We start from the raw sequence: 68869 nt of genomic DNA, 5'->3' as shown, positions 1-68869 counted from the left end.
ACACACAATGTATAGTGGATTGGCTTCACTTCAGAATCTTCCACACATATCTTCATAACTGTTCAATCTAAAAGGATCTTGATAGTTTATGCTTGCAGCAAGACCAAGGCACATGAGATATATTGTCTCTTTTATTTTATCTAACAAGTAATTTCACATCGGTGATAGTATAGGTAACTGACCACAACCCACGACGTGCATTTCTAACAAAACATATATGTTACTCCAGTACAGCACAAAATGGCTCTAGATTAAAATTACCACAGCAATGCACAGGTCCAATCATTGTTTAATCCATATGCGGGCAGGCATAATTTACAGCAATGATGATGTTTTTTTTCCCGCTGGGAGCATTGATGTTGTCAGATTCAATGTTAACAAAAAAGGAAGGCAAAAGTTGGTAGAGTAACATAACAATAACAGAGGTGTAGGAGCTGCATGCAGGACTACCCTGGAAATAAGTAGGCAAACTTTCCAGCTTGATGTTTGTGTGAATTACCTGCTTCTTGTGACAGTATGCCAGAGCACCAGCAAAAGTTGCAACCCACTGGAACAAAGGAGAATGAATCAAATCAATAAAAAATCATCACTCAAAAATGGTCTTCAGCACTCCAACAAAGAAGAGCCAGTGGTCTTCTTATTGATCTTCCTACCTCTCGCAACTTCAATTGTTGTAATGATTCACCAGTGGAAATGAATGCAGTCCAATCTCTTATATCAGATCTTCAGCACTCCTGTTCACAATTTAACACAAAAAAGGGGGCAGACGCATCATCAGTATAACATTAGGCAAAGCTAATTGGATCAAGATCAAGCACTTCTTGTGGCGGATACATCCTGCTGTAAAATGTAATTGGTACAGGAAGTACTAGGACAACTCAAAACAACGAGGCGGCATCAACCATCTAGCCCAGCACAGTGACACGTTCATCTTGTACATACAAGTATAGGTGACTTGTGGTTTACCGGGGGGAAATGCCACGATCAAGCAACAGTAAGCAGAGCGCACCCTCACCCCACCCCACCCCACCCCCGTCCTTCCTTCGTGCTCGCGTGGGTGATGCTACCGCGTGGAGGTACTAGCACCAAGACGAATGCGGGTAGATCGGACCGAAACCACGGTGCAGGGGCGCCGCCGCGGCGCGTCGTGGTGTCCTTTGGACCTCCCCGCCTCGGACCCGGCCACGAGCGACCCACACCCACCGCGTCCCCGTGTTCACGCCCAAGCCAGTAGCAAGCGAAATCCGCGGTTTCTACCCCGAAGAAGAAGAGCGTGCTTGCGCCATCAGCGCTCCCTCGGTGCTCGTTTTGGGCGGAGAGAACGGGGGTCGTCGGGTTTCCTTACCGAGCATGGCGGACGGCGCGGACGGGATGCGGAGGAAGATGAGCGCCTCCTCGGAGCGCTGCTGACGGCCGCCGCCTACGCCGGGGTTCGCACCTAGGGTTCGAGGCCGGAATGCGCTCTCGTCGGAGGGGGAGGGGAGGGGAGGAGAAGCACGGAGCGCAAGCAGGGGTTTGGGTTTTGGGAGGAAAAGGGGGAGGGGGACGCGAGGCCGAGTGTTTTGGAATCCGTGACCAATAGAATGGGGGCCGCTTGGCAGTGTCTCAACTAACCACCAGCTTTGGGGAGAGTTTGGGAGCCAGAGCGCGAGACCAGTCCATCCAATCCCCGAATCACCCCCCACGCTTCACCGTATTTTGGGCGGAATTGACGTCGCACCCACGGGCGCCTGCCTCGCAATGCACCTGCTGCCAGGGGTAAACCGGTAAATTCACCCCAGCACGGCCGGGGATCCCTGCGGCTTCCTTTTTCTTCTTCTTTTTTCTTTTTGACAAACTCTGACTTTTTTTTTTCTGTTAGCCTTTTGGGGAGGAATCGACCCATCCCACCGATGTTGAGGCTAGGCCTGGCGTCCAAAATGCATTCATCGAGCGTCCCACGGCAACTCATTTTGAATTTGGTTATCGTGATTTTTTTTTTCCTTTGAATTTTGGTTCTCATGGTTTGTCGTCAGCAAATGAGATACTCCCTCCGAGGACGTAATTCGCAAAAAAGGGCATTTAATTAACTTCAAGAGGTTATGCGTTCCTGCGCATTGACGTTGTCCTGTCATAGTACAGGGATAGTAGGCATCATAAGAACAAGAATGGTTCATGGAAGGTTGGATTGCTACAAGAATTCTTCATGCCGGCTGATTTTGTGGAAATTTTAAAAATTAGGGCGTCGCCAAGACAGAAGGAAGATACGTTGGCTTGGGGCCCTGGCAAGTTTGGCGCCTTTTCAGTGAGTAGTGTGTACCAGTTCGGTTTTGAGGAAGCTCACAAAAGCACTTCGACGGGCTTCAGCTCACATCCAGATGGGCTTCGGGACTGCTGAAAGTTTATATGGTCAACTGATGTTTCCTCCCTCTATACGTAATTTTGCATGGCAGGTTGTTACAAACTCCCTGCCTACATGGAGCAACAAGCATACAAGAGGGCTGGAAACTAGTGATTTGTGCCCTCTATGTTTGGTAGAGTCTGAGGACTGCTTTCATGCACTATGTCGTTGCGCCCTCTCGAGAGTTCTATGGGAGGCTATGGCAGAAGTATGGTCCCTTCCGAATATTACTACCGTGTTGAATACAGGTGTCGAGTGGCTGCTTCAAGTTCTTGCTCCTCTCCCAGACACTGAGCGCTCGATGCTTCTCATGACATTAGGGCGCGGCATATACGCAATGAGATTGTCCATAATAAATCCCCGCCACCCATGGAGGCGTCTCGAAGGTTCTTGACGAGCTACTTGGATCCTCTAATTGGCATTAAAACCGACCTAAATGCTGATCCTAGCAAAGGGAGGTCAAATCATTACATATACTCCAGTTCGGCCACATGCGGTAACGGTTGTAGCAGACCCCAAGTGGTCTGCTCGTAAGACCGGTTGGGTTAAGTTGTGCACTAATGGTTCATTTGCTGCTGATGGATCGGCCGGTGCCGGAATGGTGTTAAGAGACGACAAGGGAGCCATCATCTTTTCTTCTTGCAGGCAGTTATTTTCCTGTCGGGATGCACTTGAAGTTGAGTTATGTGCATGCATGGAAGGATTATCTTTCTCCATCCAGAGAAGTAAGTTACCAACGCAGATAGTGATGGATTCTATAATGGCAGTGAAATTGATCCAAGCTTCAGAGGTTGACAGAGATTAGATATCTAATGTCCCTTTGTGAAGATTGTATTACTCATGTTAGTCGTAGCCAAAATAAAGTTAGTAATAGTAGATTGTATTACTCATGTTAGTCGTAGCCAAAATAAAGTTAGTGATAGTTTAGCTAAGTTTGCTCGTATTAAAGGTAGAATCATGACTTGGTTAGGTTTTGGTCCTACTGAGGCTTTGGAACTGGCTGCGATTGATTATAAGGACTTTGGTGATGAGTAATACATATTTACACCTGCAAAAAGAAGAAGAAAAAGAGCATACATACTAAATTCAGTACTCTATACGTATGCAGATGCATCTAGCCGCGTCCACGGACAGTGACCAGTCAATTCTCAATTCGTCGGGTTCACAACCGTATATCTCATTTCTGGTACCCTAAATCCATGCTACGCATGCAACAGGAAACAAACTACATAGATCATAACGAAACAAAGGGACATTGAACAAAACGGACATAGAAATCAACATAATCTGGTCATAGATATTCACATAATCCAAACATAGACCAAAAGAGCACCAAAGGAAGGAATGAGAAGAAAGTAGAGGTAATATCACCCGAAGTCATAGAACTTGCGCTTGATGTTCAGTTTGGTGCTAGAACTTTAAAAATACGGATTTGTGGTCATCTAACTTGACATCACGTGCAAATACGGTCGCAAAATACGCATGCGGACATATCTGGGTGTATGGCCTACCTGTCAGTGAGTGATGGCGTTCGGCCGATTTTTGCATAAAACAACCTTACTATTTTTTATTTGCGGGAAAGGCCAACCAGTGTGCAGCAGCATATTGGTACGAAAATTAACAGAAAAGGCAGACCGTTGTACAGCATATAGGTACGATAATTAACTAAAATATCAGCGAGGCGGGACTCGAACACACGACCCAAATTAAGGACGCAAACCACTCTAGCCAACCAACGAACCCTTCACGTTCATATTTCAAGTATGGATAACAAACTGAGATAGATTGAACGTGGAGCTTAAATGGCATTTATTTTCGTACCTATGAGCAGTGGGTTCTGCCTGTCGTTACACATTGAAAATTAACAGGAAAAAGTGTGACCGCCAGCTCTCAAACACAGGACGTTCTAACCGCTACAACCTACACGTATACACGTCTACGGTGAATAACTAGTCTTAATGTACTGCAAATATGTAAATATTACGTAAATTATAATTACAATAATAAAAATAATGTCTAAATATGTGTTATAAATATTGTACATACAAATGATATAACCTACTTTTAAATTTGTTCATGTATTATTTTGAAAATATTCATATATTTAAATAAAATTTATGAATTATAATTTTTTGTATCATTTCAAATAAATATTTCAAACATAAAATTACAAATATTATTTTAACTTTATAAACATTTCAATAACTGTTCTTGCATTTATAGAGTTCAACTTTTGCATAATTTAAAATGTAAACATTGATATGAATATTCAATCGTGTCTAATATTTGAATTATATAATTTTTCGAATATAAGTCATGAGTAAAAATTATACACAAGTGAATAATTTTGAATATTTAGTAAATGTTTGAACCCATCATTTTGAATAATTTAAATATAAGCCTCGAGTGTGTTATTTTTCTTGGATTCATTAAACATATTTAATTAATAAACATTTTCAATGTCGTTTTAACTAAATATTTTTTATATAAATACGCATGTGTATATTTAAATGTTTTTATTTACTAATAATGATCGTTTGTATGTATAATATTCTTGGAACATAAATTTGTTAATGGCGTTTACAAATAGCTTTAAAAAATAGCAAGTGCAAAATGGGCCGCAGTATCCGCATAAATAAGCCAGCAATGGCAACCCCCATCCGGAAGACACGCATGTACTGTCAAACGGCCACCAGAGTGACAGAGGGAGCAAAAACACAACTTGATTGTTGAAATGTCACTCTGTTTTACAGCTCTGTTAAACCATCTTGATGTGCAATTAGCCAATTAGTATCACTCCCATTTTACTGCTCCACTTGTAAGTACTATGTTGATGACATTATATTTTATCTTAATGTGTCAACCTACCTAATATGACTTCTGGTCCGGCTTAACGGAATCAACTGTAGCAGTACGTGCCTCTACATATTTCAGGTAAAAAAAGGACCGATGAAATAGCTTAAATGGGCTGCGGATGTACACCAATTCCTCATACATGCAAAATAAAATGTCATTTAAGGTCCACGTTCAATAAATCTAAGTTTGCTATCCATACATGAGATACGAATGGGAAGAGTGAATTGGCTGGAGTGGCTTGTGTGGTAAACATTAACCACGGGTTAAGTCTCTGCTCACCCATTTTTTGTGTTAATTTTTGTACCTATATGCAGCACAATAGTCGGCTTTTTCCGCAAATAAAAAATGTGAGGGTGTTTTGTGCAAAAGTTAGTCAGCCGAGCAACATCACTCATTAACAGGTGGGGTCATACACCCTGATACGTCTGCATGCGTATTTTGTGACCATATTTGCACACGTTGTCAAGTTAGGTGACCAGAAATCCGTATTTTAAAAGTTCTAACACCAAACTGAACATCGAATGCAAGTTCTGTGACTTCGGGTGATATTACCTCAAGAAAGTAATACAGTGTCATTATGACTACATGCATTCAAATATTAAACAAATTGCTAGTACGAGAAAACATCATTAATTTTTGTTTCGATTGCTGTTGGTGGTTTTGTATAGATGCAAAATGTACTTTTTATTGTATAAGGGAATGGAGGCAGTACTAGGAGACACACGGGCATGGATCAGCAACGAACTGACTAAAACTAGCTTGCTTATCATTCACGACTTGACGACGACTGCACGGTACCGAGCCAGCGCATTAGCCGCCGTAGCGCATGGTCGCCGCTGTCTCGTCCTCAGCCGTCTCTGGGAGTTGCTCACGTCTGGCATGCAGCGCACGGCCGACGCGCCGCACGAGCGGCCGGACACGCCAGACGTACTGCCAACGTTGTTCGACATTGTCGCAGGCTCTCGGGAGGCCGGGATTGGACAACGCGACCCTGATGCCGCACAGCTACCCGGACCCCGACGAGACGCCGAGCACTGAAGCGGCCGTCAGAAGCGTGCAAGCGAGACCTCGGGCACCTTACTCATTTCCGATGCGCTGCTGCAAGACTACAGAAGGACATCCCGTAGCACCACCATTCCGTCAAAACAGTTGGTGTGCGTGCAGTCGTGCTCTCCCCTGCAGCTCGCCTTGCCTCCAAGCTCGCTCCGACCAACTGTGTAGCTCCGCGCGACTCGCCTTCCCGCGTCCGTGAGCTACATTCACCCTCTCCCCATCGATTTCTTCCTTCACTGCTCGCGCTAGGTGGCTGCTCTGCCGCGAGAGCACGCCAGGCACAGCGTGGACGACGCGCACGGCGACCAGACCAACGGTCATGCCTCCCGCTCTTCTTTCCCATGAGCTCCTGGGCTTTCTTTCCTGCCATCCTACCCTCCTCCGGCGTCCCACCATAAGGTGCGTCAGCCACCGAGCCTGCCGAACGGCGTGCCGCAGTTTTTGGGAGTGAGGCAGAGAGATTGTAGGAGAGAAGATAAATATGACACGTGGACCATGTAGTCAGTGAGAGTACAGTCGGATCCCGGTCGGGATTGTTATTTTCCTAGCGTGCCAAAACGGTCTATATGGGTTCAAGGTCGAGATTGGTCAGGATCAATGAGTACAGGGTACTGATTTCAGGGTTTCAGAGTCTAGGGTTCAATTTCGACTAGCGGTATGAATTCAAGGTTTAAAAATAGACTTTACTCTGTATCTACCACGACATCGGTGCCATTGCCAGAGACATAGCAGCCAATAGGCGGTTGCGGTGGCGTTGGAGGACATTAGTGTAAAACCGTTAAGCCGGGCTACAATATGCGTGTGTGACAGCATAATAGCAACATGTGCTTGTTGTTGCACATGGGAGTGGGAGCATAGTTTACGATTTCGAAGTGGTAAAAATTTCGTTCACCCTTGAAATGGTCGAAATTTCGGAAATTTCGAAAACTGTTTCGTACACACCAACGAAATTTTTGTTTGAATTCAAATAATTTTAAATTTACAAACATACATAAAAGGGCACGTAGCGCAGAATTAACACAATTAGATAACTAGTGTGATGGTCTGTCCATAGACGAACATGCTGCTAGTTGTGGTTCGAATCTCAGTTAGGACATTTTTTTCCACAAATGTATATTTGCTGCAAAAATAATCAAAATGTTGGCAAACATGATTCGAACCATCAACTTTCTGATCAGTAGACAATGTTCCTACCGCTGAACTACTATAACCTGTGTTAGTTTGTACTGACCCATCATCATTTTCACATAGAAATTCAAACCAATCGAAATTTCTTCAACGAAAGGCAAAAATTTCGCCCATCCTCGAAACTGTCGAAATTTCGAGAAATTTCGACGAAATTTGAAACTATGAGTGGGAGCAAATATATCAACTCGAGTTGCAACAACAACCGCGGGTGGCGCAAACACATCAAGAATTAGCGATGGTGATGACAACTTTGACACATCAAGTGAAGGAAGCTCCGTATGGTATCGTGGCAACTTTCCTACAAATTGTGTAGGTTTTTTTGACATGTCCATCTTTCCGTTTGAATTTGGTTCTCATGGTTAATAGGTTTCCGCCATTGCAATGTATTGGCCATTGGGTTGTATTGCAAGTGCGAAAAAGGATCCAAATCTCAAAAGATGGCCATGAATCATGGCTCATCGGTGTCCCTTTAAAGGCAACAATACTCACTTCCGCTTTTCTTTTCCATAGGAGATTCTTCGTTTCAACATAGGAGAAGTACCCTTTTTTTAATTAATGAAAAAGAATCACTTCCTCTTTTCTTTTCCACTGGAAAGTGGCGTGGTTCGGAAGCCAAACCAGCCCCAAAGCTGAAACCCATAAATACCCTCGCGTCAACCATCGGGACCCCGTGACATCCACCGCTGGCCGCCTGGCCCTCTCGTAGTTGACGGCCACCCAAAGGGGCAAACCCGTCCATCCACCCACCCGCCCGCCGCGGGCCGGAGCCCCTCCCTCCGGTTCGAACCGCCATGTCGCGGCTGGACGGCAACACCGACCTGGACGGCGTCGCCAGGCGCCTCAGCTTCTCCTCCGCCTCCCCGGGCCAGCTGCCGCCCCTCCCGCCCCGCACGTCCCGGAGGCAGCCGGCTCTCCCGCCGATCGCGGAGGACCCACGGGAGCAGCAGTCGGCGTCGACGGCGACGACGCAGACGCCCCCGTCGTCGCAGGCGCCTCGCGCGACGACGCGCGGGAGGTTCACGGTCTACACGGAGGCACCGCCGTCCGTGCCCCACACGCAGGCGGCCCCCGTACCCCCCGCGCCGTCGACGTCGCCGCTCGAGACGCACCAGGCGACCCCCGTAGCCCCCGCGGCGTCGACGTCGTCGCTTCAGACGCTGCAGGCGGTCGCGGCCGCGTTGGGGCGGTTGGAGCAGCAACGCCAGGCCGGGCTGCAGCAGGCGTCGGTGGCGGCGCAGCAGCAGCAGGCGTTTGTGGCCGCGTACGAGGGATGGGAGCGGGGGCGTCAAGCCGGGCTGCAGCAGCAGCCGTGGGCGCATCAGGCGTGGGCGCAGCCGCAGGCGGAGCAGCAGGTGAGGCTGTACACGGCGGAAGGGGAACCGGCGGGGTACGCGACCAAGTGGGAGGAGCTCCATCCGGTGTCCCAGCACCTTCTCCTGCAAATCGAGTAGGTTCCTGGTCACATCCCATCTCGTGCCCGTCTTTCGTGTCGAATTTGGTACCCGTGGTTTATTGGCTTCCGCCGCTGTGACGTTCTGGGGTTTCGAAAACATCTCGTGGTGGTGGATTCTGCAGGTATTGGGGATCACAGGAGTTATCTCTTTGTTCAATTTGTGTAGTATTAATCAACTTCTCCTAGGATTCATTGTGTACTTTGCCTTGTTTAAAATGTTTTGCCCCATTGCTCTCTGACCATCACCTGGTTCGTCTGTGATTTGGCAGGGACAAGATAAGGGATGAGAGGCATGCGTGTGAGCAGGTGGAACAATGCAGGCGCCTCAGTGACCCGTCAGTCTCCAACAATGGTTTCGAATTGGATGCTCGTCAGATTACCCAGGTTTGGTTTTATTCTGTGGGTGGTTTGTCCTTTAATTTGCAGAACATGTTTGAGCAGCGTTTCAGCCTTCACGGATTAGTGTAGTACCCTAATTAACCGTTGCAGAAAAGAGGAAGAAAGTAAATGCAGTACCATATATTATATATTAAGCACTGTCAAGTTATCTGCATTGCTCGTTTGGTTATTGCTTTGAGAGAGCAATTCTTCACAGATTGCCCGGTACCAGCCAATATTAAGCGCCCTTGTGTATCTGAATCGCCGCACGATTGTGCTAGATAGTACTGCATTAGATGTTTATGTTTGATATAATTGAGTTGTACTTTGTATACAAATCTATTGGTAGAGCCGTTCTTACTTCATTCAAAGGCTTGAAGTGCCACCGTTGCAATGTTCTCCACAAGATATAGATATTTTTTCTGAGGTCATGTAGGCACAGGGAAGTATTAGCAATTTAGCATCAAATAGCTGGTGTGGCATGTTGTATGCATGGAGGGTACACCATCAAGATGTCTATATGATGCAAAAGCAAAGATACATATCTTACTTGAAGAGCTATCTCTTCAGCTATGCTTTAAATTGGCAGGTTTCTGGGACTTCAACCTCAAATTGAAAAGACTCTCGGGAACCTTTTGATATAATGCATGAACCCAACTTGCCGAAAAGCACCTTTAACTTGAACAATTGTTTTTGACAGGAGCAATTTTTTCTTCCTGTAACAGGAGATTGGATTAATCTCCACCATCATCGACAGAGAGAAGGCTTCCATTCAGAGCTTAATGGCTGATGTCAGAGAAATAGTGTCACATGTGGATTTTGCTATATGTGCATATGGAAAAGTGAGACAAAGGTTCGTCAGCGAAGGTGCTGCACTTGCATATTGTGCTGGATCTTCAAGCGCTCCTACTGATTTCAGTCATCACTCGACAATGGCCCGAACCTTTCGTAACTGTTATGCTTCTGTATATCGGCCTTCTCTCTTTATGCAACACATTGTTGAAAGATTTGAGAAGCAGCTTGAAGAATGTTGCAAATTGATTGGAGAGCTAGAGCAGCTTGTAAAAACGAAGAATGATAAAACCCATCCAGCTTCTTTGAAATCTCTGCCAAAAGTTATGTCGAATGTGCATGATTATCTTATCTTTGTTGCTTCTAAGGTAATATACCTTACACACATTATCCTTGTTTGGCAGCTATAGTTTGATGCTTTCACAGATAATGGAGCTTATCTGACATTTTTGTTTTGTCCAGGTGGAAAATCTTCATCAACATGCCGAAACAATAAGAACTCAATATCTTAATGATCTGCGAAACAGTGGTAACTGGAATGATCCATTTGTTGAAGCGGATAGAAAAGAGGCAGCGAAACAAGAAGCTGCTGCCAGAATAGTCCATCCAACATTGCCTGTAACTGTAAGTAAACCTTTTGTTTAGCAGTTCTCACAAATAACATCTCATATAGTCAGGTTAGTAAACATTGATTTTGTGTAGCAGTTCTCAAAATTAACATATCATGCGCGTCATGTTGAACTTTGGTTCTCATCCTATCCTTGACTGGTTTCCAATTTACATTTATTGTCATTCTCATGTGTAATTCACACAGAGTGGCGACACCCGAAGCAGGCGCCAGATGTGTAGTTGAATCAGCTTCAGATCAGTCCTTTGTCATGTATGTCCTTTTGTCTCCATCCCTCTTCCCTTCTTTTTGTTTTACAGCAGCTTGTGATTAACATGTTTAATGAGCAACTGTAGCGGAGTTGTCTGACTCTAGCTGCTAAGGGTAGACTTCACTTCCAGATGTAAGAATACCTGGTAATGATGTCGAAATCTGTAGGACTCTTGTCTTCTAAAAGTCTGTAGGGCTCAACTTATAAGTAGAGATGGCTATGGCCACCTCAGTTTTACTTCTTTCTGTGGCAAAGCTAAAACACCGACATCGATTTCTGTAGATCAATCACCAACGAAACCTTTTTGAGTCTTCCAACGAAACCTTTTAGAGCCTTGCACTTGAAGCGTTGATTAGCCGTTACGCGTTTAGGTTGTGAGCTGGGAATGGGATACAAGATTTGTCTCACAAAATAAAATGAAAGTCCATGTGATTGTGAATTCTTCCATGCTATCAGATTATAAATTCCACCAGACGTGGAACGTTGAAGGTGTTTTTGGTCAAACAAAATTTAGGACTTGAAGGTGATTGCTGTCGAGGCTTCTCACTGAATGGTTTCGATTAGTACTCGGTGAACTTTAACACACAGCAAGGACTTGGGTAAACTGTATTTGAAAAAATGTCTAGGGCCACATGACTTTTGGCATGCATGATGCAATTGATGCTTCCGTTCTTTCTTCCCTTTTTTTTCCACTTTTGCGGAATAAACTATTCTACCTTTCCAAGGTGGCATTTGCTTTTTTATTTACTACTACTACTAGGAGCTCCAGCTTGTCAGGGCTTCCAAAGTGCCGAATTACATGCTTCTGTTTTTTTTGAACGGTACAGTATGTGTTGCTTTGTTGAAAACAGCCATTATAATCCGTTGGGACGGATAGGGTCCTTAATTGGTTATTATGGCACGTTGTCGTATTCCATTATCAAATTCTGGTGGTCTGCCCGCGCTTGCCTTGCCATTTCCCCATTCGTTGTATATGCAATAATATTGCCTTGTTGGCAGCGGGAACGTAAGCGCTGACGGCAGTTCATATGTCATATATGATACTGTATATCCCAAGGATAATCGGGACTTTTAGCTGTTTGACTTTTTGCCACTTGACGAGTTCAGCATCTGGTCGTATGTAAACCAGAGCCATACATGTCATTGACCCACCCTTGCCCAACGACCATCTCTGAATTTTTCTACAGTATTAACAATAACTAACCAGCCTACAACGCCATCACGATGCGTTGATTTCAGTCTGAATTTTTCTACTACTATATCTGTCTTCAGTTTGTCTATCGCAAACCCTGGTGGCGTGTTGTGGCTCAAGATGGGTGGGTGGATCTAACCGTACTCCTTGAATTGGCCTTGTGTAGGTTGCTCGTGGGCGGCAATGGATGGATGGCGTGCGTAATCGGTGACCTCGACTGCGACTGGGGAGGGAAGCTGCGGAGAAGCAACCAGTTGGGAACGAACGAGCGGTCAACTTTAGCTTGCTTGGCCTGGCTTTTAGGAGGAGGAGACGGTGGCACGTAGTGTATTCTAGTGCGAATATGCGTGCTTCAGGTCCTTGTCCCAGTTCGGATGTGGCACGATTCAGTCGGGTCGTACAGGTTCCCTCCCGGCTAGTGGCTGGTGCCACAGGAGGCATCCCGATTTGCTACCTTCTTTGATTCCCAGCCTGGGATTCTCTGTTTTTCCTTTTGGCATCTATGCCTGGATTTTTCGGTTTTTGAACCGTGCATAGGTGTGCTAGTGGATCGTAGATGTGATTACTGTGTGACCAGATAGATAGATAGGGATAAAAGTTGCACAGAAACTGTACAGGAGTTGACGGGGAGCAAACTCCCTCAAAATAGCGCTTACGATGTGTGGATATAACAGTTCCGCCAGAAGAAGAAAAAGTGGATGTAACAATTCGGTTATCATCTGTTTTTGCGCCTCGTTTGAATTGATCATGGGGTGTGAAAACTGTATTCTTCCTGTGCATTCTTTTTTTTCCGGAAAAGCTTTCAACTTATTCATCTTCAATCATGGTAGTACAACGAGCTCGAGAAATAATAAATATTATATTCAGATCCGTAGATCATCTAGCGACGACTACAAACACTGAAGCGAGCCGAAGGCGCGCTGCTGTCATCGTCTCTCCCTCACCGGAGCCGGACCTCACCGGAGCCGGACAAACCTTATTGTAGTAGACAGTCGAAAAGTCGTCGTGCTAAGGTCCCATAGAACCAACGCATCGGAACAGCAACCGCCGCGGATGAAGAATATAGATCAAAAGAATCCAACCTGAAGACACATGAACGAAGACGAACGGCAAACAGATCTGAGCAAATCCATCAAAGACAGATCCGTCGAAGACACACCTCCACACGCCCACCGATGATACTACACGCATCACCGGAACGGGGACTAGACGGAGAGACCTTTATTTTCCATCTTCAGAGAGTCTCCGCCGTCTCGCCTTCCTGAACAGGACACAAACCCTAACAAAGCCCGAAAAAAGATATAAAACAGAGCCCTCCCACGGGCAAGGGCCGAGATCTACTGCGCCTTCATGGCCCTAAGGCCATCGGAGAAGGGACGGACTGGCGCCGGCGCCGGTGGGAGGCAAAGAACCCTAGTTTTGCGGAGACGGTGGCTGGCTACGTTGAGAGTTTTCGATTTATTCTTCCTGTGCATTCGTGCCAGAAAATTCGATTTATTGTTTTTCGTTTGTTCAGCACAGTGACTGTAAAAAAAAACTTTCTGAGGAGAAAAAGGGAAAATCATAAGAGTCACAGTCGCACGTAGAGTAACAACCAAATACAACACGGGTAAAAACAAGATGACCCAAATAACACGAGATTCACCGCTCCGTTCAAATATTTTGGGTTGAAACTACCTATCCGGCCATCGCACTCCGGCCTAGTTGGGGAGGGGCCAACCGCAATCGAAAAAAGATCTCCAAAATCCTGGCGGCCCGCACGCTGCCACGCATCCCAACAGAGCATAAAGAAGCCGCCGCTCACCCTCCCTCCCTCCACCTCCCATCTCCCACTTCTCCGCCCCCTCGCCCCCTCCGCCGTTGACCTCGTCGGCCGCCGCCGCCGACGAGGCCTCCTGTCGCCGGATGCCCATCCTCTAGACACCCGCTCCGTCACAACCTGAACCCCGCTCCTCTCCCAGACGAGCCGTGTCAGCATCCGACTCCACCGATCCTCCGAACCCTAGATCCCCTGGGCACCCGATCGCGCGCCCCTTCCGGAGGGGCGCCGTCCCGATCGCCCCGGAGGAAATGCCCCGCCGCGTCCCGTGAGATCCGGCCGCCAAAGATTCGAGCTTTGCCCGTGACGCGGCGCCATGGCGATCCGCATGACCGTCTCCTACTCCGGCTACGTGGCGCAGAGCCTGGCCTCCACCTTCGGCCTGCGCTGCACCACCGCCGCCGCCGCGGGCTCCGGGGCCGCGCCCGGCGCCGGCTGCCGCGTCCTCCAGGACGCGCTCTCCCGCCCCTTCTGCCTCTTCGCCTCCTCGCGCCGCGTCGAGCAGCACAATGACGCCGAGGACCACAACCACCCCAAGCCCAAGCCCAGGCCCAAGCCTCTCCCGCCCGCCACCGCCGGTGCCGGCCGCTCCGCCAAGGCTCTCCCTGTCGCAGCCGCCGGAGGCAGGCAGCTGACCAAGCTCGTCCCCGCCGACGGGGGCAGCTACTCGCTGTTCGTCTCGCCGTCCGGCTCGACAAAGGCGGATGACCCGCCGTCACTGGCGGTGGGGTTGCTGTCGGTGCTCGCGTCCGGGGTCGGCTCGGGCCCTGGCATAGCCGGCGTGTCCTCGCTGTCGGCGTCGCCGTCGATATCGTCCGGGCTGAACCCTGCCACGCTGCTCCCGTTCTTGCAGGCCACAAAGTGGCTCCCTTGTAGTGATATCATCACCGGTGCATCATCCCGCAGGTCGGTACGCCCTGCGGATGTGTCGACGGCGCCCACACATGTGCCTTCCCGCCGCCCTTTGCCTTCGCCTGTGCCCTCCCCTGCGGTGGCTGCCCCTTCGAAGGCGGGCGTGATGGCCTTGCTTGGTAGCAGCGGTGTGGTGGCTGCCCCCACCAAGATGGGCGTCAAGGCATTGTTTGGTAGCAGTGGTGCGGTGGCTGCCCCTTCCAAGGTGGGCAGCGTAGTAGCGCCGTTAGTTGGTAGTAGTGCAGTTGCTTCTGGTGCTGCTGGGGTGGTAAGACAGAGCAGTGCTGCTCTTGGTGGTGCTGCTGGGGTGGTCAGACAGAGCAGTGCCGCTCTTGGTGCTGCTGCAGGGGCGAGCAAGAGAACTAGCTGGCTGTCTAGGTGGGTGAACTCCTGCTCGGATGATGCAAAGACCGTTCTTGCTGCTGTGACTGTACCACTGCTCCATAAATCCTCCCTGGCGGAACCAAGGTCCATCCCTTCGAAATCAATGTATCCAACATTTGATGTTGGTGACCGGATTCTCGCCGAGAGGGTACAGCTAACTCCCAGTCTTCCATGAGTAGCAGTTTTCTGTGATGTATGTCTGCTGATGGTGCATACTGGCAATTTCAGGTTTCATATATTTTCCGGGAGCCGCAAGTTTTGGACATTGTGATCTTCCGTGCACCCCTAGTCCTTCAGGTATGATGATTCAGTTTGTCTTCTTACTTATCTCTGATTTATGATGATGGAATATGTTATAGTTTGGACTTCTTTATTGCAGGCATTGGGCTACAGCTCAAGTGATGTGTTCATCAAGAGGGTTGTGGCCAAGGGCGGGGACATCGTTGAAGTAAGCTTTTATCCGAAGGGTAGTGGCTTCTATTTGTTTCCATTCCCCTCTTATTTCGTTTACTTGTTGGCATGAATTCTAACCGTCTGTATCCTCCTTATCTGAATAGGTGACTGATGGTCAATTATTAGTTAACGGAGTCGTCCAAGATGAGGACTTTGTGCTCGAGCCACCCGATTATGAAATGGACCCGGTGGTATGCCATCTTTGCTTCCTGCATCATACTAATGACCAAATGTTGTAATTTGACACAAGTTTGATGATACCAAGTTTCTATCATTAAACTGTTGAACCTGTTATATCGGATGTAAATATATTAATGTGCTGACATATTTGGTGCTTAAAATGTTAAATTGGTTGTGTTTTCAAGTTGATAATGTGACATGGAAGTCACTGGTCCACTAGTAGATTGATGGTTCATAAGAGCCTCCATGACTTGATCATCCTCCGTTTTCTGAAATTAGTTTACACTGGAGTATACATATGTTGATCAGTTGTTGGTTGCTTTTTCCAGAGTGTGCCTGAAGGCTACGTGTTTGTGCTGGGGGACAACAGAAACAACAGCTTCGATTCCCATAACTGGTATGCCAAACCTCTATGGAGGATACCTGCTTGATTTCTTGAGACTAATTTCCAGGACATGTGGCTCATGTGCTATGTTTGTCATTACAGGGGACCGCTACCCGTGAAGAACATTCTTGGGAGATCTGTGCTTCGATACTGGCCACCATCGAAAATAACAGACACAATTTATGATCACATTGACCATGATGTGGTTCATGGCATGGCAGGCATCTCCTGAGATGCACAGTTGGTTCGGCAATGCTAAACCAACCCAATTTTTTTTTGGCAGAGAATCACTGATGATCTCTGCTGCATTTTTTTTTCTCCTCTAGCTATTTATTTGATTGATGTCGCCTTGCACGTAATGCCTGGCTGACTCTCAGTTTTTCCCCTGCCCTACCAGCAGATGCTTGTTTAGAGGCAACAATTCTTGTACTGTAACCAAAGGTCTGGCTCGCCTGTCGAATGAGCATCCATGGCAGCGCATGGAAATTTTGTTATGTTTGGCACAAGGAGAGTTGGTTGATCTGTTTCAGATCTTAATGTATAAGAAGCAGAAAGCATATGCCATATTGTTCATCCTGTTACTTGCGGAGAGTTTTGGTTCCCTTGTTGAATCCTACATGTTTGTTTGGTGAAGGAAACCACGGCCAATTTTGAAACTCGTCTTGTCTCAGGTGATGTTTTGGCCTTGTGTGCTTCGGTGTTGTGGATTGTGATATGTGCTACCAGCAGATGTCCAAAACTTGAGGCTGTCAATTATTTCTTTCAAATAGTTTGGATTCTTTATTGCAGGCATCGTGCACCTTTTAGTATGTTGGCCGCATGGGCAAGATGTTTGTTTAGCAGTACACTAGCTAACTGAGCGAGTGCAAAATATGTGCTTGTGTGTTGTTGATATTGGTCTTGTATTCAAAGAATCTTCTCTATTTTTGAGCAAGTATATGAAGGATTCTTGTAGCTGTCAATTATTTGAAAGAAATATGAGCAAAATATGTGCTCCTGTGCTGTTGATTTTGATCTTGTATTCAAAGAAATTTTCCTTTTTGAGCAAGTATACGAAGGATTATTGTAGCTGTCCATTGTTCCAAAGAAATATGAACATCTGGGCTTATGATCCTTGCTAAAAGATCTATGAGGTCGTGCGCTTCTGTCAAAATATTGAACCAGCAAGACATCAAAAGAAATATTCAGCGTGCATCCATTAGCCGACGTTTCTTCTGAGACAGCCCTCCCTCTCTATTTTTCTCTTGTAAGATGTGTGCGTGATGGAGTGATGAATGTTCTTTTTTTCTTAAGAGTGATGAATGTTCTTCGTTGCCACATTAGAAACAAAATCAAGTGTCATCAATGTTTCAATACTGACAAATACTCCATATCATCACCACATTGCTTATGAAGTACTCCCTCTCTAAACTAATATAAGTGTCATCAAAGTGATCTAAACACTCTTATATTAGTTTACGGAGGGAGTAGTATACAGTAGATGTTTCCATACTGACAAATAGATATATCTACAACTTCAGGTAATAAGCTGAAATCAACCACCCCACTGTGGTCCGGAGAAAAGGGAGCAACGTAGTCAAGAACAGTACAAAATTTCAACATTGCGTTACAGACAAACCACATTTGCAGGCACACTTCTGGCCCCAACAATTATACACGAAATTGATGTATATGTGCAATTTCCTACCAGCCCCTATCACTATCAAAAGTAATAAACAAGAAGAAACTGTTACCACTTTACATCCAGTGACAATGGATCAGGCGGCAGAACCAACGACGTGAAGTCTGCGAAGGAGACATTCGAAGTCAGGCTGCTCCACGAAGTAGCGTCCGCTATCTGTAGAGATTTCCTCACCTTCTTCACCGATATAGCCTTGAGCCTCCCCTCTTCCTCAACCCTAGCGATAACGTCAAGCGTGATTCGCTGGACCACAGGCAAGGTTTTCCACTCTGGAACATCGTCCCACATGTCGTCCTCTTCAGTAATGTCCCTCTCGAGCTCCAAACGGAATTTTACCAGGGTCATTGACGTCACTCTAGCTTCGAAGAAGTTCATTGTTCTGTTGAACCCATTCCTCTCACTGAACCAAGTCTTCAGGAGTTTTTCAAGCCTCGGCAACCTTGGACTAATTGAACAGAACGCACATGCTGAGATCAACCGATCTGACATGTCGTTCACTTCAGACTGGTCTGATAGTAACTCGATAGCGTCACCAGAAGTCAACAAGGGCTTCATGTGCCCCCCAGAGACATTGGTTTCATGTGCAACTATTGTAACTGATGATCCTACAACACGCATGTGAAGTAATGGCGCACAGGTTGAGTGGCTGAGAGGCAATATTTGTCTTAGGTCCTTGTTAGTAGCCACCAAGCTTCCATTTGCTAAGAGACCTATACTGTGAGGATGGGAAAAGAACACTCTCTGTGCACCAGTAATCTTTAATGCAACACCAGCAGCAACAAGTACCCTCTTCAACCCTGTATACGTGGCATTCAACTGCATATGAGGGGCAACATAAGATTTTGCAGCAGTTGATAAACAAATATTGCATTAAGCAAACAGTACAACAACAAAAATTCTTTGAACATTATGACTTTAATGTATGATGAAGCGTATATAAACTAATTCATGAAAGATGGTACTCCCTCTGATCCATACTAATTTAGTGTACTAAATCAGCGACAATTAATATGGATCGGAGGGAGTAACATAATTTAGTCATGACCAGCTTACAACAAATGCCAAACACAGTATGTGGCATATCCACTTTTTATTTGGTGACTATTACAGACATAGCTAACATAGAGCAAACACATATATCCAAGAGCAGTTTATCTCAATTCTCCAGCATATACAACAATCAAAGATATACAGACAACACTGCTGTACATTATAATTATAATTAACTAAACAAGCAAAACTGCATATATCTGATTATCCTATTTGTGTCCATTCCTTTTCCACCCAGAACAAACCCTTGCCCAGGCATGCTAGAACAAAATGTTTGTATCCTGTCTTTAATAATCTGGAGTTAAGCTAAATTCAAAATCAAATATCCTGGAAGCTACATTTAAGTCAACCACATAGAAGTAGAAGCCACTGAGAACAAGAGTCCAATGTTTTGGTATCTCGCATACTGTATTGGGCATCGATATGCTACCCCTAGTATAGGCATTCCATGTGTGTAAGTGTACTTAAATGGATGAACATAGCAAATTTAAATGCACATAGCTTGTTACACTCACTACTTCTACCCTCTTCCATTAATAGCATTCAACAGTTTAAGGTCACTGTGCAATCAAGGTAGAACGACAAGTGGAACCGAACTGAAGGTTTTGATGTTCAATTTTGTTGCATATCCTTACAAACTTACCTCCAAATCTAGGAGAAAATTGGTCCAATTGACACCATGTACACACAACGAAAATTAAACCAGATATATCTGTACCAAATACTAGTGTTCAGACGCTGCAACAACCGCAACCAATTTGAAGTCGTAATCAAAACCAAAAGGAGTAGGCAGCAGCTAGATCATTCACCAATTAGAGCAATTGCTTCATCTTAAAGATGACACAACTTCAATTCCGTACCGATACCACCGCTAGCATAGCAAGCAAGCAAGCAAGCAAGCAAGCGAGAGCAAAATCTGAAGCAACAGTAAAGCAAAAGGTCAAACAGCAGCACTCACCGACGGTAAGTGGAGCTCCGCGAGGCCCCCGCCAGCGCCATCGGAGACGAACACCTCGAGCGGCCCGACGAGGTCGAGGTCCCTGACGCCGGAGCCGAACGCCAGGGCGCCGTGGCCGGCGACGAAGTCGACCCCGTCGGGCCCGAGCACCTCCTCCACCGCGGGGGCGTCGGGGCGGCTCCAGTCGACGAACCCGTCGGAGGCCCGCGCGAGCGCGGCCGCGGCGCCCCCCGCGCGGGCGCGGAACTCGTAGCGCTGCACGGCGCCGACGAGCACGCCCCCGGCGTCGAGCGGCCAGACCCGGACCTCGGCGTCGGGGTCCCAGCCGTACTTGTCGGCGACGGCGTCGACGACGTCGTCGAAGAAGGTGGGATCCGGGGCGGGCGCCGGCTCGCGGCCCGCGAAGGCGTAGGCGTGCGCCGAGGCGTTGGAGGTGGCCGGGAGCGGGGAGAGCGAGGCGGCGCGGGCCGGGGCGGGGGAGGGGAGGAGCAGCGCGAGGAGCAGGAGGAGGGGGAGGGGCGTGGCCATGGTGGCGGGGAGGGGGAGGATCTAGAAGGTTCGAGAAGGGATGGATTGGGGTTTGGCCGGCGAGAGGTAGGTGTCGTGTCGGGTCGAGCCCCCCGGAGGAGGATCTCTTGGCGGAGGGGGGAGGAGGACGGGGACGGTTCTGGAGATATTATCATTATATGGCGCCCGTGTGGGTGGTTGGCTTAATAGGAGACTGACTTGTGGGACCCGATAACTGTGTTAGAGGTGGCTTCCTGGCGCTTCACCATTGCGTGCCTGTTTGCTTGCGACCAGACGCGGAGTAGCAAGAGTTTGTTTTCGGCGAATCAACCTGTGGTTGAATGGTTAAAGAGACTATGGTATTTTCAGCTCATCAGGATTCATGTGAGCGTTTGTGTTTATACTGTGTTGAAAAAAAAATTGTTTTCGCGTGGGCTTTGGCACACCCTTTTCGGAGAAGTTTACATATTCCGGTACAAATTACTAGTTATCCCTTCATTAGTAAAAAATATTAGATTGTTCTTCATCTCTTGCTTGATCCATTGGGGGAATAGGAATTATAATTAGTTGATCGTGAATGTAGGAGCAAAAAACTTAGAGAGTAATGTAAACTTTTAAAAGGGGGGGGGGGGGGTACGGAAGCAAAAAACTTGTTTTCATGTAACACAGTACAGTACTATAAATGAGACCAAATCTGAACTCGGTCAGCAGTTCCATGCTGGGGACGGCGATGATTACTGCTGTGATTGCAATTTTGCGAGACATTTGGACCAGCGGAACAAAGATAGTATTCGGCAGTTCAGAACAGTGGTAGCGCTGCAGATGCACTGGATGGCACAATAGAGATGCACGACACTCTTATATTAGTTTACGGAGGGAGTATTTCAGAACACTGATTCACCACCAAGAAGGCATTAGTAGTAGTATCAGTAGGTTAACTTAAGAGAACCTCTCTGGAGAAAGGCCAGGTTCTATGGTACAAATCGGCCACAAAAAAAGAAAAAGCTATGGTACAGATGATGCTAACTGTTCACTTCTTCTATGTTTGGCATGTTGGCAAACAAGAACTTCGCCAAAATCCAGTCCGGCTTGCAACGGCAAGAAGTGCCCTGCGGAGAAAACAACTGCAGTTCATTAGGACAAGCAACGCCACCGGGGCAACAGATAGCACCAAACCATCAGTACCACATACTAAGCCTTCACGTTCATACATTGCATCTGGGAGTTCAATTCTCAGACATTATTTGGGAAAGATTGGCGAAATAGAAATGACGTTCGATCCTCCACAACCAAAATAGCGATTCATCATCTACGACTGGAAAAAGATTTTTCTACGTAGAGGACAGGTTACAGAAGGGCGGAACATGCCTGAACAAAGCAGCAAGGTTGGGGGTTGGTTACCTGCCCAACTAGGGATAAGACTGAATTTTCTAGCAATTTTCTGAGTAGCCTAACTGAATTTTCGAGTTCAGACAACAAACAACAGGAAGCTGCAAAATATCACAAAGTAATTCGACTAAAATACATATTCTACCCACTACCCAGGAGCAACGTAGCTCCCAGTCGTTATCAAGAAATCCGCAATATGAATTTAAGGTGGCATTGAAGCATGTTATATAAATTGATTAAACCATGTTTGAACTAATTTTCAAACAGGGTGACCTAGCATGTTACATAATCCGTTGTTTGCATTTCCAGGTGATATATTCTACGCTATCAAAATTCAAAATACTACAAAAATTGTCTAGAAATTGATCCAGAACGTTATATTTATAACTCATAGTTATCTCGATTAGCAAATGTACCACGCTAAGATTTTTAGTACAGTACAGGATTATAGGTTGACCAGTAACATCGTAAAATAACATGCATATTCAATTAGCCATTTAGTAGAACACATACATGGACTTACTAAGGAGCTTAGGCACTAGCTTTTTGCTCAATGCAACTCCCTGAAGGTTCTGCATTCTTTACAATCCATGGGTGCTTCAGAATATCGTCAAGAGAAATCCTCTTGCTCGAATCCTTCACTAGCAGCTGCATACAAAATTCATACATTCAACTTCATCACCTTAAAGGACATAATCCATTATTAAGAAAGAAGATTATAACCAATATTTTCAAATGTTACCTTGCAAATGAGATCCTTGGCATCTGCAGATATGTCACGAGTTTTAGGGAACAGCAAGTCCACTTTGACTATCCTGCTCAAAATTCATGTTGCGGAGAATGTGTATCAAAGGAAGATTGGGCAAAACACAAACACTGTAGCTACACAAACATTGTACCTCTTACCTCATCAGGGTATCTTGCTGCTCTGCAGCTTCAAAGGGTGGTGATCCATACAAAAACTCGTAGCACAGGATCCCTAAAGTCCAGTTGTCAACGGCGTAATCGTGAGCCTTTTTCTCTACCATCTCCGGTGCCAGGTAATCTATTGTGCCACAGAGTGTGTGACGTTTAGCATTTGATCGAACCGCCCATCCAAAATCTGCAATTTTAAGCCGGCCCTGTAAAATGGAAGCTGAGTGACTTCTATAAAAAAAGGCTCAGCAACTTATGCACAAACATAGAGTTAAAAGTGTCAACAGCAATCAGCTCTGACATATACCAATGTGGACAGCACAACAAATGATGTTCTTTACTGGTTTCGTACTCATATGGATGTGGACAGCACAACTAATAAGGCCTCTGACAGTATTTGATAGTCTCTACAGCGACAGAAGTATCTCTTCAGTAATCTCGAGAAAGTTATACAGGACATGCATCTATAAAGTAACCAGGTGTTCGGAGCCATATATAGTACACAAGTGCAAGTTGGTAAAATCATGTATGACCAACAGTACTTACCGGCAAAACGTGTACGTCAAAAAGAAATGGGACGCCCATGTAAATTGCTGGAATTTGCATTCGAATTATATACCTTTGGGATGTCAAATTTTATACTGCACTATTTTACTTACAAATAGTTATAGAGTAAGCTACTGCTTATCTGCTATTTCGTCTCTCTATAAAACCGATTTCAAAATAACCTAGAATTTCTCTACAGTTGGACTGATCATCAACGGTCATAAGTTCCCAACACATGAGATGCATAGTGCTTCAATTCACAATGTATAGCTCCTAAATTTTCCACATATATCTTAATAAAAGTTCAGGCTACAAGGGTATCTGGATAGTTTATGCTTGCAGCAAGGCAAATGGGATATATTGTCTGTTTTATTTTATCTCAAGTAATTTTCACATATCGGCCATATCTATAGAAAGAGATTGCGTAACTAATCACAATGCACAACATGCATTTCCTGGAAACATATATATTGCTTCAATAGTGGACAAAATGCATAGGTCCAGCTATTGTTTAATCTGTAGGCAGGCATAATTTACAACAATGATGTAGTCGGATTCCATGTTGTTGACAAACATGGATGGCAAAAAAAAGTGCATTTAACCTACTGGGTTATCAAAATATTGCCCCATATAAATTCTTAAAATACGCAGTTTCAGTTTGGTATGATAACACATAACAGTGGCAGAGAGGCAGCAACTGCATGCAGAAGAACCAACCTCGATATCAAGGAGCAAATTTTCCGGTTTGATGTCCCTGTGAATTACCTGCTTCTTGTGACAGTATGCCAGTGCACCAGCAAGGCTTGCTACATACTAAAGCAAAATAAAATGAATTGGATCAACAGAAATCCAGCGCAAAAATGATAAGTCAGTAGGAAAGCAATGTAGGTCCACCATGATTAACAGCCTGATGTGCTGTATATCAAAAGATCAGTACATGTCATGCTAAGCAGAGTGCAGTTTGACTGATTACTGTTCAGACAAAGGAAATATGGTTCTATTGTGTTTGGATCTTTGGGTTGGATGGTTTAGATCTCAGACTGAGCTGGAAGTGTCACTCCTGAGGTGGGTTTTCTGTACTGAAAATGCTACATTTGTTTTCACACCCATTCATGGAAGAGGGGTGAGGCTTTTCCTTGTGTTTTTATAGATGTTCTGGAGTTCTTGGGTTCTTCATCTTGCGGTGAAATACATAGATCCATTAAACCCAATGGAAATGAATAGCTCATACCAAAATTCTTAACGATCAGACAGATTACTACTTTCAATGGTTAATGAGAAACCAACATAACTAAGCACAGATTGTTTCAGAACACCTACTAATGAATATACTAAGCTTAGTCAGTACTCTTTTAACTGATCTTTCTACCTCTCACGACCTCAATCGAAGTAATACTTCACTAGTGAAATGCTAGAAAATGCCCCCTATCGAATTTTGTGGGCTCTTCTATGTGACAGTCAGAGCTCAGAATATTCCAGCTTCATTGCAGATTTTGAGATTTCAGACAGTTAATTCCACAAACGATAGCGAATAACAACTGGGCTTATCCAATCAATAAACGCCACACGGCTGGGGAAAAGTAACGCGGCAGGAAAGGGACAGGGTGGGGATAGCTCACGGTGGCGGCGGTCCGCTCGGAGAAGTGGCCGACGCTGCGGAGGAGCTTGTAGAGCTCCCCGCGGGCGGCGTACTCGAGGACGAGGACGACCCGCTCGGCGTCGTGGAACCAGGCGAAGAGGCGGAGCACGTTGGGGTGGTCGAGGCCGTGCTGGATCTCGATCTCCCGCCGCAGGTGCCCGTGGAACCGGTACTTCTCCAGCTTCGTCTTGTATATCACCTTGAGCGCCACCACGTAGCCGCTCTGGATCGCCAAGATTCTCCGGCGAGTCAGCCTCATCGGAGTTGAAAATTTTTGGGGGTGGGGGGACCGAAGCTCGAAGGTTTGGGGGATAGGGTTTGGAGGGCCTACCTGCCTCTCGCGGCCGAGATAGACCTTGCCGAACTTGCCCTCGCCGATGAACTTGCCGATGTCGAAGTCGGAGAGGCTCCACTGCCGCCGCTCCATCGGAGGTGAGAGGGGGACGGAGGCGCCGCGGAGAGACGTTGGGATTTCGTAATGGAGCGTGCGGAAGCCAACTTCTGTGTTCGGAGTAAGAAATCGATGGGGCGAATGTGGAATGGGCCTCTGTTGAATTTGGCCCGATCCCCATCCCTTGTTTTAGATGGGCCATTTGGAGCTACTTAGACCAGCCACGGTGAATAACAAATACTAGTGCCGCAGCCCGCAACTCAAAACAAATATAAATACTAGAGCTCCTATTCCGTGCGTCACGTGGCGGCGGTGAATTCAAAATAAGATCATGAATTTGAGAAAAAATGTTCAAGATTTTGAAAAAATGCTCTTGAAATTTAAAAAGGTGTTCATGAATATTTTTTAAAAAAAAATCATGAATTTGAGAAAAAATGTTCGAGATTTTGAAAAAAATGCTCTTGAAATTTTAAAAGGTGTTCATGAATAAAAAAAATAAAAAAAATCATGAATTTGAAAATGCTCACTACTTTGAGAAAAAGCTCCATATTTCATAAAATGTTCATGAATTTGAAAAAATGTTCGTGGGTTTAAAAAGGTTCACAAATTTGAGAATTTTTCTCGGATTTCAAACAATATTCATGAATTTGAAAAACACAGGATGTCAAAAAATGTTCTCAAAATTTAAAAGCATTCACGAATAAAAAATGTTCTCATTTTTCAGAACAGTGGACTAATTTGAAAATTGTTTCCATATTTCTAAAATTTTCATAAAAGTAGAATTTTTTTTAAAAAGGACAGAAGAAAAAGGAAACCAAACGAAATAAAAAAATCAATTAAGGAAACACACGGGGGGAAAGTAGAGAAAAAACACAAAACAAACGAAATGGCTGGCCCACTACTGTGGGCCAGGGTGCGTGTTTGGTCGCTATACCTCGACCCGCGTGGGGAATGGGGGTGATGTGACACTCCATGTAGGAAAGTGGGTGGCACCTCAAGTAGGGTTAAGATCTGCTACTACAACAAACCCTATGTTGTATTGAGTTGGACCAAAAAGACTAAATAAAACGGGCTTATTTTGTATTATTTAGGGCAATCCTATTCTGTGTTGGGTAGTTTCTCCCCACTACCTTGATATTTGGTTTGCTGACAACCAAAATGGCATACATCAAACCTAAACAATATACTAACAAGTACATTATGCGGAAATCCGTTGGTGCTTCCGGGAGCGCGCGCTCCTGCACGCGGAAAATATATTTTAAAGTGTAAAAAATTCCAAACAAAAATTTGGCGCATAGATCTCGACATTGTATATGTGCACGTCAAGTTTCGAGAAAACCAACATCTTATGTGGCTTGTGTAAAAACGACAAAAGGATGTCATGTGAAAAACATTTTTTAACACCGGATTTGTCTTTTTCACACGCGACGCATAAGTTGTCGGTTTTTCCCGAAACGACTTTGTGAGCATGTACAATATCAAGATGTACGCGTCAAGTTTTTGTTTGAAATTTTTTGACATTTCAAAATATGTGTAAAACACATTTTAAAAACCAGGAGCACATGCTCCCATGTGCCAAAACACCATCTCCGTACATTACGACAATATTAAAAGGTCACATCATTGCATGAGCGGGTTGAAACCCCTGATCAAAATATATAGTTCAGAGTTATAGACAACATGGGCTTGCCATGCCCGACACTAACATCTGACATCAAAACATACATGTTTTCAGACAATGAGGGGTGTTAGAACCACTAATCGAAATATACATTGCTACCAAACACTTTCAACATCAAAATGTAGCACACAACTTAACATAATAGTCAAGATCACCTTAACTTCCACTAGATGATCAAGCAAAATACACACTCTAAGATAGCTTGACCACACTGCATAGAAATAAATCACTTCACTCATCACATTCCAAACATTTCATAGCAGCCTCAGCCATCAACTTGTCAAAAATGGTTACTTCCCACACAAACTCAAGGGCCAACTCGAAGTGCATACTGGCTTCAGCTCATGACCATTGACGAAATTAAGCCAACCTTCGTCTGGGTACACAATTTAGCCTGACTTCCTCACCTTCACATGCCACATGTAGCTTCCACCAACCCTCAGGTTCATAGTGAGGTGCGTACCATTTTTACCTTTGAACATCCTTGCTCCAACCTTGTTTGGTAGAACTAAATCAGTGGATTCGAACTTATCGACTTCAATCTAGCACATAAATTTTCCGGATTTCCTGGGATGGTGCAAATGCCATACCAGATGTGGGCGACCTTATTGTTGCTCATGACAATGCTCACGGCAGTAGCTGCCTTGTGCACCATCTGTTTCTAAAGTCCTTTCAACTACTTACGTACTTCCTTCTTGCGCTTCCACATAACAGACTTGGAGCATTGATCACTTTTTGATTTGCCTTTCACATTGTGGCTCTGGCGTGAATTAAAAAGGACGCTTGGCGTGATGAGTAGGCCATGCAAAATCAGAGCCAGAAGAATCCTGCTCCGAATCTAACTCGGTGACCCTAACCATGGTATGTTCCGGAGAATAATTGTCCATAGGCCTATACAACAAAAGACATCAAACAAATAATTATTAGGTCACCTTTTTATCCGAATGCCAACAGATTAAGAGTACAGACTTACTTCAGACATATTCTAAAACATCCACACTACAACAGGGGCTCACACTGAGACAGTTCAAAATTGATCTCTACAGGCAAAGGAGATGTGATTCACAACAACAGTTCACAGTATGTTGCACGGATTTGTAGGGGAGTTGACCCATAACACAGGGAGCATGTACCTATAGGTAGATTTCAAGGGCGGGCAACGACAATGCTACTTCAAAGATCATGAGTCGACGATGACGTGGAAGAGCAAAACTTGATGGAAGGAAATGGCCGCCCAACGGATACCTTACAAGACATATGACAACATGGAATGGCCGCCCTCATCCTAACTAGTCGATGCAGAGGGGAAGAAGATCGATGGCCAGACATGGGGTTTTAGGGGAAAATGAAATTGTTGTAGGGAAAGATATTAAAGAACAAAATGAAATTGGTGTAGGAAAAGATATTAAAGAACATATGGTTCAAATTACTGTACACACTATGAGTTTGACTTTGACCATTGAAGATCATAAACGTTTAGCCCCAATTACAAAATGTTATGTGCGAGCCTTTGACAAGTTTCGTGTGACACGCCAAACAACTAGAGTAGTTTAGAAAATGATATTGGATACCCTGACAAGAACAACTAGAGGCTATGACAAGCCAAATAGGCGAGCGTCTCTGGTAAGCAAGACGCGACAAATGCTTTGACGGATCCATATCACTATAGAGGCATCCAAAAAAATTGTTAGAGGTTCCAATAAATGTAAATGGAAAACGCCTAATACAAAGGCACAACAAGTTGCGCAAGGCACCTAATGTTTTGTCGCTTCAACAAATACTGGTATCAAGCCTGACCGTCAGGTTGGACAAGGACGTGTGACGCTGACGACACGACCGATGACTATGGACCAACGAGGGTCAAAGACGTCTTGGGGTCACACGCCCTCATAGGTAAGTTATAAGCGTTTGATGGTTAGACATGAATGAAAGTGGACGGATATCAAAATAGGTTTTTGAGGGGTTAACAAGTGGATTAAGTTTTGCTATGGGTCATTTGGAACATCTATAACCAGGCACCTCAAAACCGCACTTATACACCCGGTCGGACGGCCCGGTAAAAAAATGAATCAGCCAGGCTCCTCACACCGGTCCCAAACGCCAGGCTGTCCGACACACCCTATACCTAGCCCAAATTTAAGGCAGATATAGAGAGGCTCGGGTGCGCCCGCCACGTCAACATGTCCCACCGTGGCTCTCACCTACCCCACATAAATCCCAAATCCAGATGAATCCTAGACTCGGTTGATGTCTACTATGCAACTTTGTTCTCGTATACTCTGCTCGGCCTCCAAGCGCAGAGTTTTGTAGGACAGCAATAAATTTTCCTCAAGTGGATGACCCAAGATTTATCAATCCGTGGGAGGTGTATGATGAAGATGGTCTCTCTCAAAGAATCCTGCAATCAAATACAAGCAATCTCTCGTGTCCCCAACACACACAATACAATGGTAAATTGTATAGGTGCACTAGTTCGGCGAATAAATGGTGATACAAGTGTAGTATGGATAGTAGATATAGGTTTTTTAATCTAAAATAACAAAACCAGCAAGGCAACAAGTAACAAAAGTGAGCACAAACAGTATTGCAATGCTTAGGAACAAGGCCTAGGGTTCATACTTTCGCTAGTGCAATCTCTCAACAGTGATAACATAATTGAATCATATAACAATCCCTCAACGTGCGACAAAGAATCACCCCAAAGTTTCTATCGGAGAGAGTAGGATGAAAACCTGTATCAACCTATGTGCCTAGATTACCCCTATGTCACCATGGGAATCCGCAGGTTAATTACCAAAACATATATCAAGTGACTCAATAGAATACCCCATTGTCACCACGACTATCCACATGCAAGACATACATCAAGTGATCTCAAATCCAATATTCAATCCAACATAACGAAATATCGAAGAGGAAGACTCAATTCATCACAACAAAGATTGAGAGGGGAGAACACCATATGATCCAACTATGTTAAACAAAGCTCATGGTACATCAAGATCATGCCAAATTAAGAACACGAGAGAGAGAGAGAGGGAGAGATCAAACACATAGCTACTGGTACATACCCCCAGCCCTGAGGGTGAACTACTCCCTTCTCGTCATGGATATCGCCGGGATGTTGAAGATGGCCTCCGGTGATGATTTCCCCTTCCGACAAGGTGCCGAAAAGGCCTCCAGATGGAATCTCTTTGAAACAGAGGCTTACTACTAGGGAAAAACCTAGTAGTAGCGCTGGTTTTGGAGCTATTAGTAGCCAGTAAGGCGCTACAGCTAACTGGTAGCAGTAGCGTTGGTTTCCTAGCGCTACTGATAGACGTAAGTAGCAGTAGCGTTTCTTCTAAAAAGCGCCACTGCTTATTTTTCCTAGTTTTTTAATTGCAGCTTAGTTTCGCTGTATTTGTATATGTTTTATATACAGTACTTTCATCATATGATTTTATGACCATGATTAGTTCATGTTGTCTCCACTTGAACCTAATCCACCTCGGGGATACACTAGCAGAATAGTAAAAAAAATTAAAATTAAAAGTTGAAGCAAAAGAAGCAGAAGTCATGCTTAATTACGAAAAAAGACTTGTCATTGTGACTTACTATATCCACTTCGAAGGTCTCATCCAGCTTGATGCTGAAGCACCTACCACCAACTAGGTGAGGCCTGTCGCACATGCCGCGTTCATCTTTGCAGTATTCGCACATATCGAATTCTTTTTCGTCGTCAAACATTTCCTATGTTCATATTTGAAATATTAATTAAAAATCGATCGAAGGCAACTACCAGGAAACTCAACACACAGATCACTATTACTCAATGTGCAACGGGTTGACTTTAGGTCTGCCGAGTCTTCCTTCCTAAACTCTCTTCTCACGTATATGGTGGGCACTCCCTCTCTGATATTGCAACCGTCGGTGATGGTCGCTACTCCTTCTTCGCCTAGTGCATAACAAAGGTCTAGCACAAAGAGAAGAAGGAGAAGTGACCCCCATGACAACAGTCGACATTCTTCTTCTCTCATATATGGTGGAGACTCTCCCTCACCGATTTTTTGACTGTCATGTATATGGAGCCCCGACAGACTTAAAGTTAACTCGAAATGTTGTTTGATTCTCTTTCTAGCAAATCCGAGGCACTCAATATTTCCTACATATTCTAGCACAAGTCATGCTTAAATTCATGGAAAAATCCAGCATGACCTTTGCTAAAGTAGGACTATCGAGCGTCTGAAATTTGCTGGAACGGAAATGAATCAACACTCCGGCAAAACATAGATACAAAGATGTCCATACACATACAACGATGCTTAAACTTGCAATTCCATCCGGATCAATTATCATAAGCATTTGCACATGAGCTCACCGACTAAATACCCTAGTTCTACTCTATTCAACATATCGAGGAGTAGAGAAGGAGGAGGTGGACTTTTAGCTCACTGACTCAGGTGTAGAGGAAGTAGCTAGAGGTAGCTTGGATGACGATCATGAAGGAAATATGCCCTAGAGGCAATAATAAAGTTGTTATTTATATTTCCTTATATCATGATAAATGTTTATTATTCATGCTAGAATTGTATTAACCGTAAACTTAGTACATGTGTGAATACATAGACAAAACAAAGTGTCACTAGTATGCCTCTACTTGACTAGCTCGTTGAATCAATGATGGTTATGTTTCCTAACCATAGACATGAGTTGCCATTTGATTAACGGGATCACATCATTAGAGAATGATGTGATTGACTTGACCCATTCCGTTAGCTTAGCATTTAATCGTTTAGTATGTTGCTATTGCTTTCTTCATGACTTATACATGTTCCTATGACCATGAGATTATGCAACTCCCGTTTACCGGAGGAAAACTTTGTGTGCTACCAAACGTCACAACATAACTGGGTGATTATAAAGGTGCTCTACAGGTGTCTCTGAAGGTACCTGTTGAGTTGGCGTATTTCGAGATTAGGATTTGTCACTCTGATTGTCGGAGAGGTATCTCTGGGCCCACTCGGTAATGCACATCACTATAAGCCTTGCAAGCATTGTAACTAATGAGTTAGTTGCGGGATGATGTATTACGGGATGAGTAAAGAGACTTGCCGGTAACGAGATTGAACTAGGTATTGAGATACCGACGATCGAATCTCGGGCAAGTAACATACCGATGACAAAGGGAACAACGTATGTTGTTATGCGGTTCGACCGATAAAGATCTTCGTAGAATATGTAGGAGCCAATATGGGCATCCAAGTTCTGATATTGGTTATTAACCAGAGAAGTGTCTCGGTCATGTCTACATAGTTCTCAAACCCGTAGGGTCCGCACGCTTAAACGTTCGTTGACGATATAGTATTTATGAGTTATGTATGTTGGTAACCGAATGTTGTTCGGAGTTCCAGATAAGATCACGGACACGACGAGGAACTCCGGAATGGTCCGGAGATAAAGTTTGATATAGGGGATAATAGTGTGGTCTCCGGAAGGGTTCCGGAATTAACCAGAAGGGGTTCCGGATGTTTCCCGAAATGTTTGGGTACGAGAACACTTTATTTGTGCCAAAGGGTAAAGCCCACAAGGTTTTTGGAAAGTTCAAAAGGAAGTTTTGCGGAGTCTAGGGGCCAGACGCCAGGGTCCCTGGCGTCTGGGTCGAGACGCCCGGAACCCTAGCGTCGGGCCCTGGAGTCCGAGAAGGACTCTTGCCTTTCGGGTGAAACCGACTTTGTGGAGGCTTTTACTCCAAATTTCAACCCCAAGGCTCAACATATAAATAGAGGGGTAGGGCTAGCACCCAAGAGAGATCAAGAAACACCAAGCCGTGTGCCGGCAACCCCGTCCCCTCTAGTTTATTCTCCGTCATAGTTTCCGTAGTGCTTAGGCGAAGCCCTGTGAAGATTGTTCTTCACCAACACCGTCACCACGCCGTCGTGCTGCCGGAACTCATCTACTACTTCGCCCCTCTTGCTGGATTAAGAAGGCGAGGACGTCATCGAGCTGAACGTGTGCTGAACGCGGAGGTGCCGTACGTTCGGTACTTGATCGGGACGGATCGTGAAGGTGTACGACTACATCAACCGCGTTGATAAACGCTTCCGCTTTCGGTCTACGAGGGTACGTAGACATACTCTCCCCTCTCGTTGCTATGCATCACCATGATCTTGTGTGTGCATAGGATTTTTTTTGAAATTACTACGTTCCCCTACAGATCACTCCAAGGAGACACGGCTCTATAAAGCCTGCATATTCCACCGAGTAAAATTTTAATTAGATCATCAAATATCATATAGCATTCCTTGATGACAAAGTGATAATGACATAAATTCAACTACTTCTATTAATTTAACTAGTTCAACTAAGCACTTACTAAAAATAAACTAGTTCTATAGTAAAATTTTAATTAGATCATCAAATATCATATACCTAAATTTTCTTACTAAAAATAAACTAGTTCTATTAATTCAACTAGTTCAACTAAGCACTTACTATATATAGATAGATCAACTAGTTCCATCCATCTATCTATATATCCTCATAAACCCTAGTACTAAAAAATTTATTCTTAAATTCCGTTACTAAAAAACTTTTTATTACAGAAAGCAGGAGGAGGAGGTGGGACGAGGAGGGGGAGGAGGGAGGAGGAGGGAGGGGGAGGAGAGAGCAGGAGGAGGGATGGGGAGGAGGAGGAGGAGGCCGTTGGAGGGAGGAGGAGGGGGCTACCAGAGGGAGGAGTAGGGATGAGGAGGGCGGAGAGGGAGGGAGTTACCTGAAGGAAATATGCCCTATAGGCAATAATAAAGTTATTATTTATTTCCTTATATCATGATAAATGTTTATTATTCATGCTAGAATTGTATTAACCGGAAACATAATACATGTGTGGATACATAGACAAACAGAGTGTCACTAGTATGCCTCTACTTGACTAGCTCGTTAATCAAAGATGGTTATGTTTCCTAACCATGGACAAAGAGTTGTTATTTGATTAACGGGATCACATCATTAGGAGAATGATGTGATTGACTTGACCCATTCCGTTAGCTTAGCACCCGATCGTTTAGTATGTTGCTATTGCTTTCTTCATGACTTATACATGTTCCTATGACTATGAGATTATGCAACTCCCATTTACCGGAGGAACACTTTGTGTGCTACCAAACGTCACAATGTAACTGGGTGATTATAAAGGTTCTCCACAGGTGTCTCCAAAGGTACTTGTTGGGTTGGCGTATTTCGACATTAGGATTTGTCACTCCGATTGTCGGGGAGGTATCTCTGGGCCCTCTCGGTAATGCACATCACTTAAGCCTTGCAAGCATTGCAACTAATGAGTTAGTTGCGGTATGATGTATTACGGAACGAGTAAAGAGACTTGCCGGTAACGAGATTGAACTAGGTATTGAGATACCGACGATCGAATCTCGGGCAAGTAACATACCGATGACAAAGGGAACAACGTATGTTGTTATGCGGTCTGACCGATAAAGATCTTCGTAGAGTATGTGGGAGCCAATATGAACATCCAGGTTCCGCTATTGGTTATTGACCGGAGACGTGTCTCGTTCATGTGTACATAGTTCTCGAACCCGTAGGGTCCGCACGCTTAACGTTTTGATGACAGTTATATTATGAGTTTATATGTTTTGATGTACCGAAGGTTGTTCGGAGTCCCGGATGTGATCACGGACATGACGAGGAGTCTCGAAATGGTCGAGACATGAAGATTGATATATTGGAAGCCTATCTTTGGATATTGGAAGTGTTCCGGGTGAAATCAGGATTTTACCGGAGTACGGGGAGGTTACCGGAACCCCCCGGGGACTTAATGGGCCTTAGTGGGCCTTGGTGGAAAGAGAGGAGAGGCGGCCAGGGCATGGGCCGCGCCCCTCCCCCCTAGTCCGAATAGGACAAGGAGAGGGGGGCGGCGCCCCCCCCTTCCTTCTTCTCCTCCACCTCTTTCCCCTCTTTCTCCTAGTCCAACAAGGAAAAAGGGGGGGAGTAGGACTCCTCCTGGCGCGCCCCTCTCTAGGCCAGCCGCACCCCCCTTGCTCCTTTATATACAGTGGCAGGGGCACCCCATAGACACAACAATTGATCGTTTGATCTTTTAGCCGTGTGCGGTGCCCCCCTCCACCATAAGTCCACCTCGATAATACTGTAGCGGTGCTTAGGCGAAGCCCTGTGTCGGTAGAACATCATCATCGTCACCACGCCGTCGTGCTGACAAAACTCTCCCTCAACACTCGGCTGGATCGGAGTTTGAGGGATGTCATCGGGCTGAACGTGTGCTGAACTCGGAGGTGCCGTACGTTCGGTACTTGATCGGTCGGATCATGAAGACGTACGACTACATCAACCGCGTTGTGCTAACGCTTCCGCTTTCGGTCTACGAGGGTACGTGGACAACACTCTCCCCTCTCATTGCTATGCATCACCATGATCTTGCGTGTGCGTAGGAATTTTTTTGAAATTACTACGTTCCCCAACAGTGGCATCCGAGCCAGGTTTTATGCGTAGATGTCATATGCACGAGTAGAACACAAGTGAGTTGTGGGCGATATAAGTCATACTGCTTACCAGCATGTCATACTTTGGTTCGACGGTATTGTTGTATGAAGCGGCCCGAACCGACATTACGCTTACGCTTACGCGAGACTGGTTCTACCGACGTGCTTTGCACACAGGTGGCTGGCGGGTGTCAGTTTCTCCAACTTTAGTTGAACCGAGTGTGGCTACGCCCGATCCTTGCGAAGGTTAAAATAGCACCAACTTGACAAAGTATCGTTGTGGTTTTGATGCGTAGGTAAGAACGGTTCTTGCTAAGCCCGTTGCAGCCACGTAAAATTTGCAACAACGAAGTAGAGGACGTCTAACTTGTTTTTGCAGGGCATGTTGTGATGTGATACGGTCAAGACATGATGCTAAATTTTATTGTATGAGATGATCATGTTTTGTAACCGAGTTATCGGCAACTGACAGGAGCCATATGGTTGTCGCTTTATTGTATGCTATGCAATCGCCCTGTAATGCTTTACTTTATCACTAAGCGGTAGCGATAGTCGTGGAAGCATAAGATTGGCGAGACGACAACGATGCTACGATGGAGATCAAGGTGTCGCGCCGGTGACGATGGTGATCATGACGGTGCTTCGGAGATGGATATCATAAGCACAAGATGATGATGGCCATATCATATCACTTATATAGATTGCATGTGATGTTTATCTTTTATGCATCTTATCTTGCTTTGATTTACGGTAGCATTATAAGATGATCCCTCACTAAATTATCAAAGTATAAGTGTTCTCCCTGAGTATGCACCGTTGCGAAAGTTCTTCGTGCTGAGACACCACATGATGATCGGGTGTGATAGGCTCTACGTTCAAATACAACGGGTGCAAAACAGTTGCACACGCGGAATACTCAGGTTAAACTTGACGAGCCTAGCATATAACAGATATGGCCTCGGAACACGGAGACCGAAAGGTCGAGCGTGAATCATATAGTAGATATGATCAACATAGTGATGTTCACCATTGATACTACTCCATCTCACGTGAGGATCGGGCATGGGTTAGTTGATATGGATCACGTGATCACTTAGAGGATTAGAGGGATGTCTATCTAAGTGGGAGTTCTTAAATAATATGATTAATTGAACTTAAATTTATCATGAACTTAGTACCTGATAGTATCTTACTTGTCTATGTTGATTGTAGATAGATGGCCCGTGCTGTTGTTCCATTGAATTTTAATGCATTCCTTGAGAAAACAAAGTTGAAAGATGATGGTAGCAATTACACGGACTGGGTCCGTAACTTGAGGATTATCCTCATTGCTGCTCAGAAGAATTACGTCCTGGAAGCACCGTTGAGTGCTAGGCCTGCTGCTGATGCAACTGGCGATGTTAAGAACGTCTGGCAGAGCAAAGCCAATGACTAATCGATAGTTCAGTGTGCCATGATTTACGGCTTAGAACCGGGACTTCAACGATGTTTTGAACGTCATGGAGCATATAAGATGTTCCAAGAGTTGAAGTTAATATTTCAAAAGAATGCCCGGATTGAGAGATATGAAGTCTCCAATAAGTTCTATAGCTGCAAGATGGAGGAGAATAGTTCTGTCAGTGAGCATATACTCAAGATGTCTGGGTACTGCAATCACTTGATTCAACTGGGAGTTAATCTTCCGGATGATAGCGTCATTGACAGAATTCTCCAATCACTGCCACCAAGCTACAAGAGCTTCGTGATGAACTATAATATGCAAGGGATGGATAAGACAATTCCCGAGCTCTTCGCAATGCTAAAGGCAGCGGAGGTAGAAATCAAGAAGGAGCATCAAGTGTTGATGGTCAATAAGACCACCAGTTTCAAGAAAAAGGGCAAAGGGAAGAAGAAGGGGAACTTCAAGAAGAACATCAAGCAAGTTGCTGCTCAGGAGAAGAAACCCAAGTCTGGACCTAAGCCCGAGACTGAGTTCTTCTACTGCAAGCAGACTGGTCACTGGAAGCGGAACTGCCCCAAGTATTTGGCGTATAAGAAGGATGGCAAGGTGAACAAAGGTATATGTGATATACATGTTATTGATGTGCACCTTACTAATGCTCGCAGTAGCACCTGGGTATTTGATATTGGTTCTGTTGCTAATATTTGCAACTCGAAACAGGGGCTACGGATTAAGCGAAGATTGGCTAAGGACGAGGTGACGATGCGCGTGGGAAATGGTTCCAAAGTCGATGTGATCGCGGTCGACACGCTACCTCTACATCTACCTTCGGGATTAGTATTAGACCTAAATAATTGTTATTTGGTGCCAGCATTGAGCATGAACATTATATCTGGATCTTGTTTGATGCAAGACGGTTATTCATTTAAATCAGAGAATAATGGTTGTTCTATTTATATGAGTAATATCTTTTATGGTCATGCACCCTTGAGGAGTGGTCTATTTTTGCTAAATCTCGATAGTGGTGATACACATATTCATAATATTGAAACCAAAAGATGTAGAGTTGATAATGATAGTGCAACTTATTTGTGGCACTGCCGTTTAGGTCATATCGGAGTAAAGCACATGAAGAAACTCCATATTGACGGACTTTTTGAACCACTTGATTATGAATCACTTGGTACTTGCGAACCATGCCTCATGGGCAATATGACTAAAACGTCGTTCTCCGGAACTATGGAGAGAGCAACAGATTTGTTGGAGATCATACATACAGATGTATATGGTCCGATGAATGTTGAGGCTCGTGGCAGATATCGTTTTTTCTCACCTTCACAGATGATTTAAGCAGATATGGGTATATCTACTTAATGAAACATAAGTTTGAAACATTTGAAAAGTTCAAAGAATTTCAGAGTGAAGTTGAAAATCATCGTAACAAGAAAATAAAGTTTCTACGATCTGATCGTGGAGGAGAATATTTGAGTTATGAGTTTGGTCTTCATTTGAAACAATGTGGAATAGTTTCACAACTCACGCCACCCGGAACACCATAACGTAATGGTGTGTCCGAACGTCTTAATCGTACTTTACTAGATATGGTGCGATCTATGATGTCTCTTACTGATTTACCGCTATTGTTTTGGGGTTATGCTTTAGAGATAGCCGCATTCACCTTAAATAGGGCACCATCGAAATCCGTTGAGACGACGCCTTATGAACTGTGGTTTGGTAAGAAACCAAAGTTGTCATTTCTGAAAGTTTGGGGCTGCGATGCTTATGTGAAAAAGCTTCAACCTGATAAGCTCGAACCCAAAACAGAGAAATGTGTCTTCATAGGATACCCAACGGAGACTGTTGGGTACACCTTCTATCATAGATCCGAAGGCAAGACTTTTGTTGCTAAATTCAGAGTTTTTCTAGAGAAGGTGTTTCTCTCGAAAGAAGTGAGTGGGAGGAAAGTAGAACTTGATGAGGTAACTGTACCTGCTCCCTTATTGGAAAGTAGTTCATCACAGAAACTGGTTTCTACGACACCTACACCAATTAGTGAGGAAGTTAATGATGATGATCATGAAACTTTAGATCAAGTTGTTACTGAACCTCGTAGGTCAACCAGAGTAAGATCCGCACCAGAGTGGTACAATAATCCTGTTCTAGAAGTTATGTTACTAGACCATGACGAACCTACGAACTATGAAGAAGCGATGGTGAGCCCAGATTCCGCAAAATGGCTTGAAGCCATGAAATCTGAGATGGGATCCATGTATGAGAACAAAGTGTGGACTTTGGTTGTCTTGCCCGTTGATCGGCAAGCAATTGAGAATAAATGGATCTTCAAGAAGAAGACTGACGCTGACGGTAATGTTACTGTCTATAAAGCTCGACTTGTTGCAAAAGATTTTCCACAAGTTCAAGGGATTGATTACGATGAGACCTTCTCACCCGTAGCGATGCTTAAGTTTTTCCGAATCATGTTAGCAATTGCCACATTTTATAATTATGAAATTTGGCAAATGGATGTCAAAACTAAATTCCTGAATGGATTTTTGGAAGAAGAGTTGTATATGATGCAACCAGAAGGTTTTATCGATCCAAAGGGAGCTAACAAAGTGTGCAAGCTCCAGCGATCCATTTATGGACTGGTGCAAGCCTCTCAGAGTTGGAATAAACGCTTTGATAGTGTGATCAAATCATTTGGTTTTATACAGACTTTTGGAGAAGCCTGTATTTACAAGAAAGTGAGTGGGAGCTCTCTAACATTTCTAATATTATATGTGGATGACATATTGTTGATTGGAAATGATATAGAATTTATGGATAGCATAAAGGGATACTTGAATAAGAGTTTTTCAATGAAAGACCTCGGTGAAGCTGCTTACATATTGGGCATCAAGATCTGTAGAGATAGATCAAGACGCTTAATTGGACTTTCACAAAGCACATAACTTGACAAAGTTTTGAAGAAGTTCAAAATGGATCAAGCAAAGAAAGGGTTCTTGCCTGTGTTACAAGGTGTGAAATTGAGTAAGACTCAATGCCCGACCACTGCAGAAGATAGAGAGAAAATGAAAGATGTTCCCTATGCTTCAGCCATAGGCTCTATCATGTATGCAATGCTGTGTACCAGACCTAATGTGTGCCTTGCTATAAGTCTAGCAGGGAGGTACCAAAGTAATCCAGGAGTGGATCATTGGACAGCGGTCAAGAACATCCTGAAATACCTGAAAAGGACTAAGGATATGTTTCTCGTTTATGGAGGTGACAAAGAGCTCATCGTAAACGGTTACGTTGATGCAAGCTTTGACACTGATCCGGATGATTCTAAATCGCAAACCGGATACGTGTTTACATTGAACGGTGGAGCTGTCAGTTGGTACAGTTCTAAACAAAGCGTTGTGGCGGGATCTACATGTGAAGCGGAGTACGTAGCTGCTTCGGAAGTAGCAAATGAAGGAGTCTGGATGAAGGAGTTCATATCCGATCTAGGTGTAATACCTAGTGCATCGGGTCGAATGAAAATCTTTTGTGACAATACTGGTGCAATTGCCTTGGCGAAGGAATCCAGATTTCACAAGAGAACCAAGCACATCAAGAGACGCTTCAATTCCATCCGGGATTTTGTCCACGTGGGAGACATAGAAATTTGCAAGATACATACGGATCTGAATGTTGCAGACCCGTTGACTAAGCCTCTTCCACGAGCAAAACATGATAAGCACCAAGACTCCATGGGTGTTAGAATCATTACTGTGTAATCTAGATTATTGACTCTAGTGCAAGTGGGAGACTGAAGGAAATATGCCCTAGAGGCAATAATAAAGTTATTATTTATTTCCTTATATCATGATAAATGTTTATTATTCATGCTAGAATTGTATTAACCGGAAACATAATACATGTGTGAATACATAGACAAACAGAGTGTCACTAGTATGCCTCTACTTGACTAGCTCGTTGATCAAAGATGGTTAAGTTTCCTAACCATTGACATGTGTTGTCATTTGATTAACGGGATCACAGCATAGGAGAATGATGTGATTGACTTGACCCATTCCGTTAGCTTAGCACCCGATCGTTTAGTATGTTGCTATTGCTTTCTTCATGACTTGTACATGTTCCTATGACTATGAGATTATGCAACTCCCGTTTACCGGAGGAACACTTTGTGTGCTACCAAACGTCACAACGTAACTGGGTGATTATAAAGGTGCTCTATAGGTGTCTCTGATACGTCTCCAACGTATCTATAATTTTTGATTGCCCCATGCTATATTATCTACTGTTTTGGACTATATTGGGCTTTATTTTCCACTTTTATATTATTCTTGGGACTAACCTATTAACCGGAGGCCCAACCCAAAATTGCTGTTTTTTGCCTATTTCAGTGTTTCGGATAAACGGAATATCAAACAGAGTCCAAACGGAATAAAATCTTCGGGAACATGATTTTCTCACCGAACGTGATCCAGGAGACTTGGACCCTGCTCCAAGGAACAAAAGAGGCGGTCACGAGGGTGGGGGGCGTGCCCCCTGCCTCGTGGGCCCCTCGTTTCTCCTCCGGCGTACTTCTTCCTCCTATATATACACACGTACCCCCAAACGATCAGAGCAAGAGCCAAAAACCTAATTCCACTGCCGCAACTTTCTGTATCCACGAGATCCCATCTTGGGGCCTGTTCCGGAGCTCCGCCGGAAGAGGGCCGTCATCACGGAGGGCTTCTACATCATCCTAGCCTCTCCGATGAAGTGTGAGTAGTTTACCTCAGACCTTTGGGTCCATAGTTAGTAGCTAGATGGCTTCTTCTCTCTCTTTGAATCTCAATACAAAGTTCTCCCCCTCTCTTGTGGAGATCTATTCGATGTAATCTTCTTTTTGTGGTGTGTTTGTTGAGACCGATGAATTGTGGGTTTATGATCAAGTCTATCTATGAATAATATTTAAATCTCCTCTGAATTCTTTTATGTATGATTGGTTATCTTTGCAAGTCTCTTCGAATTATCTGTTTGGTTTGGCCAACTAGATTGGTAGTTCTTGCCTTGGGAGAAGTGCTTAGCTTTGGGTTTGATCTTGCGGTGTCCTTACCCAGTGATAGAAGGGGCAGCAAGGCACGTATTGTATCATTGCCATCGAGGATAACAAGATGGGGTTTATTTCATATTGCATGAATTTATCTCTCTACATCATGTCATCTTGCTTAAGGCGTTACTCTGTTTTTAACTTAATACTCTAGATGCATGCTGGATAGCGGTCGATGAGTGGAGTAATAGTAGTAGATGTAGAATCGTTTCGATCTACTTGTCACAGACGTGATGCCTATATACATGATCATGCCTAGATATTCTCATAACTATGCTCAATTCTGTCAATTGCTCAACAGTAATTTGTTCACCCACCGTAGAATACTTATGCTCTTGAGAGAAGCCACTAGTGAAACCTATGGCCCCCGGGTCTATTCTCATCATATAAATCTCCATCACTTTAATCTTGTTTTGCCTTTTACTTTGCTTTTACCTTTTACTTTGCATCTATACCAAAAATACCAAAAATATTATATCTATCAGATCTCACTCTCGTAAGTAACCGTGAAGGGCTTGACAACCCCTAATCGCGTTGGTTGTGAGTAGCTACCGCTTTGTGCAGGTACGAGGGACTTGAGCGTGGGCTCCTACTGGATTGATACCTTGGTTCTCAAAAACTGAGGGAAATTGTAACATCCCAAATTTTTAATTTGGAATGTTATACATTAGATCATCATGCATATCATATTTTTTTGCTTTTGGTTGATCCTAGAAATTCTACGCAACTCAATGACCCACGGAGAGAGTTGGGGATTTCGTTATTTTCATATTTGAGTTTTCTCAAATTTTGAGAATAGGATCGTTTGATTTTATTTATTTTATCATCAATTATTTCTATTACAAAAATATGGGAGAGGGAATAAAATGGCTTTCCCAAAATAAAGAAATATTGAAGATTTAATAATAAAATCAAATAAGATTTTATTTCAGAGTTTTTCGGTGTTTTATTTGAATTTAGGAAAAAATGTGCGTTCTTCAAAATTGCATTTAGGTCCCAAATAAATGTTCACCTTGTGCGGCTTGATTTTAGAAGCCTGTGAAAATTTATTTCGGAATTTTTGGAGACTGTTTAGTATTTCTTTTTATTTTTTTCCGAGCGGAATAATTAAAAAAAAACGAACCGACTTCGGGCCGTACCCGAGCGGGACACCGCCCGGGGGCAGCCTTTAAATAGCGCCGCCCCAGCCCAGCAGCACCGCCTCGATCCACGCGCGCCGCCGGAGCCGCCGCCGCCGACGATCCCGCCGCCCGAGGTTCGTCGTGCCTCGTTTTCCATGCCGAAAAAAAGAGAGAAATTTTTTTTGGCGTTCGTCGTTTTTCTTTTTCTCAGATTAAATCCGCGATTTTTCTGATCGCGATTCCTGATCCGATTTTCGTTTTAGTTTAAGTTTTCGCTCGTTTATCGGAATCAGGCGATTCAAGCGCCTAGAGTTTCGTCTCGAAACCCTCTATCCGTTTAACCAACTTAAACAAGTTTTTGCTACTGTAAAATTTGCCCTGGATCCAGATTAGTAGAATGAAGTTGTTTTCTTTCGTAGTTTGATTTTCGTGCTTCGTTCGATTTGATTCTTTTTGCCAACCGGAGTTCTTAAGTTGAATGTTCTGGTTAGATCTCTTATTTGAGTTTTACCTGTGCATTAGATGAGTACTTATTGTATGCTTGTTTGTTTGTTTGCGATAGAGTACCCGGAGTGCGCCGCCTGTTACTTCGAATCGTTAGGTTTCGCGGATCATCAGCAAGGCAAGTAACACTTTGATCATACCTTTTCTACTACCCAGTTTTATTGCATTAGATCAATCCTCACACATTGCCTGATTAGGATCTAATTAAATTGTGGGATGGGAAGTAGATGAGGTAGTACCTATTACCTGTTTATTTTCAAACCTTCGGGAGTTACTTCTATGTTTGCTTATTGTGCCATGCTATGCTAGTAGACGTGGATTGGGTGAGTGAAATCCATGACAGATGTGAGATTGTTAATTAATGGTTTATCTAAGGTGGCAACTTAAACACACATATGGGTGGATTGAGGCACCTGGGTATTCCAGGACTTGCCTGTTTTCTTTTGGACCGCCACCCAGGCTCAAAGGGATCATGAGACTATTCATACTAGAAACTTCCGTGTGCAGCCACAAGCTATTATGGACTCTAGCATAGTTGACTAAGTCGTGCGAACTCTTACAATGGTACACTAGCAGATGTAGGGGATGTAGGTGGTACCGTCTACCCGATCGTAAGGTGCTAGCGCTTCTGAAAGACTATGTCTCGGTCATCCGTCTTCTCAAGCACCATGTAGTGCGAGAAACCAAACGGAGGCGATCGAGTCTTGTGGGGAAAAGTGCGCAAACCTCTGCAGAGTGTAATAAACTAATCATGGTTAGCCGTGTCCCCGGTTATGGACATCTTGAGTATCTAGTACTTGGATTTTCATGTGAATCTCAACATGTTACTCTAAATTAATTTTGTTGGGTTATGTTTAATGAGGATGCTTAATTGGGATTGATAATGCTGTCAACCATTCTCAATGTTTAACAACCACCATGATAGTTAAATAAATTTATTCCTTTGAAGTAGGAAAAAATTGGCTTTACACAAAACTGTAACCATAGAGCTTTCCACCAGCCAAATATGCATAGAGTATAGCTGTTTCATTCCATTACTCTCTATGTGTTACCTTGCCAGCATATTCCATGTGCTGACCCGTTTCGGGCTGCAACGTTAATGTTGCAGACTTTTCAGACGATGATTAAGGAGTTTTTAGGTCGTGGTTCTATACTCAGTGATGCCGTTGGAGTTTATGGACTCACTTATCTTCCAAGCCTTCCGCTGTTATCTTTATTAGATGGCCTTAAGCCATATTTATTGTAATAAGTTCTCTATGGAGACACTCGATGTAATAAGTGTGTGATTGCTACTCTGCTATAAATCCTCCGAGTACTGTGTGGTGTCAGCATTACTGATCCAGGGATGACACCGGAGCACAGAGATCAGACTGTTTGAGGTCTGGTCGCTACAGAGATGGTATCAGAGCACACGCTGACTGTAGGACACGACCACTAAGCTAAAGACCTAGATCACTATTCACTCTCTTCTCTTCTGACCTCTCATCTTTTCTATTCTTTAGGATGGCGGATGCAAGGAACAAGTTCACGCAACCGGATGAAGATACACCCTTTGGACGCCACTTGAAGGAAGTCACTAGATACCTGAACATAGGAGTACCAAGCTTCACCGGAACCTACAACGCCACTTTACCTGAAGAAGAGCGCTGGATGATTCAAGTTCAAGTTCCAGGAAGAACGTTCATGCCAGTCACCGAGCCCATAGAATTTTCTTTTGATGCACCAACTTGGAGTCTAGGAAAGAGCATGGCAGCTCACATCGCCATGGGATGCATTGGAGAAGTCTACCGCAAGGATCTCAAGGATACTATCTACCAGATTTTTGGGCACCGAGATGAACACTGGGAGATGATCAACACCCGGAAGGATAGATCAATTGCAGCTTTTATCCAGGAGCTAAACCAGCACATTCGATGACAGGAGAACCAGATGTGCACCGACATGATAGACCTGAAGAAGGCAAAGGCTAGAATCAAGGAACTGGAGGAAGAACTCAAGGCTACACGTGAAGATTATGAAGAGGAAATTGAAGTATTGGTGGAGAAGAATGACGACCTGATCAAGAAGATTGGAATATTTATGGGAGGCCCTACGCTAGTATATGAAGACGAAGAACCTCAGGAAATTAGCCCGGAAGACTACATCATCATCGGCGGCACCGACTCAGAAGCAGATAGTAGCGATGATGACTATGTTGATGAAGCTGGAGCAGATATTATGGAGTAAACGACCGTAGAATATTTCTAGTAGACCACCTCATCAGTAGTAGTAGTCCACCATGTAAATATAGTAGTCCGAGCACTTTTGCGATAGTTAGATTGATTGTATGCCTTTGTTTGATTGAATGAAGTGAATTGTTTGCTTTTGCCTCATGTGCATATGGGTAGTGTTTTCTCTTTAGACCCCCTCTATTCTTATATCTCATCTTTTCTAAACCCTTAGATGCCTCCGAGACGTGACCCCGGATTTGCCTTTCCACCGGAGCTCACCCAGTTGATCCAGCAGCAGAACACATTGATGCAGTTGCTAGTCCAGAATTAGAATCAGGGGATTTGTGGATAAGTATAACCTACCAACCCAAGCCCTTAGGTCACCCATGTTAGTAACCTCGCCCGGAGCAGAGTATGTGGCTAGTCTATGGTGTGATTGGTTACCATTAAGGATTGGTAACTATGTTTTTCCCTCAGACCTAATAGTATTGGAATCTCAAGGATTGGATGTGATATTAGGCATGGATTGGTTATCAAAGTATGAAGGGAATATTGGATGTGCTAGTAAGTCAATTTTTCTTACCACCCCAGAAGGGAGAAGGATCAAGTATGTATCCCGGCATGTGCCAAAGAGGACTCAAGTAAATTACCTAACAGGAGTTGTGCAGGAGGAAGTACCAGTGGTAAGGGATTTCCCTGATGTATTTCCACAGGAGTTGCCAGGCATGCCACTGGATAGAGATATTGAGTTTTTGATTGAGATATTGCCAGGCACAGGTCCAATATCAAAGAGACCATATAGGATGCCAGCAAAGGATTTGGTGGAAATTAAGAAGCAGATTAAGGAGTTACTGGATAAGGGATATATTCGCCCAAGTTCTTCGCCTTGGGGATCGACAGTACTTCTAGTGGAGAAGAAGGATGGATCGTTAAGGATGGTTGTTGATTATCGAGGATTGAATGAAGTAACGATCAAGAACAAGTACCCACTACCGATGATCAATGATCTGTTTGATCGATTGCAAGGAGCTAAGGTATTTTCCAAGATCGATCTGCGATCAGGATACCACCAGTTGAAGATTCGAGAACAGGATATTCCGAAGACAACTTTTACCACCAGATATGGGCTGTACGAGTATACCGTTATGTCATTTGGTCTGACTAACGCACCTGCCTATTTTATGAACATGATGAACAAAGTGTTTATGGAGTTTGTGGATAAGTTCGTCGTAGTGTTCATTGATGATATCCTGGTTTATTCGAAGAATGAAGAGGAGCATAAGGAGCATTTGCGTTTGGTACTTGGAAAGCTCAGAGAACATCAATTATATGCCAAGTTCAGCAAATGTGAGTTTTGGTTGAAGGAAGTAGGATTCCTCGGACACGTTATATCAAGAGAAGGTATAGCAATAGATCCCGTTAAAGTTGAAACCGTGACCAAGTGGGAAGCCCCAACAATAGTCGGAGAGATCCGGATTTTTCTTGGACTCGCAGGATACTACCGGAGATTTATTGAGAATTTCTCAAAGATTGCGAAGCCTATGACTGAGTTGTTAAAGAAAGATACCAAGTTCATAAGGACAGAGGAATGTGAGGCTAGTTTCCAGGAGTTGAAGAAACGTTTAGTTACCTCACCAGTGTTGATTTTGCCAGACCAGACCAAAGATTATGAGGTGTATTGCGACGCTTCACGTCGAGGACTTGGAGCAGTGCTTATGCAGGAAGGGAGAGTTGTTTCATATGCCTCAAGACAACTGAAGCCTCATGAGTTGAATTATGCCACGCATGATTTGGAGTTAGCAGCCGTAGTGCATGCATTGAAGACATGGAGAAATTTTCTCATTGGAAATCATTGTGAGGTGTACACGGATCATAAGAGTTTGAAATACATCTTCACACAGAAGGAGTTAAATCTCAAACAAAGGAGATGGTTGGAGCTTATCAAGGATTATGGTATGAAATTGCATTATCATCCTGGAAAGGCTAATGTAGTAGCAGACGCCTTAAGCCGTAAGAGCCATGTCAATACGTTAATGACGGGAGAAATACCAAGGGAGTTAGCCGAAAATCTTCGTGAACTATGTTTGGAAATAGTTCCGAGAGGCTATGTAGCAGCATTGGAGATTCAGTCAACTTTGATGGATAGAATCAGAGAAGCTCAGAAAGCTGACAAAGAGATTGCCGCTATAAAGGAGAAACTGAGCAAAGGAAAAGCTAAAGGATTTCGTGAGGATGAGCACGACACCCTATGGTTTGAAGACCGTGTTTACGTGCCCAATGACCCAGAGATCAGGAAGTTGATACTGCAAGAGGCACATGACTCACCGTATTCGATTCACCCAGGAAATACCAAGATGTATTTGGATTTGAAGGATATTTTCTGGTGGACCGGAATGAAGAAGGATATTGCGGAGTATGTAGCAGTTTGTGATGTATGTCAGAGAGTAAAGGCAGAGCATCAGAAGCCAGCAGGTGTCGGTGTACTAGAGTAGGGGTACCCTAGTATCCCGAACTTGTGCACGGGCAGTCGCAGCATCCCGCGGCAAGGGTTGCCGGGTGACCGCCAAGGTCCTCCGTGGTTCCTTTGGAGCCATTCAAGGACAAAGTATCCAAGCCAAGGAGACAAGACCCCGGCAAGAGGAGCTTGCCGGGAAGGCCAACCAAGGCATATCAAGGAACTTGCCGCGATGCGCCACGCGTCCCGGCAAGGCCCGATGAGCGACAAGCTCCCGGACGCGACAAGACAACGACCGCGGCAAGGCGCTTGCCGCGGCAAGCCACCACTCTGTGTCCGCGCTCCAGCACATCCACCAACGTGTCGCTCTGGGACCCTTCCAGGCGTACGTGGCGGGAGGCTGTGCAGCCAGCGGTGCGCGGTGGCAAGCGGCACTGACAAGATTGCCATCGTGGCGAGCGGTGGCGTCCCTAACGGTCCCTTTTGCACTATTTAGGCGACGCAGACGGGCATTTAATGCCCTGGTCCCCTGCCGTCAGGGTTAGGTATGATACACTGTAGCAGGTAGCTGTACCAACCGCAACACCTTTCCATTTTTACCCTTGTCTACGTTGCCACCTGTCGGTGACCCCTTGAGCATATAAAAGGAGGCCCATGCGCAACGTAGAGGAGGGGTGGAGGAAGAGAACACTCACGCTCGGTCTCGTTAGCTGCTGGGGGGTACTGTAGCACTCCGCGCTCCCGAGCAAGAACTCAATACAAACCACAAAGCAGGAGTAGGGTTTTACGCATCCGTGCGGCCCGAACCTGGGTAAAACTGCTCGTGTGCTTCGCCTCGATCCGCTCTTCGTGCGACCCTCGCCCCCGCCAAACCGAAAGGGACTCGGTCCGCCGGTCCCATAGGTGTTCGTGGATTAGTCCCCCGACATCCTTGGCGCGCCAGGTAGGGGGCGTCGAGGTTGTGTGAACCAGATCCGGCATTCACACGAGCTAGATCTTCATCATCTTCATCGACATACCGCCGAAGAAGAAGGCTTCGGAGGCGGCTGCTCCGTCCGCGCCGAACCCACCACCGCCGGAGCAAACGGCTGATGGGGCAGACGCCGGCGGAAGAACGGGCGTCGACGAGGGAGCTCACAGTGCTGCCAGGTCCAAGGACAAGGCTGCGCTACCCATCGGCGACGTAGCCGGCTCCCACAACGACCGGGCGCACTCCAAGACCTCGGCGTCCGTACATGCACCGCGCCCATCTCAGGAGGCGCGGGACCGGCAACGTCATGGTACTCACGGTACCATGCGTTTGCTGGACCAAGATCGAGCTGGTGGATCTCGGAGTGCTCAAGACCATCATGCACGCCAACATGCTGGCACGAGCGAGGCATGGTCGCCTGGACGGGATACTGCTCCTTCTAACATAGTTAGAAGTCCGAGCATATCCCGCTCCTCGCACCGTTCGCCACCGCCACCCGCCACTACAGCAGAAGCTTTGGCGCGAGCTCAACTGCTCCTGGACTACCCTCCAACGGCAGACAAGATCGACGACTGGAGGGCCACCATTCAGAGTCTCATCGGCTTCGCCAACGACGACACTCAACGGCAGCCGAGCACGACGCAGCCGCGGCAAGTCAGCCAGGCACGAGCCAGTGGCGACAAGACCGGTGGGGGTGCAACCACTGTACACTCTCCGCCCTGAAGGCCAAGATCGCCGACTCGCCGGATCCACCTCGACAGCGACTCCACCGCGCATCAGATCCACGAGCTCGTCGCGATCAGCGCCAAGTTCTTCACGAACGACAGCAAGAAGACGCTCGTACTCGCATCGAGCGCCGAAGAGAAGCGCGACGTCAATCGGACCAGCGCGCTGGGCCCTCTGTCGACATGCATGCGCCAGGGGAACCAGGCGACTTGCCATACGCAGTAGGTTGCCCTGCGTTTACTCGTGAGCTGCGGCAAGTCCAGTGGCCCAGCACGAAGAATTTCAAGCCAGACGTACCAGAGAAGTACGACGGCAAGTCGCATCCATCGGAGTTCCTCAGCATCTACACCATCGCGGTGCAGGCTGCCGGGGGGCGGGACGACAAGATCCTTGCCAACTACTTCCCGCTGGTGCTCAAGCCCAACGTCAGGTCCTGGCTCATGCACTTGCCGGACAACTCCATATCCTCCTGGGCAGACCTATGCCATTAGTTTGTCGGCGCCTTTACAGGCGGCCACAAACCTCATGGCCAAGAGAGTGACCTTCATCTGCTCGCCCAGAAGGAAGGAGAGCCCCTGCGCAAGTACATTCAGAGATTCAGCCGTGTACAGCACAACATCCCAGATGTCCACCCTGCCACGGTCATCAGCGCGTTCCATCAGAACGTGCGTAACCGCAGGATGCGGGAGGAGATGGCGATGTGCAAGATCAGAGACGTCAGTGAGCTGTATGCCCTGGCCGACAAGTGTGCACGTGCTGAGGAAGGGAGGAAACTCCCCGGAGAGAATACAGGAGCAGGAGGATCTGACAGCGAGGATGCTGCCCCGGCAAAGAAAAACCGGCGGCGGAACAACAGGAAGAAGAAAGGCAAAGATGTGCTAGTCATTGAGCAGTCCGGCAACGAAGGTGGCGCCAAGAAAGCCAAAGCTGGTAGCTCTGGCAAGGAGATTGCCGCATGCACCAACTGCCAGACTGTGGCGGTCGCCGACAAGCAGGATGGCACCGACAAGCAGTACTGCAAGATCCACCGCACCAAGGGCCATGACCTCCAGAGCTGCAAGAAGGTCGAGCAGCTTGTCCAGCAGCAAAAGGCTGAATATGAGCAACGCGACAAGGAGAGGGCCCAAGGAGGCGCTGGAGAATCCGGCAAGAAGCGCGCCGGCCGGGGAGGACGCCGCGGCAAGGCCAAGCAGCGGCAAGGAGACAGACCTCCCCGCGGCCGCGACAAGGATGAAGATGACGACGACGACGAAGACATGGATGGTGTCGAGACCAGTGAGCAGGAGTTCCAGAAAGCCACAGAGGTCTTGTGCGTTGACGGTGGTGCTTCTCTGCATACTTCGCACCGCCAACTCAAGCAGTGGGTGCGGGAAGTCAATGCGGCGGAACCACCTGTCGAGTCACGCAAGCTTCTGAAATGGTCCAGCACGCCTATCATCTTTGATATTGAGGACCACCCTGATCGCACAACTGCGGTCGGGTGCTTGCCGATGTTGGTTTCACCAACTATCCGCAACCTCAAGGTCACTAAGATGCTAGTTGACGGCGGGGCCGGCTTGAACCTGATCTCCTCCGCTGTACTCCAGAAACTCCAGATCCCTGACAGCGAGCTTGAAGAGACTGGCACATTTCAAGGAATCAACCCGGGAAGGAGCAAGCTGAAGGGGAAGGTCACGTTGCCAGTAACATTTGGCAACGAGGTGAACTTCAGGACTGAGAGGGTCACTTTTGACGTTGCCGATTTTCCATTGCCTTACAATGGGATACTTGGCTGTCCAGCACTCGCCAAGTTCATGGCAGCCTCTCACTACGCATACAACATGCTGAAGATGCCAGGCCCGATAAGCGTCATCTATGTCCCTGGCGACAAGAAGGATGCTCTTATCTGCGCCGACAAGATCTACCGGGAAGCGGCAGCCGCAACAGATCGCAAGTCACCTGCCGTTGAAGCTCCTGGGGGGAAGAAGAAGACCAAGTCTGGCAAGAGTTCTGATGCCCACTCCGGCAAGCGCACCTCTTCGGAGTGCTGCGCTGCCGTCGAGGACGCACCATCGAGCTCCACCGGCAAGTGTAAGAAGACAATGGCAGCTCCGCCAGAGACCAAGAAGGTGTCCGCCAAGGAGGACGGCACTGGTGGTACCTTCACCATCAGTGCCACTCTCGACCCTAAATAGGAAAGCGCGCTCATTTCTTTCCTGCGGGCGAACATCGACGTGTTTGCGTGGCAACCGTCTGACATCCCCGGTGTACCCAGGAAAGTAATTGAGCACCATCTTGCCGTTTTTCCTCATGCGCGGCCCGTCAAGCAGAAGGTCAGGAAGCAAGCAGTGGAGCGCCAAGAATTCATCGCAGAAGAGATCAAGAAGTTGGAAGCAGCAGGCCTTGTCAGAGGAGTGCTCCATCCTACGTGGTTGGCCAATCCTGTAGTCGTGCGCAAGGCGAACGGGAAATGGAGACTTTGTATCGACTTTACCGATGTTAACAAAGCTTGTCCCAAAGACCCATTTCCTTTGCCTCGCATTGACCAGATTGTTGACTCCACGGCCGGATGTGACTTGCTTTCATTTCTTGACGCATACTCAGGATACCATCAGATCTTCATGGCAGGAGAGGATGAGGAGAAGACCGCATTCATCACTCCATGTGGCATGTACTGTTTCATACGGATGCCTTTCGGTTTAAAAAATGCTGGTTCAACATTTGCAAGGGTAGTCCATGTCGCTCTTGAGCCACAAATACACAGAAATGTGGAAGCCTACATGGATGACATAGTGGTCAAGAGCAAGGACAAGGCAACTCTGATTCAAGATTTAGACGAGACCTTTGCAAATCTGCGCAAGATCAGCCTCAAGCTCAACCCCGAGAAGTGTGTGTTTGGAGTCCCCTCCGGCAAACTTCTCGGGTTCTTCGTGTCTCAGCGGAGAATCGAAGCCAATCCCGACAAGATCAAGGCCATTGAGCAGATTGAAGCACCAAAGCGCGTCAAGGATGTACAAAGACTTGCCGGTTGCGTGGCTGCTCTCAGCAGGTTTATCTCTAGGTCTGCTGAGCGCGCCCTGCCGTTTTTCAAAATATTGAAAAAGGCAGGTCCAATGAAATGGACTCCGGAAGCGGAGGCTGCGCTGCAGGACTTGAAGAGATACCTGTCCTCCACTCCAACACTTGTCGCACCTAAGCCACAAGAGAAGTTGCTGCTGTATATAGCGGCAACCAATCAAGTGGTTAGTGCTACGTTAGTAGCAGAGAGGGAGGCAGATGACGAGCCAGCAACCACGGCAGGCGCATCCAGCGACAAGCAGGGGGCTTCCCCGACAAGCTCTGGTCCCGACAAGGATGGATCTGTGCAGACGCGCGAGGAGATATAGAAGAGAATGGTACAGCGCCCAGTTTACTTTGTCAGTTCCCTTCTGCAGGGGGCTAGGTCAAGGTACTCTGGCGTGCAGAAATTGCTTTTCGGCCTTCTCATGGCCTCGAGAAAGCTGCGCCATTACTTCCAAGCACATGAGATCACAGTTGTCACTCGTTTTCCGCTGAAGAGGATACTACAGAATCCAGAAGCGACAGGCAGGATTGTTGAGTGGGCGCTGGAACTGTCAAGCTTTGGCCTCAAGTTTGAGAGCAATTCAACTATCCAAAGCAGAGCATTGGCAGAATTCATAGCAGAATGGACGCCAACACCAGATGAAGAAATTCCAGAAACGAGCATCCTCGTCGAGGAAGCAAGCAAAGAGTGGCTGATGTACTTTGATGGTGCCTTTTCGCTGCAAGGCGCCGGCGTTGGCGTGCTGCTTGTCGCACCCACCGGAGAGCACCTCAAGTACGTAGTCCAGATGCACTTTCCCAAGGAGCAAGCAACAAACAATACTGCAGAGTATGAAGGCTTGCTTGCCGGTCTCAGGATCGCGGCAGACCTTGGGATCAAGAAGCTCATTGTCAGGGGTGACTCGCAACTTGTCGTCCGCCAAGTGAACAAGAGCTATCAGAGTCCGTTGATGGAAGCCTACGTCGACGAAGTGAGAAAGCTAGAAGAGCACTTTGACGGCCTACAGATGGAGCATGTTCCAAGAGCTCAGAACGCCATTGCCGATGGCCTATCAAAGTGCGCCGCACTTAAGTTACCTGTGGAACCAGGGATCTTTGTGCTCAAGCTGACTCAACCGTCTGTAACGCCATCAACTGGACAGAGCAAGAAGAGGAAGTTGATTTTTGGTGACTATTTTCCGGCAGAGCTTCCCGAAGCCGCCGCCAAGAAGGTCCCCAAGATCAACGCCAAGAGCGCCGAGGAGCAGTCTGCTCCGGCAAGCCCTAGGGTTTGTTCCGTTGAAGCTGAAACTCCCGACAAGTTTTGCTCCGGCAAGCTTGCCGGGGAACGTCAAGCTCCGGCAGAGCCGCAGGTTCTCGCCGTAGAAGCGGATGTTCCCGCAGCAGCAGAGTTGCCTTTAGTCCTTGTTGTCGAGCCACAAGCTCCAGCATGGACACAGCAGATTGTCCGTTTCCTTCAGACAGGAGAACTTCCCGAAGAGCAAGAAGAAGCGGAAAGAGTAGCCCGGCAGTCAAGTATGTACCAGTTTGTCGACAACACACTATACAGAAGAAGACTCAACGGTGTGAAATTGAAGTGTATTCACCGGGAAGACGGACAAAAGCTGTTGGCAGAGATACATGGAGGCATATGTGGTCACCACATTGGCGCAAGAGCACTTGCTGGCAAAGCATTCCAGCAAGGTTTCTTTTGGCCGACAGCCCTCCAGGATGCAACTGCACAAGTAACCAAGTGTGAAGCATGCCAGTTCCATTCCAAGCATATACACCAACCAGCTCAAGCTCTCCAGACGATCCCTTTATCCTGGCCATTTTCGGTCTGGGGGCTCGACATCCTCGGCCCCTTTCCCCGAGCAGTCGGGGGCTTTGAGTACTTGTACGTTGCAATCGACAAGTTCACAAAGTGGCCGGAAGTGGAAGCAGTGAGGAAGGTGACAGCACAGTCAGCAGTCAAGTTCTTCAGGTCGATTGTTTGCCGCTTCGGGATCCCTAACAGGATAATCACCGACAACAGTACGCAATTCACGAGCCGCACCTTCATGCAGTACGTCCAAGATCTTGGCTCCAAGGTCTGCTTCGCTTCTGTTGCTCACTCGAGAAGCAACGGTCAAGCGGAGAGGGCAAATGCTGAAGTGCTGCGTGGGCTCAAGACCAGGACTTTCGACAGGCTGCACAAGTGCGGAAGAAACTGGATCGAGGAGCTGCCGGTGGTTCTTTGATCGATCAGGACGACGCCAAATCGAGCCACTGGCCAGACACCTTTCGCTCTAGTCTATGGAGCAGAGGCAGTTCTCCCCACGGAACTCGTATACGGGTCACCTCGAGTGCTCGCTTATGATGAGCTTGAGCAAGAGCAGCTGCGACAAGATGACGCGCTACTCCTTGAGGAAGACTGTCTTCAGGCTGCTGTACGAGTTGCTCGCTACCAGCAAGCTTTGCGCCGCTACCATAGCCGCAAAGTTAACGCCAGAAGTCTCGAGGAAGGCGACCTTGTTCTTCGGCGTGTTCAGTCCGCCAAGAATTCCAACAAGTTGACGCCGAAGTGGGAAGGCCCTTACCGGGTGAAACGAGTCACTAGGCCTGGCGCTGTCCGCCTTGAGACCGAAGATAGCATTCCGGTGAGCAATTCCTGGAACATTGAGCATCTTCGTAAGTTTTACCCGTAAGGCGCGGTTGTCGGAACCTGTTCCGGCAACCACCTTTTGTACAAGTCTTGCCGCTGTTGCATGTAATCCTTTGTACAAAGCCGGGCGCAGACCCCGTGCATAAGTAAAGCTCATATGCTCCGCACATCTTGTCAATTCCATGCTTTCTATTTTTTGCATATGTGATCTGACACTTTGTGCAGCACCTACTCCCCGGTAAGCAATAACGAGCCGTAAGGCTCCATATCTTTATTTTCTCCTCTTTCTTTTTTCTCAAGGAAAGGAAGGTTCCCTCGCCCACAAGTTTGCCAGGGGGGAAAGGAGAAGATAATGGTATGGACCAGGCGTCGTTCAAGAAAGTTTCGCCTTACCGGGAAGCAAACAACAGAAAAGCTAAGTCGCCAAAGTTTGAGCAATCAGATTTTTAAAATTTTTAAGTTATGTCCCTTGAACGACCGCACTTTGTATGGAAAACCTGTGCGCGGAGGAACCAACTCGTAGCTAGTTGCGCCCTTACTTTGTTTTGAGTCCGCTCAACAACTTAAGTGAGCTGCGACTAGTTGCGACAAGGTTTCTTGTCGGTAGCGGCACCGCCAGCAGGCTGCTGACGTCCCGCACTCAGCGCTCGTGGCTAAGGTGCCTGCACCGGCAAGTTCCCTAAAAGCATAGGGCAAAAACATACAAAGGGAGGAATCAAGTAAAGGGAATAACATTGCAATCATTACCCGGAATAGAGTTATATTACAAGGTAGCTTGTCGCGGCTCTAACAGATTGTTCTCATAACATGACCAGCAGCAACAAGAAAAGAAGAAAACGGGCGGCCTAGTCTACGCGATCGCCCTCAATCCTCTTGATCCCGCTCACCTTATCCACAATGGGTGCGACAAGGGTCTTGAGCGCCTCCAGATCAGCATTCGGCGGCAGGGTCTTGAGGACGTTGGTGAGGTTGAGGCCCGGGTTGCGGAAGGCCACCTTCACCAACACCTTTTGAAGAGCTCCCGGATCTTGCGCGACTCATCGGCCAGCTGCTTTGGGATCTTCTCCCGGAGCCGCTGGAGGGCCGTCGCCACGCCTTTGAAGAACAAGGTGAGCTTGGCGCTGGGTTGGAGGTTCTCATCACAGGGATACCCGAGATCCTCCACCCCCAGCTGCGCCAGCTCCCTGTCGATATCTGCGGCAACATTCACGAGACCCTCCGTCCAGTGCTCCACTTTCTCCCTAAAAGCATTCTGGGCGGCGGCAACACTCGCCAGCAGCACCTTGTCACCCTTGATCTCCTCCTTCAAGGCCACCTCCTGCTCCCTGGCGCCGTCCAGCGTCTTGGTCAAAGTGGTCAGCTTCAACTCAAGATCTGCGTTGGAGTCCTTGGCGGCGCTAAGCTCTTTGCCCTTCTCGGCGAGATGAACCTGCAGCTCTGAGTTGCTGTGGGCGTCCTTCTCCCACTCACGCTTGAGCGCGGCAAGCTCTTCACCACTCGCCTTGAGATCGGCCTCCAGCTGCGCCACCTTCGTCTCCAGCTCCTTCTTGGTGGCCTCGGCAACTGCGGCAGCATCCTCTGCTTGCTTAAGGGCTCCGCCGAATTTTTGCTCACGCGCGGCAAGCTCCTCCTCGTGGCTGTCGAGGTTAACTTTCCGCTGCACCAGCTCGCCCTCCTGCGCAGACAGCTTCTCAGCGGCAAGCCGCTGTTGCTCTTCAACTTCGGCCTTCTCGAGGAAGAAGGCCTTCTGCTCTTCGGCGAGTTGCTCCCGCTCCTCTGCCAGGGACCGGAGAGCTTCCTGGTTGAGACCCCGGAGCTCCTCCGCGCGCTTCTCGATGTCCGCTCCCGCCTTCGCGACAAGTGCCTCGCGGGATTCTAGCTTGGCTTGCCGCGCGCAGTAGAGCGACAACAGCTTCCGCAGCAGCCGCTCATCCTCAGGCTCGCCGCTGCTGCTGCTAGGCGCATCAACTAGCGTCAGCCCGGCGGAGGCGAGCACCTCTCCATCAAAGCTCTCTCCCTCGACCGGCGCCCTGGAGCTTGACGCCCAGGGGAGGTTGATGAAGACGCCATCGCCGGCCTTCAAGTAGACGCCTGGCTGGGGCTCTTCGGAGCCTGGCGCTGCGGCAGCGGCGGACGGGTCGGCGGTCGACGTAGCGCCTGGCGCTCCTGCGGTCTCAGGGCCGTCAGTGCGATCGCCAGACCCCTCGCCAGCTGCTGCGGCGGCAGCTTTGGCGACCTCGTCGCCGGCGGGATCATCAGCGCCGGCTGCTTCTTCAGTGGCAACGGAGTCGTCGGCAGCAACCTCGGTCTCCATCAGCTCCGCAGCAGATGGGTCTGATGGCCGGAAAAGTGAGAAAAGTCAAGGAAATACCCAAAAATAAGAGGAACCCAAGGGAAGCTTTGAAGAGAAGATTACCTGTACTGGGTTCGGCAGTCGTAGTCTCCGCCGCCGGGGGGACGCTGGTGCTGTCCCTTGCCGGAGAACTCTCCCTTGCCGGAGGACTCTCCCTTGGCATTTCGGGGGCGGCCTCCAGGCGCTCCTGGTGGGGCTGCTCTGCTCCTACACAAACCAACAGTCAGATGTCAGCAAAGAAAGAGTATCCATGCGCGCCTAACAGCGGAAAGCGAACCATATACTTACGCTGGGGGCTGCTCTGGAGAACAGTTGCCGGGTCCGACAAGGTTGTCTCGGACGCACCCCCTACTGTCGCGGTGGGTTCGTCCTCGATGACAATCACCGGGACCTTGGCTCTCTTCGCTGCTCTCTGGGCCAGAGTCCTAAAAAGGAATAAGTTCAGAGTAAAGCAAATGAGATACAAGACAAAACAGCAAGAATTGAAGAACTACAAGTACAACAAGAGAATCTTACTCTTCTTCTTCCTCGTCGGAGCTGAACGTGGAGAAGTCGAAGTCCGGCTCACGTCCGGCGCGAGGAGGCGGAGGAGTAGTTTCCCTTGGCCGCTTGGCGGGAACAGTGGCGGTGGTCTGAGACGACCCCGCTCCGGCAGCCGCCGCGGCGTGAGAAGCGGCAGGAGCAGAAGCGGTGGTCCGGGTGGACCCCGCTCCAGTTGCCGCAGCAGCGTGAGGTGCTCCCGCAGCAACAGTGGTTGCCGCGGTGGAGCGTGTCGCGCGGTGCGGCGACTGTTCACTCGCCCGCCGCCCCGCTACGTCCCCGGCCTTGCGAAGACGCCTTCTTGGTGGGGATGGAGGCTCTGCTTGTGGCGAGCTGCCTGAAGATGAGGAGGAAGAGGAGTTGATCTCCAGCGAGCCGCTCGTATCCTCGGCGGGCCCGCTCGACTCGACGTCATGCCCGGCAAGCTCTTTCTCGCCGACGATCTCCTCTCGCTCGGCACGGCTTGCCGCCTCTGCTGCCTCTGCCTCCTCCATGGTGAATCCAAATTCGCCCGCGGCTGCGGCTGCCGCCGCCTCTTCCAGCCTAGTGGCGATGCGTGTCATCTCCGCATCGGTGGTGTCGCGGGTGAGGCTATTCTTTTCGTTGGAGCAGACCGACACTTCTACCAAGCCGTCAAAGAACTCCTGCACGACGTCGTCTGCAGGCTCTTGCCAAGTTGGGACAATTCCATGCGGATCGCACAGCGGCATCATTGCATGGATGCGGTCGAGCGCGGAGTTGTTGCACAGTGGAACGACACCCTTCGGCAACCTGAACACTTCGGGATGTTGAGGGTCGTACTTGAACAGCTCCTGGAGCATCGCGTTAAGCTGCAGAACAGTGAAGTTGAAGTTGAGGCCCGAACGCAGCCTCATGATATCCGCCGCATTCTTGAATTCCCAGGCGGGTCTCCCCCGTTCCTGCAGGGGGGCGATGCGGCGGCGAAGAAAATCTGCGCCAACAGCGCCTACAGTGATCCCGGCAAGCCTGAGGCGTTGGATCCGGGTGACGGCAATCTTAAGCCTATCGTCTTCTGGGGCCACGTCACTCCAATCGCTGCCGCGTGCTACTGGGGCTTGGCGCCAGGCGGTAAACGGCTGTGGGTTCTCCTCGACAATCTAGCACCAGCCTGCTCTCCATTCCTCCCACTTGCCGTGGAACTCTCCCTCCAGATAAGTGTCCTTCTTGCCGGCCCTCGAGATCCAGGCGATTCCGCCGGATAAAGGCTCTCCTCTCTCTACTCGGGGCATAAAGAAGTGGCGAAAAAGGGCTACATTGGGATAGACTCCGACAAAGTTTTCGCAGAGATGTGCGAAAACTGCCATGGTCAGAGCTCGCGGAACCCGTAGGTGTTCATAATATCGCAGAAAAACTCAGAGAAGGGCAGGCAGAGCCCGCAGTAGAAGAACAAGGCGAAGAAAGGATATCCGTTTGGAGCCATTTTCCAAACGGCGGCTGGAAGTACCTTCGTGCGCGGATGCGCTCGCGTCTTCGTCGACCAGAAGAGGTAGTAATTCTCCCTCAGCTCCCTCGCAGCGAGCTTGGGGGGGGGGGGAGATTGCCCGCTCCTTTCGCAGCGCGGCAAGCTGCTGCGCCTCGGTCGACTTCACAACTTTCCCTTTGTCGGCTCTCGGAGCCATGGCGGAAGTGGTGGAGGAGGTCGACGGCGTTGGTGGTGCTGGTGGCGATGGGGGGCGGGGCGCTGCTCTCTTTCAGCTTTGGGAAGACGAGGGAGCGGCGGAGGTTTCCGAGATTGGAGTAGCAACCGACGAATGGGCGAACTACCCCTGTTTCCCATGCTTATAAAGAGGGAGGGGGCGGACATTCCGCCTTTCCGAATAAAGAAACCACCTACGATCTATCCCACGACGCCGCATTCAACGCGTGCCGTTCGGGGAGGGCGCGGTGGATACGGGGAGAGATACGGCGTAACCCAGGCTGCGCGTGCCCGTGCCCTGTTTTGGGCCTGGCCCAACAGCGCTCGGCACCGTGTATGGCCCAGGCCCGGGGGCTCCTGTCGGTGTACTAGAGTAGGGGTACCCTAGTATCCCGAACTTGTGCATGGGCAGTCGCAGCATCCCGCGGCAAGGGTTGCCGGGTGACCGCCAAGGTCCTCCGTGGTTCCTTTGGAGCCATTCAAGAACAAAGTATCCAAGCCAAGGAGACAAGACCCCGGCAAGAGGAGCTTGCCGGGAAGGCCAACCAAGGCATCTCAAGGAACTTGCCGCGACGCGCCACGCGTCCCGGCAAGGCCCGGTGAGCGACAAGCTCCCGGACGCGACAAGACAACGACCGCGGCAAGGCGCTTGCCGCGGCAAGCCACCACTCTGTGTCCGTGCTCCAGCACATCCACCAACGTGTCGCTCTGGGACCCTTCCAGGCGTACGTGGCGGGAGGCTGTGCAGCCAGCGGTGCGCGGTGGCAAGCGGCGCTGACAAGATTGCCATCATGGCGAGCGGTGGTGTCCCTGACGGTCCCTTTTGCACTATTTAGGCGACGCAGACGGGCATTTAATGCCCTGGTCCCCTGCCGTCAGGGTTAGGTATGATACACTGTAGCAGGTAGCTGTACCAACCGCAACACCTTTCCATTTTTACCCTTGTCTACGTTGCCACCTGTCGGTGACCCCTTGAGCATATAAAACGAGGCCCATGCGCAACGTAGAGGAGGGGTGGAGGAAGAGAACACTCACGCTCGGTCTCGTTAGCTGCTGGGGGGTATTGTAGCACTCCGCGCTCCCGAGCAAGAACTCAATACAAACCACAAAGCAGGAGTAGGGTTTTACGCATCCGTGCGGCCCGAACCTGGGTAAAACTGCTCGTGTGCTTCGCCTCGATCCGCTCTTCGTGCGACCCTCGCCCCCGCCGAACCGAAAGGGACTCGGTCCGCCGGTCCCATAGGTGTTCGTGGATTAGTCCCCCGACATCCTTGGCGCGCCAGGTAGGGGGCGTCGAGGTTGTGTGAACCAGATCCGGCGTTCACACGAGCTAGATCTTCATCATCTTCATCGACATGCCGCCGAAGAAGAAGGCTTCGGAGGCGGCTGCTCCGTCCGCGCCGAACCCACCACCGCCGGAGCAAACGGCTGATGGGGCAGACGCCGGCGAAAGAACGGGCGTCGACGAGGGAGCTCACGGTGCTGCCAGGTCCAAGGACAAGGCTGCGCTGCCCATCGGCGGCGTTGCCGGCTCCCACAACGACCGGGCGCACTCCAAGACCTCGGCGTCCGTACATGCACCGCGCCCATCTCAGGAGGCGCGGGACCGGCAGCATCATGGTACTCACGGTACCATGCGTTTGCTGGACCAAGATCGAGCTGGTGGATCTCGGAGTGCTCAAGACCAGCATGCACGCCAACATGCTGGCACGAGCGAGGCACGGTCGCCTGGACGGGATACTGCTCCTTCTAACATAGTTAGAAGTCCGAGCATATCCCGCTCCTCGCACCGTTCACCACCGCCACCCGCCACTACAGCAGAAGCTTTGGCGCGAGCTCAACTGCTCCTGGACTACCCTCCAACGGCAGACAAGATCGACGACTGGAGGGCCACCATTCAGAGTCTCTTACAACAACAGTTACCAAACCAGTTTAAAGATGGCCCCTTTCGAAGCATTGTACGGAAGGAGGTGCAGGACACCATTTTCATGGGACGAAGTTGGAGACCGCCAGTTGTTTGGACCTGACTTGATTAAAGAGTCTGAACAGAAGGTGAAGTTGATTCGAGATAGGCTCAAGGTAGCCCAGTCCAGACAGAAGAGTTATGCAGATTCTAAACGGAAGGAGACTGTTTACGAAGTCGGAGATAGAGCTTATCTTCGAGTATCTCCACTTCGAGGAACAAAGCGTTTTGGAGTTAAAGGAAAGTTAGCGCCATGATTTGTAGGACCATATCGAGTTTTGGAACTTATGGGAGAAGTGGCCTACAAGTTGGAATTGCCCGAAGGATTGTCAGGAGTTCATGATGTGTTCCACGTTTCCCAGTTGAAGAAGTGTAACGCGGAGATGGCTGACATACCATTGAGAGACATAGTGCCTTTGGAAACTATTCAGTTGGATAATGATTTGACCTACGACGAGAAACTAGTCAAGATTCTCGAGTTTGCCAGTCGAGTCACTCGCAGCAAGGTTATCAAGTTTTGCAAAGTTCAATGGAGCCACCACACGGAGGATGAAGCCACCTGGGAGCGAGAGGAATATTTGCTCAAAGACCACCCTCACCTATTTTCTAGCCAACCCGAATCTCGAGGGCGAGATTCATCTTAAGGGGGTAGGTTTGTAACATCCCAAATTTTCAATTTGGAATGTTATACATTAGATCATCATGCATATCATATTCTTTTTGCTTTTGGTTGATCCTAGAAATTCTACGCAACACAATGACCCACAGAGAGAGTTGGGGATTTTGTTATTTTCATATTTGAGTTTTCTCAAATTTTGAGAATAGGATCGTTTGATTTTATTTATTTTATCATCAATTATTTCTACTACAAAAATATGGGAGAGGGAATAAAATGACTTTCCAAAAATAAAGAATGTTGAAGATTTAATAATAAAATCAAATAAGATTTTATTTCGAAGTTTTTCGGTGTTTTATTTGAATTTAGGAAAAAATGTGCGTTTTTCAAAATTGCATTTAGGTCCCAAATAAATGTTCACCTTGTGCGGCTTGATTTTAGAAGCCCGTGAAAATTTATTTCGGAATTTTTGGAGTCCGTTTAGTATTTCTTTTTATTTTTCTTCCGAGCAGAATAATTAAAAAAAACCGACTTCGGGCCGTACCCGAGCGGGACACCGCCCAGGGGCAGCCTTTAAATAGCGCCGCCCCGAGCCGCCCCAGCCCATCAGCCCCGCCTCGATCCGCGTGCGCCGCCGGAGCCGCCGCCGCTGACGATCCCGCCGCCCGAGGTTCATCGCGCCTCGTTTTCCGTATCGAAAAAAAAATTCAGCGTTCGTCGTTTTTCTTTTTCTCAAATTAAATCCGCGATTTTTCTGATCGCGATTCCTGATCCGATTTTCTTTTTAGTTTAAGTTTTCGCTCGTTTATCTGAATCAGGCGATTCAAGCGCCTAGAGTTTCGTCTCGAAACCCTCTATCCGTTTAACCAACTTAAACAAGTTTTTGCTACTGTAAAATTTGCCCTGGATCCAGATTAGTAGAACGAAGTTGTTTTCTTTCGCAGTTTGATTTTCGTTGCTTCATTCGATTTGATTCTTTTTGCCAACCGGAGTTCTTAAGTTGAATGTTCTGGTTAGATCTCTTATTTGAGTTTTACCTGTGCATTAGATGAGTACTTATTGTATACTTGTTTATTTGTTTGCGATAGAGTACCCGGAGTGCGCCGCCTGTTACTTCGAATCGTTAGGTTTCGCGGATCATCAGCAAGGCAAGTAACACTTTGATCATACCTTTTCTACTACCCAGTTTTATTGCATTAGATCAATCCTCACACATTGCCTGATTAGGATCTAATTAAATTGTGGGATGGGAAGTAGATGAGGTAGTACCTATTACCTGTTTATTTTCAAACCTTCGGGAGTTACTTCTACGTTTGCTTATTGTGCCATGCTATGCTAGTAGACGTGGATTGGGTGAGTGAAATCCATGACAGATGTGAGATTGTTAATTAATGGTTTATCTAAGGTGGCAACTTAAACACACATATGGGTGGATTGAGGCACCTGGGTATTCCAGGACTTGCCTGTTTTCTTTTGGACCGCCACCCAGGCTCAAAGGGATCATGAGACTATTCATACTAGAAACTTCCGTGTGCAGCCACAAGCTATTATGGACTCTAGCATAGTTGACTAAGTCGTGCGAACTCTTACAATGGTAGACTAGCAGATGTAGGGGATGTAGGTGGTACCGTCTACCCGATCGTAAGGTGCTAGCGCTTCTGAAAGACTATGTCTCGGTCATCCGTCTTCTCAAGCACCATGTAGTGCGAGAAACCAAACGGAGGCGATCGAGTCTTGTGGGGAAAAGTGCGCAAACCTCTGCAGAGTGTAATAAACTAATCATGGTTAGCCGTGTCCCCGGTTATGGACATCTTGAGTATCTAGTACTTGGATTTTCATGTGAATCTCAACATGTTACTCTAAATTAATTTTGTTGGGTTATGTTTAATGAGGATGCTTAATTGGGATTGATAATGCTGTCAACCATTCTCAATGTTTAACAACCACCATGATAGTTAAATAAATTTATTCCTTTGAAGTAGGAAAAAATTGGCTTTACACAAAACTGTAACCATAGAGCTTTCCACCAGCCAAATATGCATAGAGTATAGCTGTTTCATTCCATTACTCTCTATGTGTTACCTTGCCAGCATATTCCATGTGCTGACCCGTTTCGGGCTGCAACGTTAATGTTGCAGACTTTTCAGACGATGATTAAGGAGTTTTTAGGTCGTGGTTCTATACTCAGTGATGCCGTTGGAGTTTATGGACTCACTTATCTTCCAAGCCTTCCGCTGTTATCTTTATTAGATGGCCTTAAGCCATATTTATTGTAATAAGTTCTCTATGGAGACACTCGATGTAATAAGTGTGTGATTGCTACTCTGCTATAAATCCTCCGAGTACTGTGTGGTGTCAGCATTACTGATCCAGGGATGACACCGGAGCACAGAGATCAGACTGTTTGAGGTCTGGTCGCTACAGAAATACTTACGCTACTCTGCTGCATCATCCCTTCCTCTTCGGGGAAAACCAACACAAGATCAAGATGTAGCAAGAAGGATTTCTGGCGCCGTTGCCGGGGAGTCTATGCAAAAAGTCAATATACCAAGTACCCATCGCAACCCCTATCTCTCGCATTACATTATTTGCCATTTGCCTCTCGTTTTCCTCTCCCCCCAATTCACCCTTGCCGTTTTATTCGCCCTCTCTCTCTCCCTACCCTCCCTATCTATTTGCCTCTTTTTGCCCGTTGCTTTTTGTTTGCTCGTGTGTTAGATTGCTTGTTTGTCGCGATGGCTCAAGATACTACTAAATTGTGTGACTTCACCAATACCAATAATAATGATTTCATTAGCACTCCGATTGCTCCTCTTGCCGATGCTGAATCTTGTGAAATTAATACTGCTTTGTTGAATCTTGTTATGAAAGATCAATTCGCCGGCCTTCCTAGTGAAGATGCCGCTACTCATCTGAATAGCTTCGTTGATTTATGTGATATGCAAAAGAAAAAAGATGTCAATAACGATGTCGTTAAATTGAAGCTATTTCCTTTTTCGCTTAGAGATCGTGCTAAAGCTTGGTTTTCGTCTTTGCCTAAGAATAGTATTGATTCATGGAACAAGTGCAAAGATGCTTTTATCTCTAAGTATTTTCCTCCCGCTAAGATCATCTCTCTTAGAAACGATATTATGAACTTTAAACAACTTGATCATGAACATGTTGCACAATCTTGGGAGAGAATGAAATTAATGATACGTAATTTCCCTACTCATGGTTTGAATTTGTGGATGATTATACAAAAATTTTATGCCGGATTGAATTTTGCTTCTAGAAATCTTTTAGATTCGGCCGCGGGAGGCACTTTTATGGAAATCACTTTAGGAGATGCTACTAAACTCCTATATAATATTATGGTTAATTATTCTCAATGGCATACTGAAAGATCTTCTAATAAAAAAGTGCATGCGATAGAAGAAATTAATGTGTTGAGTGGAAAGATGGATGAACTTATGAAATTATTTGCTACTAAGAGTGTTTCTTCTGATCCTAATGATATGCCTTTGTCTACTTTGATTGAGAATAACAATGAATCTATGGATGTGAATTTTGTTGGTAGGAATAATTTTGGTAACAACGCTTATAGAGGGAATTTTAATCCTAGGCCATATCCTAGTAATCCTTTTAATAATTATGGGAATTCCTACAATAACTCTTATGGAAATTATAATAAGATGCCCTCTGATTTTGAATCTAATATTAAAGAATTTATTTCTTCACAAAAGAATTTTAATGTTATGATTGAAGAAAAATTGCTTAAGATTGATGATTTGGCTAGGAACGTTGATAGAATTGCTCTTGATGTTGATTCTTTGAAACTTAGATCTATTCCACCTAAACATGATATCAATGAGTCTCTAAAAGCCATGAGAATTTCAATTGATGAGTGTAAGGAAAGAACCGCTAGGATGCGTGCTTCCAAAGATGCCTTTATTAAAGCGTGTTCCTCCAATTTCTATGAAAATCAAGATGAAGATCTAAAAGTTATTGGTGTGTCCCCTATTAAATCTTTATTTTGCAATATTAATCTTGATGAAACTAAATATGATCTTCCTTTACCTAGAAGGTGTTCTAAAAATTCGGAGTATTTAGATCTTAATGATGAAATTGATGAAAGTGGGATTGAAAGAAATAAAAATCTAGATGTTGCTAAACCCACTATATTGGATTTCAAGGAATTTAATTATGAAAGTTGCTCTTTAATTGATTGTATTTCCTTGTTGCAATCCGTGCTAAATTCTCCACATGCTTATAGTCAAAATAAAGCCTTCACCGAACATATTGTTGATGCCTTGATGCAATTATTAAAATAAAGCCTTCACCGAAAATAAAGCCTTCACCGAACATATTGTTGAAAAACTTGAGTTGAAAGTTTCTATCCCTAGAAAAATCTATGATGAGTGGGAACCAACTATTAAAATTAAAATTAATGATCATGAGTTTTATGCTTTGTGTGATTTGGGTGCTATTATCTCTACTATTCCCAAGAGTTTGTGTGATTTACTAGATTTCCGTAACTTTGATGATTGCTCTCTAAACTTGCATCATGCGGATTCCACTATTAAGAAACCTATATGAAGGATTAATGATGTTCTTATTGTTGCAAATAGGAATTATTGCCCGTAGATTTCATTGTTCTTGATATAGATTGGAATCCTTCTTGCCCTATTATTCTTGGTAGACCTTTCCTTAGAACGGTTGGTGCGATTATTGATATGAAGGAAGGGAATATTAGATTTCAATTTCCATTAAAAAAAGGGCATGGAACACTTTCCAAGAAACAAAATAAAATTACCATATGAAACTATCATGAGAGCCACTTATGGATTGCCTACCAAAGATGGCAATACCTAGATCTATCCTCGCTTTTATGCCTAGCTAGGGGCGTTAAACGATAGCGCTTGTTGGGAGGCAACCCAATTTTATTTTTATTCCTTGCTTTTTGCTCCTGCTTAGTAATACATAAATTATTTAGCCTCTGTTTTGGTTGTGTTTTTTGTGTTTAATTAGTGTTTGTGCCAAGTAGAACCGTTGGGAAGACTTGGGGAAAGTCTTGTTGAACTTGCTGTAAAAAACAGAAACTTTAGCGCTCACGAGAACTGCTGTAATTTTTATTTGAAGAGTGATATTTAGTTAATTCTTTTTGCAGATGATTAATAGATAAATTACTCACGTCCAGCAATTTATTTCAGAATTTTTGGGGTTCCAGATCTTGCGCTAGCTACAGATTACTACAGACTGTTCTGTTTTTGACAGATTCTATTTTTCGTGTGTTGTTTGCTTATTTTGATGAATCTATGGCTAGTAAAATAGTTTATAATCCATAGAGAAGTTGTAATACTGTAGTTTTAACACCAATATAAATAAAGAATGAGTTCATTACAGTACCTTGAAGTGGTCTTTTGTTTTCTTTCGCTAACGGAGCTCACGAGTTTTCTATTTTGAGTTTTGTGTTGTGAAGTTTTCAAGTTTTGGGTGAATTCTTTTGATGGATCATGGAACAAGGAGTGGCAAGAGCCTAAGCTTGGGGATTCCCATGGCACCCCCAAGATAATCCAAGGACACCAAAAAGTCAAAGCTTGGGGATGCCCCGGAAGGCATCCCCTCTTTCGTCCACTTCCATCGGTAATTTACTTGGAGCTATATTTTTATTCACCAACATGATATGTGTTTTGCTTGGAGCGTCTTGTATTATTTGTGTCTTAGTATGCCACAATCATCCTTGCTGTACACACCTTTTTAGAGAGCCATACATGAATTAAAATTTGATAGAATACTCTATGTGCTTCACTTATATCTTTTGAGCTAAGTAGTTGTGCTCTATGTGCTTCACTTATATCTTTTGAGCTAGATAATTTTGCTCTATGTGCTTCACTTATATCTTTTGAGCGTTATAATTTTGCTCTATGTGCCTCACTTAGATCTTTTAGAGCACGGTGGTGGATTTGTTTTAAAGAAACTATTGATCTCTCATGCTTCACTTAAATTATTTTGAGAGTCTCTTAATAGC

At 46.4% G+C, this 68869-nt stretch overlaps 4 protein-coding genes across 8 annotated transcripts; 2 read left to right on the top strand and 2 right to left on the bottom strand.

Annotated features, from left to right (window-relative positions):
• The first annotated feature begins 8164 nt into the window (after positions 1-8164).
• Positions 8165-12936, top strand: LOC125510696 (nuclear pore complex protein NUP58). The gene is made up of 6 exons (XM_048675948.2): positions 8165-8924; positions 9200-9314; positions 10034-10468; positions 10563-10724; positions 10915-10980; positions 12337-12936. Exons 1-5 carry the CDS (start codon positions 8269-8271, stop codon positions 10951-10953), a joined length of 1407 nt encoding a protein of 468 aa, XP_048531905.2. The 5' UTR covers positions 8165-8268; the 3' UTR covers positions 10954-10980; positions 12337-12936.
• Positions 12937-13927: 991 nt separating this feature from the next.
• On the top strand, positions 13928-16884 carry LOC125510694 (uncharacterized). 2 transcript variants are annotated; one of them, XR_015602721.1, is made up of 6 exons: positions 13928-15433; positions 15514-15582; positions 15665-15752; positions 15843-15929; positions 16248-16315; positions 16406-16572. XR_015602721.1 is itself a non-coding variant. In XM_087521805.1 (6 exons), exons 1-6 carry the CDS (start codon positions 14306-14308, stop codon positions 16533-16535), a joined length of 1551 nt encoding a protein of 516 aa, XP_087377931.1. In that variant the 5' UTR covers positions 13931-14305; the 3' UTR covers positions 16536-16884. The 2 variants fall into 2 exon arrangements, 1 of the variants encoding a protein (XP_087377931.1); XM_087521805.1 differs by having other exon boundaries at positions 13931-15433; positions 15665-15733; positions 16406-16884.
• A 924-nt stretch (positions 16885-17808) lies between these two features.
• LOC125510695 (signal peptidase I) lies at positions 17809-20656 on the bottom strand. Its single transcript, XM_048675947.2, has 2 exons — positions 19993-20656; positions 17809-18800 (listed from the first exon to the last, which is right to left on the bottom strand). The coding sequence occupies exons 1-2, from the start codon at positions 20518-20520 to the stop codon at positions 18033-18035; spliced, it is 1296 nt and encodes a 431-aa protein (XP_048531904.2). The 5' UTR covers positions 20521-20656; the 3' UTR covers positions 17809-18032.
• Positions 20657-21339: 683 nt separating this feature from the next.
• On the bottom strand, positions 21340-25489 carry LOC125510693 (serine/threonine-protein kinase Aurora-3). Of its 4 annotated transcripts, none has more exons than XM_048675942.2 (7): positions 25320-25488; positions 24969-25211; positions 24067-24162; positions 22795-23009; positions 22631-22703; positions 22402-22536; positions 21340-21608 (listed from the first exon to the last, which is right to left on the bottom strand). In XM_048675942.2, the coding sequence occupies exons 1-6, from the start codon at positions 25413-25415 to the stop codon at positions 22420-22422; spliced, it is 840 nt and encodes a 279-aa protein (XP_048531899.1). In that variant the 5' UTR covers positions 25416-25488; the 3' UTR covers positions 21340-21608; positions 22402-22419. The 4 variants fall into 4 exon arrangements, with proteins under 4 accessions (XP_048531899.1, XP_048531902.1, XP_048531900.1 ...); XM_048675945.2 differs by having other exon boundaries at positions 21340-21623; positions 22412-22536; XM_048675943.2 differs by having other exon boundaries at positions 22412-22536.
• Between the last annotated feature and the right edge of the window lie 43380 nt (positions 25490-68869).

The sequence above is a fragment of the Triticum urartu genome, chromosome 5A (genome assembly GCF_056163025.1).
Source record: "Triticum urartu cultivar PI428250 chromosome 5A, HENAU_Tu73, whole genome shotgun sequence".
Taxonomy (NCBI): Eukaryota; Viridiplantae; Streptophyta; class Magnoliopsida; order Poales; family Poaceae; genus Triticum; species Triticum urartu.
This window is presented reverse-complemented; position numbering and strand designations above follow the sequence as displayed.

Excerpts from the sequence above, each read along its gene's own strand:
- LOC125510696 (XM_048675948.2), top strand. The coding sequence starts at position 8,269 with ATGTCGCGGCTGGACGGCAACACCGACCTGGACGGCGTCGCCAGGCGC. Across the intron at positions 8,925-9,199 it reads CACCTTCTCCTGCAAATCGA|GGACAAGATAAGGGATGAGA; the intron begins GTAGGTTCCTGG and ends GTGATTTGGCAG. Across the intron at positions 10,469-10,562 it reads TTATCTTTGTTGCTTCTAAG|GTGGAAAATCTTCATCAACA; the intron begins GTAATATACCTT and ends TGTTTTGTCCAG.
- LOC125510694 (XM_087521805.1), top strand. The coding sequence starts at position 14,306 with ATGGCGATCCGCATGACCGTCTCCTACTCCGGCTACGTGGCGCAGAGC. Across the intron at positions 15,583-15,664 it reads GTGCACCCCTAGTCCTTCAG|GCATTGGGCTACAGCTCAAG; the intron begins GTATGATGATTC and ends TCTTTATTGCAG. Across the intron at positions 16,316-16,405 it reads AGCTTCGATTCCCATAACTG|GGGACCGCTACCCGTGAAGA; the intron begins GTATGCCAAACC and ends TTGTCATTACAG.
- LOC125510695 (XM_048675947.2), bottom strand. The coding sequence starts at position 20,520 with ATGGCCACGCCCCTCCCCCTCCTCCTGCTCCTCGCGCTGCTCCTCCCC. Across the intron at positions 18,801-19,992 it reads CGGAGCTCCACTTACCGTCG|TTGAATGCCACGTATACAGG; the intron begins GTGAGTGCTGCT and ends CCTCATATGCAG.
- LOC125510693 (XM_048675942.2), bottom strand. The coding sequence starts at position 25,415 with ATGGAGCGGCGGCAGTGGAGCCTCTCCGACTTCGACATCGGCAAGTTC. Across the intron at positions 23,010-24,066 it reads ATTTGCTCCTTGATATCGAG|GGCCGGCTTAAAATTGCAGA; the intron begins GTTGGTTCTTCT and ends TCCATTTTACAG. Across the intron at positions 22,537-22,630 it reads CCAAGGATCTCATTTGCAAG|CTGCTAGTGAAGGATTCGAG; the intron begins GTAACATTTGAA and ends TTTTGTATGCAG.